Raw genomic sequence first — 72,089 nt, forward strand, 5'->3', positions numbered from 1 at the left:
GATAATATGTGTAATATTTGAATTTGTAGACTTCACTGCTGGAGGAAATTAGAAACCAGAAATCTTATCTGTCCACTTAATATTTTCCTGGGTTTCCGGGGAATATTAAACATAATAAAATGCATCTTTTTGAAATGTACTTAGGTAATTTATGTTTTAAGTTGTTAACAAGTTAAGACAATCTGATGACTTTTTCCAAATAGTATATAATGCACAAAAGGACATTTAAAATGAAAGAAAAAGAAACAGAAAGAAGGAAGGGTGAAGAAAAAACCTTCTACTGGAGTAAACCTAAGGGTTACGATTGGGAGACATACTTTTGGTTGTATTTCCGCACTAAATTGACCTATCAGTCTCAAATATTTTGTAATAAACCAAAGGTATCTTGAGAGACGAAAGTAAAGCTTGAAAAAGTATGGAGGAAATAAAATATATTTTAAAAACTATAAATAACATTTTAAAAGCTATAAATGACAAATGGCAGTTAAGTGTCAAACGTGGCTATCTTTTTGATTAATTTGAACTTAGGAACTTATTTATCAAAGCTAAATGTATAAATTATTCCTTCTTTCATAATTGCTGTAGCCACAAATTATAGACAATGCCAATGACAGAGATATTCAAGTTAGTGATGGTATTTGAACTAAGTTATCCAAATAGGGTGAAGGTATCAGAAGACGTGATTTATTTGCTACCAAACTTGTTCTTCAAGCACCTTTATCCTGGATGAAAGAGAAAGAAAACAAAACCAAACAAAAACAAACACAGTGCATAAAATAGCAATAATAATAATTCTTTAAAAAGAAAGAAGACATTCAAATCCACTGAAAACAAAGAATAAGAAGTATCTATGAGATAGAAACCAGAGGCAACTATTCCTATATCAGAGCTCTTTGGCATAGCTGTAGGAAACACAATGACCACCAATAGTGGTCATTATATTCTCTGCCAATCTGAAATAAAACACCCTAACTGGAGGTCCACCACTGGAGGCTTACCCCCATTCACCAGTGGTGTGGCATGGCTGAAATGAATACTGCACTAACCAACATTGATAAGCCAGATTGATTTATCCATGGAAATTTCTTTCTGAAATGATGCTTCTCTGTTCATTTGGCACCTCTATTTCTGTGTTTGTTAGCAGACTACAAATACAAGGTGTACTTTTACCAGCACTGTGTGAAATTTTCCGTTGTTCTTTACCTACACAGTTTGTTGAGTCTTTATTTTTAGACTTATTTCAAGGGATGCACACATGTATACGGCATTGCATTTTTAATTTGCATTTTGCTGATGACAAATGACCTTGAACTTTTCTTATATGTTTACTGATCATTTGGGTACCATCTACCGTGTTTGTATGTTCATGATGCTTGTCTTTTTTTTTTTTTTGGTATTGGGTTTTTAGTCATATAGACCTATAGAGTTCTTCTTTTCTTTTTTTTAAAAAAAGTATATTCTGGATGTTAGCACATTAGTCTTTATGTATGAAAAGTGTTTTCCCTACACGTTGGCTTGCCTTTTCACTCTCATATAGGTTCTTAGGATGAACAGAATTTTAATTTTAATTTCCACCAGTATATCAATATTTATTTTGATTAATCCTGCTTGTGTCATGCTTAAAGTATATTTCCTTATCCCAAGGCCATGAGGATATTCTCCTTCCTATATTATGTCTAGGAGCTTTATTGTTTTACCTGTCACATTTAGATGTACAATGAAGCTGGCATTGATTTTTGTTTATAGTTGAATGTTGAACTTTTTTTTGAAATTGATATTCAATAAAAAGGACTTTTATGGTCTTTTTAGTCTGTAACTTTAGACTACTTGTGTCTGTGTTAATACCATGATATTTTATTTATTATAGCTCTTTAATAAGTTAATATCTGGTAGATATTTTCCACCTAACTTGTTTGCTTTCAGAGTGTCTTGACTCTTGGCTTTTCATATTTCCATACAGAGGTTAGGAGCTGCTTGTTAATTATCATAAAAATATTTCTCTGGGGCTTCAGTTGTGAGTGTTTGTTTGTTTGTTTTTTTGCGGTACGCGGGCCTCCCACTGTTGTGGCTCCTCCCGTTGCGGACCACAGGCTCCGGACGCGCAGGCTCAGCAGCCATGGCTCACGGGCCCAGCCGCTCCGCGGCATGTGGGATCTTCCTGGACCGGGGCACGAACCCGTGTCCCCTGCATCGGCAGGCGGACTCTCAACCACTGCGCCACCAGGGAAGCCCTGTGAGTGTTTTTTTAACCTTTGGACTAATTTGGGGAAAAATTCTATTTTCAGGATAGTAAATCTTATAATCCATAAACATGATGTGTCTCTATTCATTTAGGATTTTTCAATTTCTCACTGCAGTGTTTTGTAGTCTTTGGTGTGTAAGTCCTGAACTTTTTTCACTTGATTTATAGCTAGATATTTGATATATTGATGTATTATTAAATTGTACCTTTGAAATTTTTATGTTCCTAATGATTGATTCTAATAAATACAAAAATTTATTTTTGTAAATTGAAGTTATATCAAGAACACTCCTGAACCCTCTTATAAATAATAATTAATCCTTATTTGGAAGGTATATTACAATATTTCACTGTGATTGTGTTTTGTCTAGCTCTTTTATTCAGTCTCTATTTCTTTATACTTTCTGAGGCTGAGTTATTAACAGCATAAGAAGTTAGGATTTTCATAATACACTGGTGAATTAAAACTCTCACCCACCACTATAAAATATCTCTCTGTATTCTGTGTTTTCTTTGAAGTCTGTTTAATGAAATAGTAATATAGCTACTGCATCTTTATTTTGGTTAGTTTTTGTCAGTTGTTTTTTTCTCATCCTTTTACACTTTACATTTCTCTGCTTTATACTTAAGGTGTATCTCTTCAAAGCAGCATATATTTGGTTTTTTTAAAAATTCCAATCTAGCATTCTTAATTGCAATATTTAATTTGTTCTCATTTATTTACATTTAATATAATTATTGATATATTTGGATTTAAATTTACCATGTTACTATTTTTTTCTATTTGTATTGCCTTTTTTATATTTTCTTTTTTTCTTTTCAGCTTTTTGTTTAAACTATGTATTTTTAACAATTTTGTTTTCCCCTTCCATTACCATAGTTATTACATATTTCTTTACCATGTTAATAGTGAGTAGACTACTTGAATCATATTTCATATCCAGTAGCACCTATGCTACTATAGTATAGTGAGGCTTTGATCTCAGTATGGGGAGGAGTGTCTCTTACTTGCTACTCTATAGTGGCTGCTCCTTATATCTGCTCTGTCTTTTTAAAAATTCTCTTTACTTCTTCTTAGCCAACTTCTCATTTCCCCAATCCCCATTGCCATTAATTATTACTTATATTTAATGTTCTCTATTCAAATTATTATGTAGTTTCTTTGTCTCAGAACTGATTTATAACTGACTTTCTGTGATCTTTCTTTAAAATATTTTTAAAAACAAGAGTTTTGGTTTTTAGAGCAGTTTTAGGTTCACAGCAAAATTGAGCAGTAAGTACAGAGCTTTCCCATGCACTGCCCCCTCTCACACATGCATAGCCTTCCACATTAATCTCCCACACTAGTACATTTGTTACAGTGGATGAACTGACATTGACACACTGTTATCACCTGAAGTCAACAGTTTACATCTGGGTTCACTCTTGATGTTGTACATTCTGTGGGTTTTGACAAACACGTGAGGACGTGTATCTAACTCTGTAGAGTCACACAGGATAGTTTAACTGTCCTAAAAATTTCCTGTGCTCTGCCTATTTATCCTTACCTTCCCCCAAATCCCTGGTAACCACTGATCTCTTTACTGTCTCCATAGTTTTGCCTTTTCCAGAATGTCATATAGTTGGAATCATACTGTATGTAGCCTTCTCAGATTGGCTTCTTCCACTTGGCCATATAAATTTAAGATTCCTCCACATCTTTTTGTAGTTTGATAGCTCATTTCTTTTTAGTACTAAATACAATTCCATGTCTGGATTTACCATAGTTTATTTATTCTTACCTACTCTCCTATAAACATCTGTATATAGGTTTTTGTGTGAACATAAGTTTTCAGTTCCTTTGGGTAAATACCAAGGAGATGATTGCTGAATAGTAGGTAAGAGAAAGTTTAGTTTTGTAAGATAATGGCAAACTGTGTCTTCCAAAGTGGGAATACCACTTTTCATTCCCACCAAAAGTTACTGATGGTTTCTCTTGCTCCACATCCTCGCTAACATTTGGTGTCATCAATGTTTTGGATTTTATTTAGCCTTTGTAATAGGTGTGTAGTAGTATCTCATTGTTGTATTTTGCAAATCCTTTATGACATATGATGTGAATATCTTTCCGTATGCTTATTTGTCATCTGTATTTGGTGAGTTGTCTGTTGAGAACTTTTGCTCATTTTTTAATTGGGTTGTTCTTTTTTCTTTTTTTTTTTTTTTGTGGTACGCGGGCCTCTCACTGTTGTGGCCTCTCCCGTTGCGGACCACAGGCTCTGGACGCGCAGGCTCAGCGGCAATGGCTCACGGGCCCAGCCGCTCCGCAGCACGTGGGATCTTCCCAGACCGGGGCACGAACCCATGTCCCCTGCATCGGCAGGCGGACCCTCAACCACTGCGCCACCAGGGAAGCCCTCCTTTTTTTATTGTTGAATTTTGTGAGTTATTTGCATGGTTTGGGTAACAATCTTTTATCAGACATGTCTTTTGCAAACATTTCCTCTCAGTCAGTGCCTTTTCTTCTCATTCTTTTGATAGTGCCTTACAGAGCAGAAATTCTAAATTTTAATGAAGTCCAACTTAATTATTTCTTTCATGGATTATGCCTTTGGGGTTCTATCTGAAAGTCATAGCCAATCTTAATATCATCTAGTTTTTCCCTGTGTTATCTTTTAAGCTTTAATATTTTTGCATTTTATGTTTAATTCTGTGATCCATTTTGATCTACTTTTTGTGAAAGGAATATTTGAGATCATTTTTCATCTCTCTGAAGAATATTTATTAGTTTTTATATTACATTTGATTTGCTACTGTTGGTTTGTCTCAGTTTTTGTTTGCCCAAATATGTTTGTATCTCAATTTTATCCTTGATGGATCTATTTCCTGAGGATAGCTTTCTATATACAGTTATTTAACGTTAAGACTTTGAGAATATTGCTCCTCTTTAACTTCTGGTTTCCCTTATTTCTGTTTAGTAGTTAGCGGCCAGTCTGATGCTTTACTGAAGGAAATGTGGGGTTTCTTTTCAACTTCAATTTTTTTTAAACTTTTTTTTTCTTTGTCTTTGATTTTCAACTGTTCTACTATGACACAATTAGATTGACTTTTTAAATGATTCTGGCTTGAGATGTACAGAACTATCAACTTTTCCTTAGCTTTGGAAAATTCTCAGTTATTATTGCTTCACGTATTTTGTATCTCCTGTTTTCTCTCTCCCCTGCTTTTGGTCCTTCAATTAAAATAAGCATTAGAACATGTTACTGTATTCTTTACTCTCAAGTTTTTAAAAAAAATTTCCATTATTTTTATCTCTTCAACTTTCAATCTGGGTATTTTCTTCTGATTCAACTTTCAGGTTAATAATTTTGTCTTCATCTCTGTTTAATCTGCTGTTAAATCTACCCATGAATGTTTACTTTTTTCCATTTTTTTTCAGTCCTAGAATTTCCATTTGATATCTGTAATTTTCAATTTTCTGCCAATATAATTTTTTATCTTTTGGAGCATGTTGAATATAATTAGTAAAGTTTATGTCCAGTATTGTAATTTTCTGTGTCATTTGTTTGTTTATTTCTATTGGCTTTTTTTCTGCTATCTAGTGATCCTATTATTATCATAACTTTTCAAGTGTCTAGTTATTTTTAATTGAGTTATGGAAAGTTTATATCAAAAATTGTCAAGATAATTTGAGAGTTAAGATACTGTTTTCTGCTCCTAGGGAGGGTTTATTTTTCCTCTAATCTGAGGCTAAAGAGCTGGTAATTTCAGATGTTCTTAATTCAGTTTCTGGGATTGAGACATCTAGAAGCTAGGATTCACTTTATTTCTAGCTCACCCTTACCCCTTACTACTCGATATATGCCTTCAGAGTGCAAACTGAGAGATTGGTTTATCAAGCATCTCCTCCATTACTGTCCTACATTCCATTTCTGTCCCTACAGCTCCTTAAAGGTATGACAAATGCTACTTAGTATTTGAGCAAAGCCAGGCTTGAAGTTCAAACAGGAAGAGACCCCAAAATGTCAAATTTCTCTCTCTAGGATTTCTTTTTTTTATGGATCTTAGTCACATAATATTTTACTGCCTTGTAGCCTTTTCCATGACTTCAGGCAGATGATTTCTATACTATTTATGTCTTTTCTAAATGTTCTCAGAGGTTTTCTGAATTACCTAGTCCATCATTATTGCATAATGGACCTATTTTTCTTCCTAAGAATAAACAAACAAACAAAAACTCTAGAAGTAAAAAGAAAAATAAACAAAATAAGATTGACCTTGGATTTCTCTTTTACAACATTAAAATCCAGCAGATAAGCAAGCAACATCTCCACAGAATTAAATACAAGATTAAATAAATGTAAATAAGCTTATGACAATTTTAAAAGAAAAAAGCTTTAGAAAACATTAAAAGACAGTTATTTTTTTTAAATTTATTTATTTTATTGAAGTATAGTTGATTTGCAATGTTATGTTAATTTCTCGTGTACACCCAAGTGATTGTTATATATATATATATATATATATATATATATATACATATATACATTTTTTTTCATATTCTTTCCCATTATGGTTTATCACAGCATATTGAATATAGTTCCCTATGCTATACAATGGGAACTTGTTGTTTACCCATTCTATATATAATAGTTTGCATCTTTTGGCACTTAAATTTATATTGTCTTAATTTTAGCAAATCACTATCATCTAATATAATTAATCGTGTTTTTAAAATATAATCTTTTGTATAGTTTTATTTGAATGTCAATCATCTAATAAAAAAATCCCATTCTTAAAATTTTATTTTTATTCAAAGACTCTTTCTTTTCTAAAACACCATATTCCATAGTGATTATACATAACTATCAGAGTAGAATCAATATTTCAATGTCAAATGCACTGGCTCTGAGATCAAGTACAACTTACTGATTTAAATCTAAATGTGGAAAATTTTTCCACTATTAGTTATTTATAAAATTGGCCAAGATCTTAATGAGACAGGATTTTATCATTATGCCTCACTAAAATTTTACACTCAATATTTAACTTGAGTAAGTGGAAATAAACAAGGTTTTCATATTATTTTAGGTGACTAAAAAGCTTGACAGACATATGTTAGATTTATAGAAAAACGAATGGTATTAAAAATGCATATGGGTATCAAATATTGAATATTTAGTTCTGCCTTATTTGTACATGTTGATGTTAACTTGTGATGTGATTTACAGCATATTGTATACCCAACAAAAATAATTTTAAAATTTTCATTTACAATATGCTTTCAAACCAGAAGAAAAAGTTTTACTGATTCTATGATTTATCTGTAAAGAATAATACAAGATGCTATTGAGAACTGTAAAAGAAAACTTTAATACATTTGTTCTTGTGAAAAGTGAAATTGTAAAGACATGATTTTTTATAAGTATTTTATAAGTTTAATGCACTTTGAATCAATATGCTCTGGATCCATACAGAGCATACATTTCTCACTCCACCTATACACTTGCCTAGCTAATGGGTGTTTGAAAGTTAGTATGTGCAATGTTGTAGCTTCCTTTTACCTAGCCTCACAAAACCTTAACCTTCTCAATTTATTATATTAATATCTATCCAACTAGCCACACCAACTCCCAAAGCACAGTCTGTATCTGTTTTGTGTTCCTCACTGTGCCTTCTAAGGAATCACCAAGTTTTATTGTATCTGATTCTAAGTTATTCTCCAACGCATCCCTTTCTTTCTGTCTGCACTGCCAATACGCCATCATTTTTCCTGGATTACTACTACAGCATTTTGATGATCTCTTTGCCTCTTGTCTTATTTTTCTCTAATTTCTTTTCTTTAATGCCGGCCTTAATGACCTCTCTAGAAAAAGAAGATGATTGTGTCATTCTCCTAGTTCATAAAACTTAATTGTTTTCTTTGAGTGTTAAAATAAAACCCAAAGTTCTTAACATGTTTTGTAAGTCTAGGAGTATCTGACCCTTGTTTACATCTCTAGTATAATCACTTAGATTCTTCTCTATATAGTCTAGTTTTAACTCTACAGGGTTTTTCTGTTTCTTGGAGGACTAACGCTTTTTCCTGCACCCTAGGCTTTGCAATAGTTTCAGTACTTTATTGAGATGTAATTCACATATCATACAATTCACCCATTTAAATTGTACAATTCAATGGCTTTTAGTGTATTCACCGAATTGTGCAATCATCAACATAATCAATTTAAGAACATTTTCATCACTCTTAAAAGAAACCCCATAGCCATTAGCAGCCATTCCCTACCTCAGTCTGGTCCTCTCCTCTCCACCCTACCCTCCTGCAACCCTAGGCAACCACTAATCTACTTTCTGTCAACTTAGATTTGCCTCCTGTGGCCATGTCATAATGGGATCTTACACTTATGATTTGTGTCTGTGTTCTTTTACCTAACATAAGAGTTTCAATACTCATCTGTGTTGTAGCATGAATAAGTACTTCATTTCTTTTTGTTGCCAAATAATAATCCATTGTATGGATATTACAGCACTTTTATTTATCTGTTTATCAGTTGATGGACTTCTGGATTGTTTCTACTTTTTCACTGTTACAAGTAGTGCTCCTATGAACATCTGTGCATATGTTTTTGTGTGGACATATATTTTCAGTTCTCTTGAATGTATAATTTTCAGTGGAACTACTGAGTCATATGGTAACTATTTCACCTTTTAAAAAACTGCCAGGCGCTTTTCCAAAGCCGCTGCACCATTTTACATTTCCACCAGTAGTGTAGAAGTGTTCCAGTTTCTCCATATCCTTGTCAGTACTGATTATTTTTTATCTTTGCAATAGTTTCTTTTTATGTTTTCCTGGAACACATCTCCTTTTATGCTAGCCTCCTTCTCTCTTTTCCAGAGGGCAGCGATTCATCCTTTAATTCTTAGTTTAATGTTACTTCCTCAGGAATTTGTCCCTGACACCCTCAAACATTAGGTGTCTTTATATTGCTGATTGGCATGGCACCGTATATTTATCAAAACTTATTATAATTAATAGTCTGATCATCTGTCATGCCAGTCACACTCTAGCCTCTTTGAAGCACTATGACTTGTTTTGCCATTAATCCGAGCATCTTGAACAATACCTAATACCTAATAGAAGCCCCAAATATTTGTTAAATGATTGACGATATGAAAATCTGACTCTAAAATCTACTTTTCAAAAAAACGTTTTTTAACCAAACTTTTAAGCTTTAGTTTATTAAAGAGGATCACAATTCCTTCCCCCAGTTACTAACACCCAGATTATTTTAAATTCCCTAAAGGGAGGTCCAAAATATCATGCTGTAGAATTTCTTATGCATTAGCTTCTACAGTATTTTTCTGCAAAGGAGCCAGGATAACCCCAACATTCCTCTCTTCACTCTCGGAGCTATACAAAGTATGCTTTTTGATATATTCTTGGACAAGATCTGGTACCAAGTAGCGAATGCTCTGGTCCCTACTGAGGGCTCACCGTATCTTCGTGCTTGAAATGTCATTGGTGATTCATTCCTTCACCAGGTGAATGTTGTTCTGGTGTTTCCACAGCACATTGGCTTCATAGATGAAACCATTGAATCCATTTACAATCTGTCCCTAAGTCCCTTTCCAGCCACATTGTCTTCAAAGCTCCCCTCACAAATTCACATCTCCATCTCCTGCTTCATGTGCCATTATCATCCAAAGTACTAGCTAGCCATTTTCAGAAGAGGAGAAGCATTTTCATACATCTAGACTTTGGCTGTCTTTTCCTTACATGTCTGAAATGCCCCTTTCCATCTCTCTTATATTCTGCTCATTATACAAGGTGTGTCTCAATGCCACCTTGCTTTTGAAACAGACTTGAAAGGAAATTTCTTATACCTCTAGTATTCAAGCAGTGTTGCTGTTGACGGTGTACTGTAATATCCAGAGGCTGTTCAAGATAGATTTTAAAATATCACTTTGTACAAGCATATTATAGAGGATTTTCACGTTACTGTGTCAAGGATTAGTTGTGATTACCATAATAAAGAGAGATTCCAAGGGCAGATACTGTGAACCTAGAATAAGGAAGGCAGGAGACTTAACGATGATCTGCATCCGCCCAATAATAACTTGCACCTTTATTTTTTGTTGTTGTCACAAAGCCTTATATCCATGATGATTATCTAAAAACTGAAGGTAGTAGCCTGTCTTCATCAGTTTTCCTTGACTCTCCTCTGTTATGCATCCTATTATCCTCTTGGTAGTTTTCATTTATAATGGTTTTCCACTTTTACCTTGGTTTGGAATATTGAAACTTTTATGGTAGAAATAGAATATAATTGTTCTCAATGCACATAGTAAACAGTAAGAATAGAGAATGATACAAAATAGTCCATAGATGAAAGAAGACAGAAACAAAACGAAGACTGCCACCTCAAATCCCGAGGGCAGATATGGTCCTACCTTTGTAATATATGCTACCCAATACCTTGAGCATGTTTCGTGAATTTTGTTGTGACAATTACCTCCTAAGTGCACAGGGCCTACGTTTTATGTATTCTTTGTTTAGTTATTCTTATCATATTTTATGGCTAAACTCACTTCCTCTTATATTAAAAATAAATCTTCTTCAAGTGAAAGAGTATTAAATCTTTATTTTTCAGCAGTTTGTACCTATTAGCATATTTGAAATGAAAGAAAACAGTGAGTTCCTTCCTTAGCTTATGTAAAAGGTAATTAGATTATTTGCTAAGAAATTACTTTTCAGAATTAACTCTCTTCATGGTTATTATTTTTCTCTTCGGCAGGACTTAAGTGATTTAATGCACTTCCCGATACCTTTGGCAACCATATAAAAATTCCATGGTGGGATGAGTCAATGTTTGCACAAGTAGAACTTTGGAAACTACAGAGACAGAATAGATGAATTACTGAAAATTGAAATTCTAGGAAAAATCTTCCTCTTAACTTATCTTTCTTATTCATATAAGAAAGTGCTACAATTTTCTGCTGCAGTGCAACAGGAAGTAGATTTCCATTAGCTTTCTAAACTGCAAGTGTGTTGCCCTGTGTATGCGGACAGTGACAGAACGGTATCGGTGTGTTTGTAGTGAAGCTGAATCAGGGCAGCCACTGTGTGCTGCACCATCTTGCTCTTCCCCTGCTGCCAAAGTGTGAATATAAGTATAAAATTTATTCTTATAAAAATAAAATTCTTATAAAATTTATTCTTATAAAAATCTCAAACTTATGTACACTGTGTGTGTGTGTGTGTGTGTGTGTGTGTGTGTGGTTGTTAAAATAAATTGCCACTGTGTCTTTCACACGGAGCCTTTTTGACCCGGCCATCTTTTGTCCTTTTTGTCTCCCAGACATATAAGTCCCTTGAAGAGGTGCCAGTGTCATAAGCACTGGCACCTCTTTGTTTGACTCTGACTCTTAATCCCGTTTCAACCACTGTCCCCTTAAAGTAGTTAAAACAGGAGTGGATGGGCTTCCCTGGAGGCGCAGTGGTTGAGAGTCCACCTGCCGATGCAGGGGACACGGGTTCGTGCCCCGGTCCGGGAAGATCCCACATGCCGCGGAGCGGCTGGGCGCGTGAGCCATGGCCGCTGAGCCTGCGCGTCCGGAATGGGAGGGGCCGCAGCGGTGAGAGGCCCGCATACCGCAAAAAAACAAACAAACAAACAAAACAGGAGTGGATGTTTAAAATAATTTTTAGTGTAAAATTGACTTGAAAAAGTCAATTTCTGCTTTTCAGCTCAGACATTCATTGAAACTTTTTTCAGTTTCTACTGTGTATAAGACCCTATGTTGGATACAAAGGTAAATAAACCATAGTTAGAATCTTCAATGAGACTCTTACGAAGGGAGGATAACAGAATGTAATATAACTAATCATAAATTTGTACAGAGGATAATTGCATCAGAATGTGATCTATGTGTTTTTAGAATTTAGAGCATTTCCAACATTCAAGATTTGAAATGTGAGAAGTGGGGAGATCTCTGTATTTACCTTGACAAATGTCTAATATTTCTACAAAAGAAAAGAGATTGGGAGGCTCGAAGAGGACTGCACAATTTTCAGTTCAGAGTCAGGGAGTATTTAGCAAAGAGTAGTGTTGAGATATGGCTGGAAAAGAATTCTACCAGTACACAGAAAGACAAAAATCAAGAGGTGTTGAGTACGCCAGACAAAAAAATTTTCTTGGCAATAAAATAAAAGAGCCTCCCTGTTCTAAGTAAGTACTAGGAACCTTGAGCATAGTGGATTTTAAGCAAATATTGTATTAATTGGATAAATGTCTTATTTAGTTTCCCAAGCAATTAAATCAATTAAGAATATTCCTCGGGCTTCCCTGGTGGCACAGTGGTTGAGAGTCTGCCTGCCGATGCAGGGGACACGGGTTCGTGCCCCGGTCCGGGAAGATCCCACATGCCGCCGAGCGGCTAGGCCCGTGAGCCATGGCCGCTGAGCCTGCATGTCCGGAGCCTGTGCTCCGCAATGGGAGGGACCACAACAGTGAGAGCCCCGCGTACAGCAAAAAAAAAAAAAAAAGAATATTCCTCAAAAACTAAAAAATAGAACTATCATATGACCCAGCGACTCCACTCCTGGGTGTATATTAGAAGAAAACAAAAACAGTAATACAAAAAGATACATGTACCCCAATGTTCATAACAGCATTATTTACAATTGCCAAGGTATGGAAGCAATCTAAGTGTCCCATCAACAGATGAATGGATAAAGAAGATGTGGTATGTGTGTGTGTATACACAGACACACACAGACACATACACACAATGGAATATTAGCCATAAAAAAGAATAAAATTTTGCCATTTGCAACAACATGGTTGGAATGGGATGGTTTTATGCTTAGTGAAATAAGTCAGACAGAGAAAGACAAATACTCTATGTTATCACCTATATGTGCAATCTAAAAAAATGACACCAAGAATGTATCTAACAAAACAGAAACAGACTCACAAATACAGAGAACAAACTAGTGGTTATCTGTAGGGGGAGGGATGGGAGGAGGAGAAATATAGGGGTAAGGAATTAAGAGGTACAACTACTAGGTATAAAATAAATAAGATACAAGGACATATTGTATAGCACAGGGAGTATAGCCAATATTTTATAATAACTTTAAATGGAGTATAATGTATAAAAATACTAAATCACTATGTTGTATATCTGAAACTAATGTAGTATTGTAAATCAACTATGCTTGAATTTTTAAAATCTAAAAAATAAATGAAGTAGGAATAACTATTTTCATTTTACAAATGAGATTTATTTGTAAATAAATAAATAAATTTATTTGTAAATAAATTAAAAAACGCACAGCAACGAAGACCCAACGCAGCCAAAAATAAATTAAAAAAAACTTGATACTTCAGTAAATAATATTTTTTAAATTTCTAAATAAATATATTCTATGTATTCATTCATGCAATTGATATTCACTTAGTGTGAGTCAGGCAGTATGACAGGCTTTTCATGTATATTATATCATTTAAATGTCATTCACTTTAAAATTATAAAATTGAAATTGTAGTATCCCCACACTACCTGTGGCCAGGGAACACAGCTGATGTGATTAGTCCTTGGGGAGGGTGTCCTTCCAGAAAGGAGGTGGTATTTCATTGGGAGGGAGCCCTTTGCACTCTTCCCTTCATCCTCTTCTTTCGGTTGGGCAAGTAGACATCAGGCCTATGGTGGCGGCAGTACGTTGCAACCATGGGGACAAAGGCATACGAGAAGAAAATCAAGCAAAAAGATAAAAGGAGCCTAGCCTACAGATGTCCTGTTCAGCCTCCAGACCAGCCCTCGCCTGCTTATTAAGACAGAAAAAGGAAGTTGACTTAGCCACTGCTGATTTTTGACAAATAAGATTACACAGAGAGAAGGTGAAAGGCTAGGACAAAACATAGGGGTGAGCAACTCCCAACACTAGTTATGTTTTTCCATTTTGCCAAACTGTGTTCATATCCTTCAGGAACTCAAATTTCATGGAAAGAGAGGCAAGTAAACAGCTAGAGTGATGGTGGCTAGGATATTACTACTAGAATTACTATAAGCAGAGTTTCATAAACACTCTTTTCCGACATATGATTCTTCTTTACAGGCTCCTGGATTTTGCAGAACTAACCTTAGAAGAATTCCTTTACTCTTCCACCATCTCTTAACCCCTTACTTATCCTCCTAGAATGTGTGTCTCATACTGGATGAGACCAAATTTTGGTCACAGGGTAAAGAAAGAAAATGTTCAAAAAGGTCAGAAAAAACATAGGCCTTTACATGAAAGATATTTGCTTACTAAGTTCATGTTTGTTTGTTTTTTATATTTGTTTTCAGAGATCATAGAATTATTTTAAAAGTTAATAATTTTAGTGTACATTAAGTAGTTCAGAAGTTCAGATAGTATCATGAAGCTGCTTATAAAACAGTTTTTGCTATGTGTTAATCTCCAAATGACAGTTACAGTAGATGTTTCTAGAAATGTCCACTGCTTTCTGGTTTAGGTTCATTCCATAGCACCAACAGTAGCTTCTAATTGACATTTTACTTTTCTGCTTCAAGCTAAAGATGGGTGTGTATATGTGTGATATGAAAAGCAAGTGTTTTCCCAGTATTATTTTTCAAATCAAATCAGAGTTGGGTTCCACCCTGAAAAGGTGTGTGTCTATTCTTTATTTGTGGTGGTTTTGTTCTGTCTCTAATTGCAACCTGGCCTAAAGGTTTTGCATCCTGGAGTCATTAAGCATGGCAGCAGGCAATTGGCAATTGGAATTTCAATATATCAGTTGTCTTGTCTGGAGGCTTACAGGAATTGTTGGTAAAAAAATAGTAAAGTGATTAGGTTAGACAGCACTTTACACTGACATCTGTCTTGGGAATTCTAAATGTAAATATTAAAATGAGGGTCACATATAAGATTGTATTTTAATTTACTATACTACTTGAAATTATGAAACCATAATCAACTGTGAGTCTGATGCCTGTTGAAATTATGGTTTAAAAGATGCTTATAAAAATGCCCTTTAATATTCATTTCTAGCACTAATCATTGCCTAACAGATTTTAAAACATGGCGGAAGAAAAAAAAAAACATGGCGGAAGATACTTGATCTGATGAAGTAACTAAAAATTAAGTCTGTTCTTAAATAAATAGGACACTATGGCAATATATTTGGATAAGGGTGATTCTATAGATAAGATCATTAAACTGTCTTTTATTAATAGTAAACTTCTTTAGCATTTGCAAAGTATGCTTCCTTCAAGAGGCTTAAAATGCTTTTTAAAAATCTTTGTAGTGTTTCACAGTAACTCCGTGAAAAATGAAACAGATCTCCTCTCTAAAAATGTCATTGCAAAAAAGCATTTTCTCTTTGGGAATAAATGACCTAACATTGAATAAATAGCCCCCAAAAATCTATTGCTTCCTTTGTCTGCAGCAAAGTGTACAGTCAGATCAATGTCCCATTGAACTTTGCACTGGTGTGAAATCATCTGATGTATTTGGTCAATTTGGGGCATAACATTTTAAAAATAAGTAGTCGATCATGTCTAATTTATCAGTTTATGTATCCCCAACACTTCTTATATGTTCATGATATATAATAGTTGTTCAATAAATATTTAATAGCTGGATTAGTATCAGCTGATGACTATAAATATCATGAAAGGTGTGCACATAAAGGGTTTAGAGGTTTAAAGACATTTATTCGTGTTTTCATTGTTGTGTAACAAACTACCACAAACTTATCAGTGGGTCTGGATTCTGGGTAGGGTTCACCTGAGTTCTCTGCTGAGGGTCTCATGGCTGAAATCAAGGTATTGGCCTGGTTGTGTAATACGGGAGTGACTATTCCATCATAGTTTGCTACATAACATAACCCAACCAAGGGAGTGAGTACCCATCATATGCACAGGTTACACCCACATTCAAGGGTTCATGGTTTTATAAGACGTGTACACCAGGGGCAAGAGTCTTGGGGGCCATCTTAGAATTCTGACTTCCTCAATAAATAAGGACACACACATACACACACCACACACACGGAGGAAAAATCAAGGAAAACCGTCATTTAAATATTACGCTTTCTTCACTGTTATCTGCTTTTAGGAATGGGAGTAAGGAAAGAGGATGGACGGTTCTTTTCTACCCATAGTTCAGCTATTTGGAAATCGGCCTGTTTCATGGATCAAGATCTAACATGTATTGAGTGCTTTTTGTTTGTTTGTTTGTTTTGTTTTGTTTTGCGGTACGCGGGCCTCTCAACTGCTGCGGCCTCTCCCGTTGTGGAGCACAGGCTCTGGACGCGCAGGCTCAGCGGCTATGGCTCACGGGCCCAGCCGCTCCGCGGCATGTGCGATCTTCCCGGACCAGGACACGAACCCGTGTCCCCTGCATCGGCAGGCGGACTCTCAACCACTGCGCCACCAGGGAAGCCCTACTTAGTGCTTATTGGGTATCAAACATTTGTCTAAATTCTTTTGATTCATTAGCTCATTTAGTCCTCCAGAAACTGTAAGGGAGGGACATTATTATCGCCTCCTATATAGTTGGAAAACAGTCACGAAGCGGTTGTCAGAGTCAAAACACCGGTAAGTGGCAAGGATAGAATACTATGCTTAACACATATTATACCCTCAATAAATGTAGTTAGTGGGACTTCCCCGGCGTCCAGTGGTTAGAACTTCGTGCTTGCACTGTAGGGGGCCCTGGTTGGGGAACTAAGATCCCCACAAGCCGCATAGCACAGCCAAAAAAAAATGTAGTTAGTAATTTGATTATTATTTAGGATTATTAGAGAAGAAAATAGTATAGAAAAACCAAAAGGACATGAATACATATATTTACTTAACTAGCATTGTTACCGTTTTCTGTTAGAACCTCTTTGGAAGAGTACCCATCCTAGAGAAGTATAAAATCAAATTAGGAAAGAACTTCTAATTCACAGTAACTTCTGTTTAGCAGTGCTTGCAGTAGTGCTGTCCGACTTCTCAGTATATTGACTAAGAAAACCCAGGAAAGAAAAAAAGACAAAATCTTAAAATGACCATACAAACTAAAACAGAAGCAAACTACCACTGGGTAAAATCTCCACAACAAACTACCAAGAATCTGGACTCCATGTTGGGATTGCTCCCTCAGGTCAGGGTGGCTGTGAAAGAGAGGAAGCTTCAGGAGACATAGAGGGATTGTAAGAGGTTTCACACCCAAATGCTCCAGGAAGAAATCTGGGAGCAGGATATGCCATGCAATGTGCTTTTTTTTAGGCATTATAGCAACTCAGCTCAGCAGAGAAACAAGATCATGTCTCTGAATTAATATTTTGCAGGATCCATCATAAAATTTCAAAAAACTCTCTTACATGCTCAATAGGGTTCAGGAAAAACAGACTTCCTTATCAAGAAATGTAGAGAGTTATTAGTTATTTTGATTTAAAGGGAACAGGGTAGGGATCAGTTGATTGACCCTGAGAGAGATCATAATTCTATGACACTTTTATTAAAAAAAATTGATTTTTAGATAAACAACAAATCAACAGATGTCTGCCACACTATTGTGAATAAGAGTACAATTTGAATAAGAATCCTGTTCAAATTGATAAACATGGAGCATAGCCAATGAATAAACATGTGTTGGTTGCCATGGTTAAAAAAATGCTAGTGTAAGTTTGGTGAGATGCAAAGAGGTAATCAGCGTAAAGATAAAACTGGCTTAGAATTACTTGACTAGTAGAACTGCACAGAGAATTGTATTAAGAGTTGACAAACTTAGCACTGATAAGCATATTCTAAAGCCAATGAACATATGAAGGAGGCAATACAAAGTATTGCTAATTCTAAGAATTTGTTACTCTACAGGATTGTCTCTTTCTGTCTCTCAGGATGAGAGTGTGTTAGTTGACATCATCAAAAAAAGGTGTGTTGTAATTGTTGAGCTATTTTCTCTGATAATTACTCTTTTAGCCCTGAGGTTGGTTTTAAAAGCTTGATTTAGGAATATTTCATGTTGTATTATTTTCATATTGCTTATGCATACCTCATGCAAATTAACTTTCTTATAGCCTCATACTGACCTTTACCTCACTGAAGGAAATTAAATTGTAAAATGAATCTGCTTAGGAAAATTATTTTCAGAAAGTATTTCTTCCTCTATGTTGTTGAAGTTTGAGACGCTTTTAGCATGCCAAGTCATCGATCTTATTATATAATGAAATAAAAATCTAGACAATTGGCAAAAAATTAAAATATTTTGTCTCAGGATGAAAATGAAATAACTCTTAAAATATGGGAATATAGTAGAAAAGAAAAAAGTGCTGGCAACAATTAGCTCTGAATATTCTCAGAATTTGAGGGTGCTTTTCATACCATATATTGGCATATTTGACATTTTTCTTAGACTGCTTGAAATCAGTGAAACACATATAAAGACAAAGACATTTTGATTCTGTAAATATCTGAAAATCCTCAATTTGTACTTCCAAAATATATTCACATATTAAGAAACAAAAATACCTTAAATACCTAGAAATGAAAGATGTGCTTTTGCATGTAGTAGTTACAAATAATAAACTATTTTCAGTTTTATCTAAGAGTGCTTTTGGATTAGTTTTTTAATCTCTGATGATTTCTGAGAAAAATAAAACTGCAAGTTGTGTATTTTCTGTTCACAAAGTCTCAGCTGCCTCCTAAAATTCACAAATATAACCTTATGATGCCTAGTGGCACTAATGTCTCGTATACTAAAGAAGAAGGAGAAAAACTTTGGGTTTCCCATGACCATTTATTTTAAATTCACATTGCATCTTATTTTCAAACTCTGAAATCATATTACATGGACTTTACTTCCTTTATCTAAACATCCTGATTCAATTTTCAATTTAAAGTGCTTTTGAATGTAATGTCATGCATGGAATCAAAAATAGAAGTATTGGTGTTTTATTTTCATACCCAGGAATAGTTTTGTTTTTAAGCCAGGTTTAAAGGAAACAGACCTATAAAGAGAGCTTATAGATTTCAGAATAATCTCAATAACCAATTACTTAGTTGAAGAAGATGAAGTCTAGGAGATAAAGTAGCCAATCTATAAAACCCCGTGAGTCCCAATTTTTTTTTTTTAGAAATTTTAATTTTAAAAAAGTAGAAGAAAGAATCATAACATATAAAGTAGTAAGATTGTCAAGCTGTTGACCTCAGTGTTTGTAAAACAAAAACTGTAAGTAGATTCGATGGTTGTTTAATAAAGTCTATGATTCAGTTACATATAACACGTTAATACATGCACAAAAGTCTTTCCTATTTGAGAATATTTTCATGGAGATTAATTATCTGGTTCTCCCAGAACCTCCTTCTTTCCCATTTCTGTCTAAGCCTACTTTTCCTTCAGTGTGATTCATTGTTTTTCTATGATGTTAAACGTTCCTTTACTTTATGTAACATGATTAGAAGTTTTAAAAGGATATATTCATCAAAAACTTACAAATGTATGATTGTGATTTTACATTTGGTATCTTGAGACTTTTATTTTTTTTTCTTGTTAATGTGAAGTCTGGTCTGAAGCATCCTTTGAAGAGAGTTGAACAAACAACTCATTTTATATCTTTGCTAAAGACTCAGTCTTATGACATGGAAGAGAAAAATTAATCTCTGTAATCAAAGTTTATAATTTAAATTTTTACTTTGTATACTATTAATTTTAACCAGTAGTAGTCATTCCAGCATTTATTCTATAGATGTATTGGAATCTTGGAAGCAAACCTGCATGGCATATATAAAGTAGTAAAAAGAAACAATGGACATTTAAAAATAAAACACAAGAATAAACCAGTAGCTCTCATTAGGTTTTATAAAAATTACTCAACCAAATATCTAAAAATTAAGTTAGTTCTATTTAAAAGTGAATTTAAGAGATCAACTCATTTACTATATGACACATATCCTAAGTATTAAAGCCAAAGACAGAAGTACGTAAACTTAGTATTTTACAATTGAGTAGTTATTAGATTAAATATGCAATTTTAATATGAAAATTATTAAGTATCTCAATACTTCCAAAATTCAGGAAGTCAAGAAATGACTAGAATTTAAATACTGATAAGAATTATCACTAACAAATTCAGATACTATGCCAATAAACATAATTAATTTACTTCATTTCTTCCATAAAATAAAATTCTTTGAATTTTTATTGCTTTGAAAATTACCATTCAATTAAATTGTAATATCTTTAGCATTTTACAAGTAAAATTAAATAAAAAATAATTGAATTTAATATAATTTGCATTTCTTTGAACAATTATGGCTGTGTATATGTATATTCACTAACACATATTTATAATATCAGCAAAAATAAATTTGAAGGAAAGAATCTAGGTTCATGTTGAGTTCTGATTAAGGTTTAATTTCCAGTAAAACAAACAAGATGACTTTTTGACAGTTTGTGTTTTATCAGAAGAGAATCCTGATACCTAGGAGGCATTAAGGAATTATTATTGATGAGATGAATAAATAAACAATAATGGTTGATATCTGAGTCATTTTTCACTCAAATTCTTTATTATTGCTCTAAATTATTCTAGAGATGACTTCATTATTCTGACTTTTAAAATGTGAAAGGTTGATGGAACATGATCTCTAAATCTCCTTGCAGCACTAGTGTTCAGTGATGAACTAAAATTTAAGAAATCTGCTGTCTAAAGCAGGTTCCCAGTAATGAACTGGATTCCCCTTTTCAGAACAATGTCATGCTTTGAATAGAAAATTTCAAATCTTGCTAATTTTTTCTTATTCAAGAGAATCCCACAGTGTTTTACTTGTAATAAAATACTGTCTTTTAAGAGCCATTATTACATTCATCGTGTCTTTGTCTTAATGCAGGTTAAATGATATCTTTTCTTTTTTTAGGCAGATACTCACAGTTGCTGGAATAAACAATCAGTATTTGCAATATTCAGGGATTAAAAATTCTTCTTTTCACACACTTTTTTAAGCCCTCAAATTACTATTTTATTGATTTTTCTCTAATACTTTTTATTTGATGTTTATAACCTTAATTTTTTAATCAAAATCCTTTGCAAAGTGTAAATATTGTCATACTATATTACCCCAAACATTTGCCTAAGGACTTTCTTCAGTGAGGGAAAAATAGAGAAATTGAGTGACAGAGAAAATACACTTAACCCAGTAGACTGAAGAATAATTATAATTTATCTTTTAAAATATCTTTAAAAATTTATCTTTTAAAAATCAAACTATGTGTGTATATATCTATATATCTATACACATATCTATCTATATATTTATCTATCTATATCACCCTGAAATCTTATTTTACAAATTCTTGGCAAAATAGCCACCTAGAGGAAAAAAACAAAGAAAAAACAGAAGAAAATATACCTGAAATTGGCTAGCAAAAATAAATTAATGGATCAAGTTGCAAAGTTACTGTTTCCTTCATGATCCTATGATTTTTTAGAGAATGTGTATATTACATTTCATAATAGATATGCTTATGAATAATATAGATAAATAAAATTTTATGGATTGAACCATGATTTTTCAATGAATTTACTTCATAGTTTGAGGTATCATATATCTGGTTTGGGGGTGATATTCATTTATCTGTGTCTTTTAACACTCTGCTTTTCAGTTTTCTACCAAAAATTTACTTCCAAAGACTCTGTGTGAAATAATTTTCTGTGAATAATGCCTAAATACATTTCTGGGAGCTCCTACTTAAAGGGAGCCTGTAATGAATCACATTATGATGTGAATAATGCCCATTTATCTATTCTATGAGATCAGTTCAGGTTTCCAGAGATTGGCATTTTAAAGTACAGTAAAGCATTTTAAAGTATTTCATTGGAAAGAGCAATTCAGTACATAACCTTATACCATAAAATATACTCAGACATATTGTGAAGACACAAAGGTATAACTCTGGTATTTTACTACATCATTGTGAAACTGTCTTGCCATTTTTTAGAGATAGGTGAAGCAAGATATATGTGAATGTTTTGCATGTTATATTGAAATGACTGATTTATGTGTTTGCCTACACGGGAACACCATGGGGTGTAATATCCTCAGTGATAAACTTTATACTGTGTTATTCATCTTTGCCTTCCTACCATACAGTACAGTTACTTGAACTGAGGTGAAGCTGTAGCAAATGTTTATTGAACTGCAGCGGCTCTGTATGATTAAATAAGGATAAATTAGGCATGAGGTATTCCAAACTATGGGTTATTAAATACATGTATCACTGGTATCATTAATACAGATATCCCTCATTCGAGTTCATGTTTAAATATTCCATTTTCTCTGCGGGTCACAATAGTTTAATGTTCAGAAAATAATTTGGAGATTTCACATACTGATGGCAATCTTTTCAAATGTTTTTACTCAGTTCTTTGCTCTAGTAAATAGGGTCTATTACGCACAATTTTGATATTTTTAGTAGCTCCAGATTTAACAGTTTTAATCATCATCTTCCCCACAATTATTACTTATTTCCTCCCAGTAGGTAAAGATATCAGAGATGAGACTGTAAACAGACTATCTAAAGATAATGCTGTTGTTTTTATGAAATCTATGATAAAGAATTTCCCTTGGTTATTAATTCTAAAAGTTGCATTTCTACTATAGAAAACTTAATTAGAAGGCTAAGTTCCACATGTGATTTTCTGTAGAATGATTATATTCTTTAAAATCACAGTTAATACTGTCTTTTAATTTTTTTGTTTGTTTTGTTTTTTTGTTTGTTTTTGTGGTACGCGGGCCTCTCACTGTTGTGGCCTCTCCCGTTGCGGAGCACAGGCTCCGGACGCGCAGGCTCAGCAGCCATGGCTCACGGGCCCAGCCGCTCCACGGCATGTGGGATCTTCCCGGACCGGGGCACGAACTCGTGTCCCCTGCATTGGCAGGCGGACTCTCAACCACTGCGCTACCAGGGAAGCCCTGTCTTTTAGTTTTATTAAATGCAATATTTTACCACTTATGCTGTTAATTTCTCTCTACTGTTTCTCAAGTGATACTACTTTTTTAAATGTAGCTTACAGTTATGTGGGTGTTTTTTTTTCTTTAACCGTTTGAAGGACCTTTTTTTACTCTTTGGAGGCTCTTTCTACAATTTGTTGACTTATAAGGCAAAAACAATGAAATGAAGTTAACAACAAAAAAACCTTAAATATAATGTGTTTATATATGTGTGTATGCTTTTGGTTAGTTTTGCATTCGTTTTATAAGATAAGCAAAGTTTGTGCAAGTTAGTGGGTCTACTGTTTTTCTCTTAAATGAAATTAGCTACTCAACTCCTAGCTTCAAAAGATAAATGATACCTGCATCATCAGTCACAGATGGATTTGCGATTTGGGATAAATTTGAAGGATTGTCTTGTTTAAGTGTGGCTTTCAGCTGCATATTGTAGCATGCAAAATTTATCAGAGAACATCCAGGAAGAAAGTTTCTTTCTTTCTCCCTGCCTTTCACTCCTGTTTGATTCATATCTGCATGTCCAACAGCTAACAGTACCAATCAAATACACAGTGTTCAATAAATATTTGTTCATTCAACCAACATGTTACAGAAAATGGATTTGGATGTGTTATCTTACCTTTTATTTTCATTGTTGAAAATACTTTAGGTGATGTAGATGAACAAATTTGTCAAATTATCAAGGGTTTTCAGTTTTGTTTTCATTTTAAGACAGATGATAATTAAAGAGCGAGACAATCAAATATAAGGCCAGTTAATATGACACAGTGAAAGTAAATTTAATGTGTTTAAATTTAGTTAATGCTGTATAGTTAAGTCTGTGAGCATTTCAGCGTTTGTGTATCTTCAATATTCTTTGTCCCCTTTTTTTCTCTTAAAGAAGGGCTACACTGCACATAACCAAAAAGTTAAGCTTTTTCAGCTTTGTCTTTAAAAACAATTTAAGCTTTTAATGTTCCAGTATTTTTCATTTAGCTAAAAGTCATTATTTACTCTTGTTTGCAGTGCAAAATTATAAAAGATTTCATGAGAGTAATAGCTGCCTGCATATGTTATTCTGGAAATCTCATTTTTCTCAAAGGGTATTTGTTTGATTTGTAACCTAGACATTATTAGAAATTTTATATTATAATTAAAATATGGTACTTAAGGGACTTCCCTGGTGGTGCAGTGGTTAAGAATCTGCCTGCCAATGCAGGGGACACGAGTTCAAGCCCTGGTCCAGGAAGATCCCACATGCCGTGGAGCAACTAAGCCCGTTTGCCACAACTACTGAGCCTGCGCGCCACAATTACTGAGCCCATGTGCCACAACTACTGAAGCCCACGCGCCTAGAGCCCGTGCTCCGCAGTAAGAGAAGCCACCTCAGTGAGAAGCCCGCGCACCGCAATGAAGAGTAGCCCCCGCTTGCCGTAATTAGAGAAAGCCCACGTGCAGCAACAAAGACCCAACGCAGCCAAAAATAAATAACTTTATAACAACACCAAAAAAAAATCAGAAAAGTATTTTAAAAATAAATAAATAAAATGTGGTACTTAAATACAGGGAATACTTTTCATAATCCTGTCCATGCACTAAAGTAAATTAATCTATACTTGGCACTTCACAAATATTTTAAAATTTAATCGTCTTAAGAACACTGTAAATGTTTTATTCCAATATTACAAATGAAAAAGTGAAGTTCAGAATATTTAAGTAGCTTTCCCAACATATTGCTTTTGATAAGTGGCAGAGCCAGGATTTAAATAAAAATATGCCACATTGGAAAGCCTTTACCTTTTGCTGAAATATGTACTACTTTCCTCATAGGGCCTCCTATTGCTTCCATTTAATTCCAAGGTCATTTATTGAGCTTCTGTTATGTACAAAATATGACAGTCTGGGTATTGACTTTTGTCTGTGGGCTTTATGACACCTCAGATGATTTAATTCAACCCAAGTCTCTCTTTAAAGACATTCTGTATTTATACACGTGACTGGTCAAAAAAATGTAAGCTATATTTCCTGTGATTTTTTTTTTCCTTTCATGTACTTCTAATTTTTTTTATAGAATTGCTCCCTATTCTTAGACCAATATCCCATATTAACGTTTAGTCTGAAAATTTCCTTCATTAACCATAATTATTTGCCTCTTTTTCTTGTTTGGGCATCAACCAAGAGGTGCTTTGGAGAATATCAGGTCAATAAATCAATAGAATCCATAAATGTGAGGGCCATAAAGAAAATTAGAAATTAGAAATCATGAGTCCTCATCTTGAAAAGAATGTGTGGAGGAAGGATGCTTAGAAATTAAATGGATTTCTGAGAATCGGGCATCTGATAAGGAGCCCAGACGTTAAGACTCTCAGGCTTTCATTGTATATTTCTACAATTCCTTCAGCCAGCGTTCAGTACTGTCTGCACATTTTTACTTGACTTCTTTCACTTCTACAATTGTTTATTTTGTTTTCTGTATTTGACTACTTATCCCCCCTACAGACACAAACTCCTTGAAGTCAAGGTTTAACTTCATCAAGAAGTCCTGTTATGTTTTTGAAGGGTCTCATGGAATATTTCATAATTTAAACAAGATATTGGGTGCTTCTAAAGAGTATTAACAAGCGAAAAAGCTATATACTAGCTTTCTGCGGTCCTAGAAAAATGCTGTTAAAATCAGTCCATGATTTTTTTCTGATGAGATCAGACAGCTTGTATAAAGTCTTAACTCTGTGTATAAAGCTATCAAACTCTTTGAAAAGAGACTACCACAAAAAAAGAAAATACAAATCAGCCAAAGAAAAAAGAAAAATAATTTTCTTAGTTGATCTTTGAAATGCATAATGCCTTGTTTTCATATTCACAACAGTATTGGGAGTTGATTTAGCATTAAGATCAGTGACAAAATAACTCGATTAATACTTTCTACTCCAATATCATTCTAAAATAAGAAAATATGTCTGTCTCATTTGATGACAGGAAGGATAATCAATAATCGGTGAGAGCATTTAGTGGTCAGATAAACATTAACTGTATGAATGAAGAAATTAAAAATATTTATTACTATAGGTGATCTACAGTTTTATACTTTACAGTTCAACTAAAATAACATTTGCCAAAGCCAAACGTATGACATTTTAAATACAGACGTTTACATATAATGCAACACACATCTAAAAGTAAATATTTCCCGATAGTTAGAGACATACATACTTATTAGCATCGTCATATTTGAATAATATAGTATTAAATGATTCAGTGAGATTTGGAATAAGAACATGATCCATGGAGGAACACTATCTGAATATGAGCCAGTGTGGCATGTGCCTGAGTTTCCAGGGCCTTGGACTCCTTGCCTCTTTATTTCCTCTCATTCCAAAAATAAAGGTTCATGACTCTGGGGATAAACCTCCTCTGGTCATCATTCAGATGACTGACTGCCCACTCTTTTAGCAGAAAGTTTTTCTCACAGATGAGAAGATGCTCCACTCAGTCCCAACCTGGAGCTATTGCAGCATCTGGTCATGTTTCTTTGACCAGCAGAAGTGGTTCTGTATAACTGAGTAAGTCCATGCTCACTTAGGAATGAGCACAAATGTAGATCCCATTCTTGGTTATCAACCTAGGTTCTGTATGACCTGGAAGTTCTGTAGAGATGAATGTGTCCTCCCAAAAGTTCCTGTTGCTGGCTTATAACTAGAAGTGATATATTGCTATTCTTGAGCCAGGGTTCTATACTCTCTATAACTGAACCAGAGAAAAGCTTCATCATTATAGAAAATGTTGTCCAAATACATGGCTATCTGAGCATCATATAGTTTACATCTAGAAAAAAAAGTCCAAACTAGATATTTGGCCAAACTGTTGAAATTTTGCAAAAGTTTAACCTTTACAATCTTATACAACATAATTATTACTTCTTTTCTGCCTTTTAGTTAAGCAATAAGTTTTTCTGACTGAATGAAATGAAGTCAGATGGAAGCTTTTACAGAATATCTTGGCAGATAGAGTATATATTGTCAATAAAAATTTTGATTTGCATTTTTTAAATCATTTCGAATGATGCACTTTATTTTAAAAGACTTACCAATTTGTTAACATAAACACGCTATATCTTAGAAGCAGATATACAAACTTGCCAGCAAAATTAATTTTCTTTATAACCAAATGGCAACATCTGACTTTACATCCTGGAATTCATTGTAGGTAAATGAACGTGATCGTCTTCTAAGATTTGTTGGTCTCTGAGGTCTTCCTTCTATCAAGTCTAAATAGATGTCAGATTTCAGAAAACGTGTGTAACTGTCTTGCTCCATGAGCTGATACACTCTGCTTTGTGCAGCATCAAAACTGTGGAGGGTGGGTTGGGTGATGCTCCTGGTGATGATTTCTTTGGTGTGAAAATCAAGGTTAACCTGGATAATAAAAACAATAATAAAAGTGTAATTATCGTCAATCTACTTAAGTAAACACCTTTGAGAAACAGAAGTAAAGGACTGACTCCACGTTGGAGGGGGCATACGGCACTTTCCTGTTGTGGGTCCAGGGATCCAGTGATTCACTCTGGGCTGGCATGTTACCTGGCTCTTCTCTCCCTTTGCACCCGGTCCTTATCAGTCTCTGCCAGTGTAGGATCATGGAACAATGTAATGTTAGGTGTCCTAGAGATCATTAGATTCAGCTCATTTTCAAAGTGAAAACTAAACTTTGTAGAAATTCAATTATTTTGAGTGAGGGCAAGCAGTGTGTTTGGGGCATATTTGGGATTTCAATGTGAGGCTTTTGCTATGTCCCAGTGCTCTTTTCATTATATTATGATGTTTTCCTACAAGCAAACGTGTGCTGAAAATGCCTATATGCATATATACATGTGTGTGTGTATATATATATATATAAAGATATAAAATCCTTTAATGCTTTTTATCAAAACATTGATGATATATTCGGCTTTGATGGTGCTCAGTTTTCAGTTTTCACATAGGTTTCTTTTCCTTCGTGGGTAACACCACATAACCAGCTGCCTTTGTTTACTTGTGTGTAAGGGGAAGACAGGATAATACGTTGAAACACAAAACAGATTGAGACATACTGAAACAAGGAAAATAACTGTCATTTCATGTGCGACAGTATCTACATAAGCAGTGCTACCTCGTGGACAGCAACAATTTATAGTCAAACAGAACTCTTAACAGTGACAGATGATCAGTTCTACACTTCAGTGAAAAGACACTATTTATTGAGCACGTACTAAAAATACAGAAACTGTAATTCATATTCAAGGATAGTGAAGTAATATTTGCTGGTTTAATAGCCATTTTAGCATTTGTTTCATACAGTTACCTCATACTGAGCTTGCAGTAAAAAAAAAAAATCAATTGTTTTTTCACTTGAACCATTGCCAAATTAGGTTTTCCTCATCTTTCTATTATGAAATTTTCTTTTAGTCCATTTTAATGTGTAGGGGTAATAATTACAGGGCAAATGAAACTTTGTACAGATAGATGAGCTAACATTAAAATAGTACATAATACAAACCTCTTGATTTCTCTTACCTTCATCACATACAAAAATCTTTAGTTTCTACAAGCAGTTACTTGTGCTAAGGTGTTAACATGATAAATGAATGAATCTAAATGTTGCAATTAATTGTGTTCACTCTTAGTCTAGAATAAAATACCCTGAGGAGTAACTTCAGTTATACCTTTCCTTCCATAGCAATATCTTATAATGCATTCTGTTTGTAAATAGAAATCTATATACAGGCAGACCTTGGAGATATTGCGGGTTCCCTTCCAGACCACCTCAGTAAAGGGGATATCGCAATAAAGTGAGTCACACAAATTTTTTGGTTTCCCAGTGCATAAAAATGTTATGTTTACATGATAATCCATTAAGTGTGTGATAGCATTATGACTAAAAAAACAACATACATCCCTTAATTAAAAAATACTTCATTGCGAAAAAAGGCTAACCATCATCTGAGCCTTCAATGAGTCACAGTAGAAACATCAAAGATCACTGATCACAGATCACCATAGCAAGTATAATAATAATGGAAAAAGTAAGAATTATTGTGAGAACTACCTAAATGTTACATAGAGATATGAAGTGAACCAATGCTGTTGGAAAAATGGCACCGATAGACTTGTTCAAGGCAGGGCTGTCACAAACCTTCAATTTGTAAAAAACAAAATATATGTGAAGTTCAATAAAGTGAAGGGAATAACATGAGGCATGCTTGTAAATAACCACCATTTTTGTTTCAACAAAATTCTGACCTTTCTATTAGAATGTATGGCAGTACCGATTTGATGAAGACATATTCTCTCAAAAAATTTTCAAACAGATGTAAATTTTTACAATCATGTTTACCTCTTGTGGAGCATCATTCTGTATAAATTTCTCATATATTGCTTTTGCTTTATGAATTATTTGTTGAGGGTCTCTGCTTTTCTTGAAATCTTCACAGGCTATCCAAAATTCAATGTTTTCCTCACTGAATTCAGTTTTAAGAAATCTGGTAAAAGTCTCCAGTCCATCTACCAAGGAAAGAAGTGATATATTTTAACTAAAAAATATTGATACTGAGAATATATGCTACTTGATATTGAAGTACAACTGTGAGTGTTAGCAGAAGAAGCATCTTCCCTCTAATTCAGGGCAGTAGCACCCATCTTGCTCATGAGGAACCATGTTAACAATTAGCTGAAATCTTCACAACTATGAAAGGTAAGTACCATTTCTGTTGAAATGAGGCTGGTATCATACTTAGACCTGAGTAACAGGGACCTTAAATCTGGACCTCACTTTGGGTCTCTCTCAGCTGTGCCTTTCCTTGGGGTGAGTGTCGTAGGGTTATTCTACAGAGCCAAAGAGCCATTCCAGCTGGAGATCATCTCTCAACTTCTAGACCACGCTTCTTGGACTCAGGACCCTGAAATTCCCTTTAAAAGGCTTTGTGGGGCTTCCCTGGTGGCACAGTGGTTGAGAATCTGCCTGCTAATGCAGGGGACACGGGTTCGAGCCCTGGTCTGGGAGGATCCCACATGCCATGGAGCAACTAGGCCTGTGAACCACAACTACTGAGCCTGCGCGTCTGGAGCCTGTGCTCCGCAACAAGAGAGGCCGCGATAGTGAGAGACCCGTGCACCGCGATGAAGAGTGGCCCCCGCTTGCCACAACTAGAGAAAGCCCTCGCACAGAAACAAAGACCCAACACAGCAAAAATAAATTAATTAATTAATAAACTCTTACCCCCAACATCTTCAAAGAAAAAAAAAAAAGGCTTTGTGTTTCCAGGATTGGCACAGTCCTCTTCCCCAGATACATCCACCAAAGGCACCTGTCTCAGTGGAATGCACACCCCAAGGCTTGAGTGTGGACAGGACTTGAATTTGCATGCTGGAGTGTCCACCCAAATGTGCAAAGAGGCCTCTCACAGTGTGGAACCAAACCATGGGTGGAAAGTGAAGTAGGGAGGTGGGCTATGCTTATAGGGTAGAACTGGGAAGAGTCTGAGAATTTTATATTCAAACGTAATCTACCATGTGTCACAATAGAAGGATAAAATGTTTTGTTTGTTTGTTTGTTTTTTTGTTGTTTTTTTTTTTGCGGTATGCAGGCCTCTCACTGTTGTGGCCTCTCCCATTGCGGAGGACAGGCTCCGGACGCGCAGGCTCAGCGGCCATGGCTCACGGGCCCAGCCGCTCCGCGGCATGTGGGATCTTCCCGGACCAGGGCACGAACCCGTGTCCCCTGCATCGGCAGGCGGACTCTCAACCACTGCGCCACCAGGGAAGCCCAAAATGTCTATTTTTAACAGTTTATTAGCCTGATCTGTAACTCTTAAGCATTTAGAAATATAGTATGGGGCCTCCATTTTTACTTTTTTCCTGAGGCCCATGAATGTTAGGGGCAGGTATCAAGTCTTATGGAAGACTGCCAGGGTTCAAGTTCTTGTTCAGCTAGTTACTATGTGGTCCTGAGTGAATTACTTTTCCTTTCTGTGTCTCAGTTTCTCAATATTTAAAATTAAGATAATGATAAAACCGACCTGATAGAGCTCTTTAGAGAATTAAATGTGCCAAAATGTGCAGGACGCTTAAAACAGAAACTGGCGTATAGCAAGTACTCTATCTGGGTTTTGATGGGGGGTGTGATGGTTATGATGATGTTGATGATTTTGATGACTATCGTTTTTTTTAGGCTCAGTTAGGTAAAGTTTCATAGCTAAAACTGTGGCAGACTCAGGATTCAACACTAAGACAATCTGACTTTAATACTAGGGTTCTTTCAACTATTTATGATATTCTACTTTTTTGGGCTAATAGGTTTTTGGTTTTTTTTCATTTAGTTTTGGTCGTGTTGGGTCTTTGTTGACGCGCTTGGGTTTTCTCTAGTTGCGCGAGTGGGGTCTACTGTTTGTTGCGGTGCGCAGCTTCTCATTGTGGTGGCTTCTATTGTTGTGCAGCACCGGCTCTAGGCACGCGGGCGTCAGTAGTTGTGGCTCGAGGGCTCTAGAACGCAGGCTCAGTAGTTGTAGCACATGAGCTTAGTTGCTCCGCGGCATGCGGGATCTTCCCAGACCAGGGCTCGAACCCTTGTCCTCTGCATTGGCAGGCAGCTTCTTAACCACTGTGCCACCAGGGAAGCCCCGGTATTTTTTTAAAAAATTAAACTTCTTTGAGAAAATTATAGATTCACGTGTAGTTGTAGGAAATAACAGAGACAGAGCCCATGTACCCTTTATCCAGTTTCCACCAATATAACATCTTGTAAAACTGTAGTAAAAATATCACAAATAGGATAATGATATTGATATAGTTAAGATACAGAATATTTCCATGATTACAAGGTTATCTCATGTTGCCTTGTTACTGTTATACTCACATTTTTCCCACACCCAACCCCTCCTTAAATGTTAGGAACCAATAGTCTGTTCTCCATTGCTGTAATTTGGTCAACTCAAGAATATGGTATAAGTGGAATCATGTAGTATATATTGTTTGGGGTGGCTTTTTTCATCTACCATGATCCGCTGGAGATTCATCAGTATATCAGTAATTTGTGCCTTTTCATTGCCATGTTGTATTCCATGGTATGGATTTGTTTAACCATTCCTGTTGAAGGTTTTGGGGAGCAGTTATCAATAAGGATGCTATAAACATTTATGTATAGATTTTGTGTGTGTGTGTGTAGACGTTAAGTTTTCATTTCTGTGGGATAAGAGAAGTGAAGCTGTTCAGTTATATGGTATTTGAAATAGAGAAGAGAGCATTACAGAAGCATTGAGAAAAGGTAAAAATGTTCCTTCTAGATTTTTCAGATAAATTTTCTCAGGGACTTCCCTGGCAGTCCAGTGGTTAAGACTCTGTGCTCCTAACGTGGGGAGCACATGTTTGACCCCTGGTTGGGGAACTAAGATCTCACATGCTGCACAGCACAGCCAATAAATAAATAAATAAATAAATAAATAAATTTTCTCAGAGAAATTCACATTTGAGTTGGATACAAACGATTTTTAGCAATCTTTCTTTAGATTTGTTCTCTACTCATAGTTATGACCTATTTCTCTTTCTGCTATCACAGGTGAGTTGTTACACGAGGAAATTTCATAAGTCCTGTCTAGAGTTCTCACCTAGCAGCATTTGATTAATAATGATCCCCTCCTTTTTGAAATATTCTTCTTCCTGGGATTCTAGGACACCATGCCTCCTAATTTATACCATCCGATTACTTTAAGCCTGGCTGAATGTCTTCTGTTCCCTGGTTAAATGTGATGTTCGCTGGGATTCTGTTCTTTACATTCTTCTCCTTTTCTTGCCTCTTCTACCTCCCTTTTCTTTCTCTATCCTCCTGTATCCTCGTCTTCTAACATTTTTCCTGAAACTCCTTTCCCCCTTATTTCCCTCTGTACTTTATGCATACTGCTGGCACCTACAGGCAAAATAAGGCATTACAAACAATCTTGCAAAACAATAAAGTTTCTCTGAGTTAAATTTTGATCTAATTAAAAGATTTTAATCTCATTACAAGAAATCATTAGAAGAAAATTTTTCTCTTCACCTCAGATATTCCTCCAGCTACTGATCTATATCTTTCTCCTTACAAAGTCCTTTGAGTAAGCTTTCTGCAGTTGGTCTCTTAATCCCCTTCACTCATTTACCTCCCCATACACTAAAATGTGGTTTCTACTCAACGCTTGACTTAAATAATTTTTACCAAAATGACTTACTGTAATATTCCATGGAAAAATTTTTTTTCCAATCCATATATTACTTCATCTCTCTATGACAGCAGGCAAAGATGAAATATGTCTGTAATTCTTTTCTATGGCACATACACTCTTGAGTTTCTTCTTATATCTCTGACTACTGCTTTTCTAAATACTTCTCAGTTTATCCTTCTTCCTTCTTCCCTTTAATTCCAATTCCAGGGCAATCACTTCAACACTTTAACACAATGAATATGCTGATGATTTTCAGAAATGATCTCCGGCTCAGATCTCTTTCCTGAGCTCCAAGCTCATATCACCCAACATTTGGTAAACATCTCCACTGAATTTCCCACCAAAATAATCACATCACAGCTGAATTCAATATCTTCACCCAAAAGCTTCCCAGAATGTTCCCCACGCAATGACACCATCCACTCAACAACTTAACCCACAACCCTGGCATCCTTAGGGATCCCCAATTTTCTTCTCAACTCAGTTGATAATCAAATCTTCTCAACTTTATCTTCTTTATGTATCATGCATCTGTCTTTTTATTTTTATTCAATCTGGAATTACCCTTATTCAGACCAGGATCATATTTTACATAGATTATTATAAAAACCTTCTAAATGGTGACTCTGACTCCAGGCTTCACTTGCTTCCCTCCCCTGCTAACCCCCCCCCCAACACTTTCCAAGTTATTATTCACATTCTAGTCAGTAATATCTTTCTAGAGTACAAACTTAATTATGTTTGTTCACTGTTGAAAATTTTCCAACAATGCCCTTAATCTCTTTCCACTCTCTTTCTCACACTCTAAGCTCCAATCACAGTGAAATAACTTAGAGTTCCATTCATGTGCCATGTTCCCACATCTCTTTAGCTTCTATTGGAAAGATTTTCTCTTCCTACTCCAATTTTATCAATCTAATTTCATCAGGCTAATCTGTATCACCCATTGAAGTTTAAATTAGAGATCACTTTATCTGGAAAGATTTCACTGATCTCTCAAGAATAAGTTGGCTGTCCTTCATATATGACTTCCTACACTGGGTAACATTTAAACTATTGTGCTGCAGTTGCTTCCTTATTTTTGTTTCTCATGCTATATTGTGAGATTCATGAGATGAAGGCCTTTGTCTAATTTGCCACAAAAATCCCCAGCATGAAGAAATCACTCAATATTTACTTACTGAAAGAAATAAGTAATAATTGAACACATGAGAAAAAGTACAAATTTTCATTAAAAATACAAAAGTTCTAGCAAAAAAATCTTGTTGAGGAGGCAGAGATGAGTCTGGGGATCATGATATGTTTGGGATTTGTGGGTCAGGGTACAGAGGAAAAAAGAGAAGAAAGAAACATGCAGAGGGTGCGTGGAAGTCTACATGCAGGTTACCTGTAGATCCTTGGCTGAGGGTCAGGCTGTACACGGGCAGGGCAAACTCTGTGAAGCCCAGAAGAGTATAGCTACAGTGGTGCTGAGAGGTAAATGGAGATCAGGGAGTTTGCATGGGTCTGGGAGACTTTGGATTTCTGGCCCAACTACAGTGGAGATACCCAAGAAAGGCTATATTTTTGGTATAAATACTACAGGCAAGGTCTTTGTCCTCAAACTAAGATAAATTGGAAAGAGATTGGTTTTAAATATCAAACTGATCAGAAAGAATCAAGAGGATCCACCCGTGATTTAACTGACTGCCAGAAAAATAATCTAATGCTGTTTAAAGGAAGACAGCATAATCTAGACTCCTATATCTTCTTCCTTGCACACATACAATAAAAATTTATTAGGCATGCAAGAAATGTCTAATGTGACCCATTATCAATAACAAAAGTGGTCAATAGAAACAGATACCTGAAACACAAGATACTTGAAATGTTGGAAATAGCACAATGTTGAAGAATGAAAAGGTTAAAAAAGACATAAGGAGTGAATAGATGCAAAAACTCAGAAAAGAAATTGAAATTATAGAAAACAATCAAGTGGAACTTCTAGGACTAAAATGGAAAATACCTGAAGCAAAAAAAATTCATTGGATCATCATGACAGCAGATTAACAACTGCCTAAGAAAAGATGAGTAGACTAGAAGACGGGAAAATAGAAATTATTTAATTTAGGATAGTAGAGGACTTCCCTGGTGGCACAGTAGTTAAGAATCTGCCTGCCAGTGCAGGGGACATGGGTTTGAGCCCTGGTCTGGGAAGATCCCAAATGCCGCAGAGCAACTAAACCCATGTGCCACAACTACTAAACCTGAGCTCTAGAGCCCACAAGCCACAAATACTGAGCCCACCGTGTGCCACAACTACTGAAGCCCACGTGCCTAGAGCCTATGCTTGGCAACAGGAGAAGCCACCACAATGAGAAGCCCACATACTGCAACAAAGAGTAGCCCCCGCTCACCACAACTAGAGAAATCCCGCACACAGCAATGAAGACATAACACGGCCAAAAATTTTAAAAAATTAAAAAAAAAAGGATAGCACGAAACAAGGGGGAAAATTTCACAATTATACTTTCAGATTTTAATTCTGTTCACTCATACATTTATAGAACAAATAGACAGAATGTCAATCAGAATATGTAAAACTTGAACATTATCAACTAAATTGACCTAATTGACAATTATATGACATTCTACCAAATACATATTTTCAAGTGCACAAGCAAGATTATCTAAGATGGATCACATGCTAGGATATAAAATGAATATAAATAAATATCAAAAGATTGAAGTCTTACACAGTATGTCCTTTGCCCATAAGGGTTTTAATCAAAAATCAACTAGTCATTTTCACAGTGTTGGTTCTTCCAATCCAACAACATGGTATATCTCTCCATCTGTTTGTATGATCTTTAATTTCTTTCATCAGTATCTTACAGTTTTCTGCATACAGGTCTTTTGTCTCCTTAGGTAGGTTTATTCCTAGGTATTTTTTCTTTTTGTTGCAATGGTAAATGGGAGTGTTTCCTTAGTTTCTCTTTCAGATTTTTCGTCATTAGTGTATAGGAATGCAAGAGATTTCTGTGCATTGATTTTGTATCCTGCTACTTTACCAAATTCATTGATTAGCTCTACTAGTTTTCTGGTAGTGTCTTTAGGATTCTCTGTGTATAGTATCATGTCATCTGCAAACAGGGACAGCTTTAGTTCTTCTTTTACAATTTGGATTCCTTTTATTTCTTTTTCTTCTCTGATTGCTGTGGCTAAAACTTCCAAAACTATGTTGAATAATAGTGGTGAGATTGGACAACCTTGTCTTGTTCCTGATCTTAGAGGAAGTGGTTTCAGTTTTTCACCATTGAGAATGATGTTGGCTGTGGGTTTGTCATATATGGCCTTTATTATGTTGAGGTAAATTCCCTCTATGCCTATTTTCTGGAGGGTTTTTATCATAAATTAGTGTTGAATTTTGTCAAAAGCTTTCTCTGCATCTATTGAGATGATCATATGGTTTTTATCCTTCAATTTGTTAATATGGTGCATCACGCTGATTGATTTGCATATATTGAAGAATCCTTTGCATTCCTGGTATAAACCGCACTTGATCATGGTGTATGATCCTTTTAATGTGCTGTTGGATTCTGTTTGCTAGTATTTTGTTGAGGATTTTTACATCTGTGTCCATCGGTGATATTGGCCTGTAGTTTTCTTTCTTTGTGACATATATGTCTGGTTTTGGTATCAGGGTGATGGTGGCCTCATAGAATGATTTTGGGAGTGTTCCTCCCTCTGCTATATTTTGGAAGAGTTTGAGAAGGATAGGTGTTAGCTCTTCTCTAAGTGTTTGATACAATTTGCCTGTGAAGCCATCTGGTCCTGGGCTTTTGTTTGTTGGAAGATTTTTAATCACAGTCTCAGTTTCAGTGTTTGTATTGGCCAGTTTATATTTTCTATTTCTTCCTGGTTAGTCTTGGAAGGTTGTGCTTTTCTAAGAATTTGTCCATGTTTTCCAGGTTGTCCATTTTATTATCATATAGTTGCTTGTAGTAATCTCTCATGATCCTTTGTATTTCTGCAGTGTCAGTTGTTACTTCTCCTTTTTCATTTCCAATTCTATTGATTTGAGTCTTCTCCCTTTTTTTCTTGATGTGTCTGGCTAATGGTTTATCAATTTTGTTTATCTTCTCAAAGAACAAGCTTTTAGTTTTATTGATCTTTGCTATTGTTTCCTTTATTTCTTTTTCATGTATTTCTGGTCTGATTTTTATGATTTCTTTCCTTCTGCTAACATTGGGGTTTTTTGTTCTTCTTTCTCTAATTGCTTTAGGTGTAAGGTTAGATTGGTTATTTGAGATGTTTCTTGTTTCTTGAGGTAGGATTGTATTGCTATAAACTTCCCTCTTAGAACTGCTTTTGCTGCATCCCACAGGTTTTGGGTCATTGTGTTTTCATTGTCATTTGTTTCTAGGTATTTTTTGATTTCCTTTTTGATTTCTTCAGTGATCTCTTGGTTATTAAGTAGTGTATTGTTTAGCCTCCATGTATTTGTATTTTTTACAGATTTTTTCCTGTAATTTATATCTAGTCTCATAGCACTGTGGTCAGAAAAGATACTTGATATGATTTCATTTTTTAAAAATTTACCAAGGCTTGATTTGTGCCCCAAGATATGAACTATACTACCCAAAGCAATCTACAGATTCAATGCAATCCCTATCAAACTACCAATGGCATTTTTCACAGAACTAGAACAAAAAATTGCACAGTTTGTATGGAAACACAAAAGACCCTGAATAACCAAAGTAATCTTGAGAAAGAAAAATGGAGCTGGATAAATCAGGCTCCTGGACTTCAGACAATACTACAAAGCTACAGTCATCAAGACAGTATGGTACTGGCACAAAAACAGAAAGATAGATCAATGTAACAGGATAGAAAGCCCAGAGACAAATGCACGCACATATGGTCACCTTATCTTTCATAAAGGAGGCAAGAGTATACAATAGAGAAAAGACAGCCTCTTCAATAAGTGGTGCTGGGAAAACTGGACACCTACACGTAAAAGAATGAAATTAGAACACTTCCTAACACCATACACAAAAATAAACTCAAAATGGATTAAAGACCTAAATGTAAGGTCAGACACTATAAAATTCTTAGCGGAAAACATAGGCAGAACACTCTGTGACATAAATCACAGCAAGATCCTTTTTGCCCAATGGAAATAAAAACAAAAATAAACAAATGGGACCTAATGAAACTTAAAAGCTTTTCACAGCAAAGGAAGCCATAAACAAGATGAAAAGACAACACTCAGAATGGGAGAAAATATTCACAAACGAAGCAACTGACAAAGGATTAATCTCCAAAATATACAAGCAGCTAATGCAGCTGAATATCAAAAAAACAAACAACCCAATCCACTAATGGACAGAAGACCTAAATAGACATTTCTCCAAAGAAGATATACAGGTAGCTAACAAACAGATGGAAGAATGCTCAACATCACTAATCATTAGAGTAATGCAAATCAAAACTACAATGAGGTATCACCTCAAACCAGTCAGAATGGCCATCATCAAAAAATCTGGAAACAATAAATGCTGGAGAGGGTGTGGAGAAAAGGGAACCCTCTTGCATTGTTGGTGGGAATATAAATTGATACAGCCACTATGGAGAACAGTATGGAGGTTCCTTAAAAAACTAAAAATAGAGCTAACATATGACCCAGTAATCCTACTACTGGGGATATACCCTGAGAAAAACATAATTCAAAAACAGACATGTACCAGAATGTTCATTGTAGCTCTGTTTACAAGAGCCAGGATATGGAAGTAACCTGAGTCCCTTGACAGATGAATGGATAAAGGAGATGTGGCACATGTATACAATGGAATATTACTCAGCCATATAAGGAAACGAAATGGAGTTATTTGTAGTGAGGTGGATGGACATAGAGTCTGTCTTACAGAGTGAAGTAAGTCAGAAAAACAAATACCGTATGCTAACACATATATATGGAATCTAAAAAAAAAAAAGGTTCTGAAGGACCTAGGGGAAGGACATGAATAAAGATAGAGACGTAGAGAATGGACTTGAGGACACGGGGAGGGGGAAGGGTAAGCTGGGACAAAGTGAGAGAATGGCATGGACTTATATATACTACCAAATGTAAAATAGCTAGTCGGAAGCAGCCGCATAGCACAGGGAGATCAGTTCCGTGCTTTGTGACCATCTAGAGTGGTGGGATAGGGTGGGTGGGAGGGAGATGCAAGAGGGAGGAAATATGGGGATATATGTATATGCATAGCTGATTCACTTTGTTATAAAGCAGAAACTAACACACCATTGTAAAGCAATTATACTCCAATAAAGGTGTTAAAAAAAATCAACTAGTAACATAGCTTTAAAAGCCCCCAAATATTTGGAAATAAAACAACACATATAAATAATTTATTGATCAAAGAAGGAATCAAAAGAGAAATTAGAAAGTATTTACAATTGAATTATAATAAAAATACAGCGCATCAAATTTTGTAGGATGCAGTTTAAACCGCATTTAGAGGGAAATTTACCACATGAAATGCTATACTAGTAAAAAATAAAATCTGAGTTTCTACTTTAAGAAGCTTTAAAAACAAGAGAAAATTAAAGCCACAGTAAGTTGAAGGAAAAAAAATTATAAAAGAAGTCTATGTAAAAGAAAACAAACCATAGAGAAAATTTACAAAGCCAAAAGTTGGTTCTTCAAAAACATTAATAAAGTAGAACTCCTAGTGAGGCTGTTTCATAGTAGTAGGAAGCAAATCAGTGATATTTCCACAGATCTTAGGCATATTACAAAGATAGTAAATATTATGAATGATTTTATGCCAATAAATATAATTTAAATAAAATGGGAAAATTGTGTAAAGAAAGCCTACCCAAACTGACACTGAAGTGAAAAATCTGAAACTATTAAATTAATAGATTTTTATAATAAAAATACCACCCCCCCAAAATAAAATCTTGGGCCCAGATTTGGTGAATTTCATCAAACATTTAAGAAAAAAGTATTCTAATCTTATACAACTTACAGAAAACAGTGGAGGGATGAATAATTTCCTTCTCATTTTAAGAGGCTAGGATAACTCTAATACCAAAACCTGACAAATGTAACACCAACAGCACCCCCAGAAATAACGATTAAGAAAGGAAAAGAAAATTATAGACCAATGATCACAGATGTAAAGATTCTGAACAAAATATTAGAGACTTAAATTCAGGAATTTAAAGAGGGAGAAGCATACATTCTAGCATTAAGGCAAAAAAATTATGAAGTAAATGATAGCTTTCTTTGTCTACTCAACTTATTTTCACTTATATTCATTTCTTCTATTCACTGTTCTCTAGAACTATTCCTCATGGTCCATGATTATTTGTAATATAATAAGTTCCATATAGAATGAAGCAAGAAGAATGAATATGGTAGAACTATGGTGATAACTAAGAGGGTTTGCATTTTTAACATGTTTAAAGGTTTTGAGGGCTAAGTGCTGTTCATACACATTACTACATTTAATACTACAACATATGTCTGGAATATGTCCTATATTAATTTTTGTAGCTGAGAAAACTGAGATTCATATAAATTCAATTGTCCCAGATCTCAGTTTTCAAACAAACAAGTTGTAGAAGTATATCTTTCTCAAGAAGGCAGCACTTTCTGTCATAGGTAGAGTAACAGTCCTTCAAAGATGTCCATGCCCTAACCCTCAGAACCTGTGACTACATTACCTGACATGGAGCAAAAGCTTTGCTGATGTGATTAAGGTTAAGAACCTTGAGAGGGGCAAATTATCCTGGATTATCCAGGTGGACCCAATCTCATCACATGAATGCTTAAAAGTGAAGGAGGAAAGCAGAGAAGTGGGTCAGGGGAATGCGATGTGAGAAGCACTCTTGCTGCCCTTCAAGATGGCAGAAGATGGTCAAGAGCCAGAGTGTGGTGGCTTCCAGAGGGTGAGAGTGGCCTTAGTTTAGAGCCAGCAAGAGAATGGAGACCTTGGTCCAAAAGTGCAAAGAGCTGACTTCTGCCAAGAACCCAAATGGATAGGAAAGGGATTCTCCCCAAGACCTTCCACAGAGGACAAGAGCCTGCTGACACCTTGATTTTTTTTCCAGTGAGATCCGTGCTACACCTCTGACCTACAGAACTGTAAGATAATATATTTGTGTTGTAAGTCCCTAAAGTTATCATAGCTTGTTACACAGCCACAGGAAACTACTATAGTCCTCAAATCATGTGTTACATGTCACCATTTACTTCTCCTATATCTAGAACTTGTCCTGTTTGTCATGAAGCATTGTGTTTTCATTTTTGTTTTTAATGCTGAAAGCAACTGTTTGATTATATTAGAGATCCAGGAACTTAATGTAAGAGAACAACAGCCAGAAATGGCATAACCTACAGACATTCCCTAAGTGGTAGGTATGGGATCTCTCCAAACACTACCATGATAGAGGAGCCCTGTGGGCGTCTTCTACTCCACTGCTCCTTCCATTGGTGTTTTCATTGGGGTGAGGGGAGAGTCTGCCATTTCTTTTCCTTGGTAAATTGATCCTGAGCACCAGATGTTAGTGGTTAAACCTTAGTGAAGAAACTAGGAAGACAAGCAAAGGTCAGTCTCAACAAGAATTTGAGAAGGCATCATAGGACTGACATGCCACCCAGAAATTGTCCACAGTGATTAGATGCTGGTAAGATAATTCCTAGTCAAACACAGCTGTCTTAAGGAGGCCTTAAGGAGTTCTAAGCGCTTCCTGCTTAAGTCAACAAATTCTAGTCTCTGAGGAGAAGAATGATCAATGTGAGTGATATTGAACCACTCTTGTTCTTATTTCTCTAGCACAGTTAGTGTTTGATTTTCAAGATTTATTTCTCATGCTGTGTAGTGTGCTTTGCTCAGAATGTAGCAGAAAAATATAAATGGATAATGATTCCTTGAAGCTTTTTGATAGATAGAAGATTTTCCCCAAATACCTACAAATGTATATATTCTCAGAGTAAAGTTAATGATCTATCTCTGTTTTTATTATTTTTAAGCCAAAATAGCTATCAAAGTGAAAACCAGGGAGTCAGACAAGTGGGTTTTACCCTGACTTGTTAACCCACCAGCACTCTTAGGGATTACTGTTCCTCAGTGCAGTCTGTTTGACTTTCCTTTCCACAACTCTTTTACCCTCTGTAGCTCAGTACCTGAACTTGTAAAAAAGCAGTTTGAGTCATTACTGTTGTCGAAGGTTATATTCCTCTAATTTTGGAAAACTACATCGCAGCAGCAGCCTTTCAGACTTCAGGTAAAGCTGGAGCCCCAGGCTGATGACTTTAGAAAACAGGCTGAATAAGCATCATTTGGCTATTGATTGGCAACAGCTTGAAAACTTCTTCCTTTTCCATTTATGCGACTAGAAAGATCGTTTTGTTGCCTCATCTCTGCTTTTACTTTTTGTCTTTTTTTTTTTCTTCTTCTTCTTGTGTAATGATCCCAGAAGGAAACAAGGAGACTAAGGCAAAACATGCCTTTCAACCCCTCAATCAAAACTGAAGTAGAATTTGAAATGTGGGCAATGTTTAGGTGTGTGAAAGAAAAGCCACAACAAAAACAACCATCTGTAGACCAATTGGCTTAAACCAAACTTTCGGTAGTTACGTAGTCATGCCCCAGCCTCTGGCCAGAACTTTAAAAAAAATATATTGAGAATTCCCCCTTGATGAATTTTTAGTGTAATCAAAAACCGCTGCTTAGCACCCATACTTCCTTCCTCTTTAAAATTTCTAAAATGTTTGCCCTTTTTTCCTCCAATTAACATCCACTTTTTGCTGGATTGAATCCTAACTATATGTATATTCTCTTAATTTATCTCTCATAATTATCTTCACAACTGATAGATTCTTTGTATTTTTTAATAGAATTCTGAAATTTCTTATTTGCTTGGTAGCTGCTATAAAGTAGTCTGAGGAGGATTCCTTGACTAGATATTAGGAAACAATTGGAAGCAAGACAGCAAAATGATGGTGAGAACATCTTCAGGTAATCCTAATTAAAAAAAGCAAAAGTGGTCATATGGAAATGTGCACTTTGATATTGAAAAGCCTGTCATTGGGTGGTATTGCCCTGTGTGTTCATGATGTGGGTCCTGCCTCTTCCTCTCCCACAATGAGAGACATCTGTCTTGTTCTAACTTGCTCCTCTGTTACTATTTAAATGGAAATTAAAGCAAAGTTAGCAAATAAAATGCCTGCTATCTTACAACAGAACGGTCTGTTCCAGGTCAGACCTAGACGGGAAAGAGGAAATTAAGAATATGCTTTAGTGGGCTTATGAATAAAGTTACTTTGACCCCAGTGAAGGGAAATGCTTTTTGGATTTCATTTTATTCTATCTATATGTCATATATAAGCATGATTGATCAGTTTTTAAATACCAAATTGTTCCTAAAGCAAGTTGATAAATTGCTGTGACAATTTTAGGAGGATATGGTCATCACTTTTCCTATTAATCTCAATTATAAGAAACTTTTTGTATTGACACCTAGAAGGGATCATCCATATGCCAGACAACTGAAATTGTTACTTATTAAAAATAACTTCCTTTGTCTATCTTTTAATTATTTGTGAAACACTTAGTATGAACCTGAGGACTGTTTTATAAATTGAAAATGCAATGATATTAATGACAATAGTTGAAGTTTTGAGTCTTTGCTAAGGCCTTGGCACACTGCTATATGCCTTTTATTGGGGCAGTTCCATTTAATTTTCACACCAGCCCTAAGGAGTTAAGTCCTGTTCTACCCATTTATACAGATGAAGAAGCTGAGGTTCGGAGAGTTGAGTTGCCCTGAATCTTACCGCTGGGAAAAGACAGCACCGGGGTTTGAATCCAGGTTTATTTTGTTTATAATTATAGAACGTTTGTCTTTCAACTGCCATGAAACAACAAAGTCTTTACTGTTGAGGAATATGGAGATTAATAGGCAAGACAGGCATGTATAGACCAAGGACTAAGAAATGAGAATTGCAGGGGTGACTAATTCTGTTTGGAGCAGCAGAGAAAAATCAGCTTACTTAAGGTGACTATAGAAGCCTTCCAGAAAATAACATGAATGCTACTTAAATAGTCCTTCACTAATTCACAAAGCATGAGTGAGTGTCAGCTCTGTACCAGCCGTTGGGCTTTGGAGTACCACCGTGCTTAGTCTTGAGTTTGATACAGACATTCAAAATGAAGTCACAGCATTAACGTAAGGAAAAGCGCTGTGTGTTAAAAGTGCTCATGGTGAGTTAAAGTGAATGAAACTTGTTGCCATAATATGAATATAATAGGGGAGAATAAATACTGATTCAAGAAACTAATGATGAATGAGAAGGTAGTTCATCTATTTAAAAGTTTAAGTAAATGACTTTTAAAACAAATAATACGTAATATCGTGCAGGATTATCCCAGCACACTAGTTACTTCCTGTTTCTCTTACTTGGGGCAGCTGCATGAAGTCAGGTCACAATGGAACCGTTTCTCACACAGAGGCAGTAACTTACTAAACAGTCCTTTAGAAGAAAGCAGTGGTGAAGACATCTGCCAAAAGCGCTTGATAGAGCCCGGGATTAGAATTCACACTGGAAGAAGCTGGCTCAATGTGTCATACAAATATGAAATGCTTGTAATTGCATGTTTCTAAATTGAAACTCTGACATCTGTTGGAGTATTTTTCTGATGCCAAGAAACCAAATGAAACAAAAAGTCAAGGAACTCAGAAGTTGGAAACCCAAATACAGTGTGGTATCTTAAGTACTAGGTTGCCTTGCTTCTCCTTTGATATTTGACTTTGGACCTGCCACAGAATGTGGTGGTTACTTGTGCAGTAATGATTTGTTTGTGTGGCCCATTTATAATCTAGACTGGATTTTACTTACTTTTATTTTTTAGATAGATAAAGTAATTGCATGTTTGTTACGGGTCAGCTTGATTCAGAAAGTTAAATTTGCAGAACCCTGGAATCCCTTATCTTGCAGAAAACTGGTAACTGAAAATTGGAAAGGGCAACTTAAAAAGCCACAAGGTGAAAAGTGTAAGGAGAAGTGCTAATTTCCTTCCCCAAAAGAGAAGTATGCACTTCGTTGCAGCCTTTCCTCAAAGTCAGTAATATGTACTTCCCACAGTATCATCAGTTCATGTTTTTTAAATCAAGGGGGTGAAATGACTCACATATTCCTTTTATCCTACCTTATCATGAATTAATCTCAAAATTAAGCTTAGTATATATAATCACAATTTAAAGTGCAATAAGTCCAAGCAAATAGTTGTTAATAAAAAGACTAAAAATACTGGAATTATTTGCAGTGACTGGAAAAAAGGCTGTACAGGAAAATAAACAGGTAGTAGTTGGAAGTTTTTTTTTTAGTTGACAGACTCCCTTCATAGGAAATAACCTTCTCTTTCAAATCTTTACTTATCAAGTATGTGAGATGGTTAGAAAATGTTTCTATAATCAATCATGCTTCTATATTCTAGGTGTGTGCCTATAAAACCCTGCAAAACTGCTGATAAAGTTTACCAGCAACTAAAAAAGTTCAAAGTCTCACCTGTTATCTTCTCCAAATCTATTTTTTCCACCTCTATTTCTGATCTATAAAAGGCACTCTTACCTTCCTATTAATATGGAACAAAATCTAGAGATCTTTGGCTCCTTTTTCTTCATCTCCTATTTCTTCACCACCTCACTTTACAACATAAGTACACATTCATTCAGTCACCAAGTTCTTCCATTTTCTTTCCAAAATAGCCCTTACGTTGAGGTTAACTTTGATATTTGTAACAACCTTGTAGGCAGTCCTATTATATGCATCCATCAGAGTTAGCTTTCTAACAAACAAACTCTTCTTGAGTTTGTCCCCAACTTGATTTTCCAATGTGAGTTTTCACTACTCTTTACCTCAGTGAATGCGACCTGCTTGCTTTCCTAGGTTATAAGCCCAGTAAGCGCAAATTGCTTATTTCTCTAGCCCTTTTCCTGCCTTTTTCTCTACTCAGGAATAACCTTTTCCTCTGCCTGTTGAAATCTTGCACGCATCGACATAATTTCATGTAATGATTTTCTAAAGCCTACATGAAACATTGCAAGTTCTACAGGCATTTTTTAAACTATTTATCCAGTTGTTTTCAAAATTATGTATTATCAGCAGCATTGTTTTACTTTCCAAGCTGTCTTACACAGAACCATATAAATGTATGCATACAAACACTCACGAATATGTGAGTGTAATATACATATATATGTAATTTTATTGGAATTGATTTGCTAAGTTCATATTGGTAACATTTATTTTCATAAAGTCAATTGGTAAGAAGACTGATAACTAAATTTGAAATTGATGATTATGAATGACAGTCTGATACTGGTTTTTGGTTTATTCTTTTTGTTTTTCTTAAACAACATTTAGAAATTATTGTTATATATGGTTTTAAATCATAGATTTTTATGATTCATTTTGCAGTTTCCGGCAAATTTGTCAATAAACAGGGAAGGCAGGAAAAAAATTACCCTAATATCTGCAGAGAAACAAATGAGGAATGGAGGTTAAATTATTGATGGACTGCAGTGTATTAAATTTACTGTATAACATGTTTGAGTTCATTTTTTAAAATAACATTTACTTTTAGAATAGATTAGATTTACAGAAGAGTTATGAAGATAGGACAGAGCTTCCACACACCCCACACCTCCAGATCCCTGCTATTATTAACATCTTACATTGGTAAGGTACATATGTTATAATTTTTTTATATATATAAATTTATTTATTTATTTATTTTTGGCTGCATTGAGTCTTCGTTTCTTCACACGGGCTTTCTTGCAGCGAGCGGGGGCTACTCTTCGTTGTGGTGTGTGGGCTTCTCATTGCAGTGGCTTCTCTTGTTGCGGAGCACAGGCTCTAGGAGTGTGGGCTTCAGTAGTTGTGGCATGTGGGCTCAGTAGTTGTGGCTCACGGACTCTAGAGCGCAGGCTCAGTAGCTGTGGCGCACGGGCTTAGTTGCTCCGCGGCATGTGGGATCTTTCTGGGCCAGGGCTCAAACCCGTGTCCCCTGCATTGGTAGGCAGATTCGTAACCACTGCACCACCAGGGAAGCCTCTACGTATGTTATAATTAATAAACAAATACTGATACATTATTATTAACTAAAGTCCCTACTTTGGTTATATTTCCTTGGATTTTACCTTCTGTGCTTTTTTTAATTTTAAAAGAGTTAAGCTACATTTTAGGAACGAAATTTGAATACAATAGTGGAATTATCAAAACACTCCATGGATTCCTTGGTTTCTGTGGAACACAGCAAAAACACTGTTCTTTCTGCTTAAGTTTCATCTATTACCTGTTACCCTAAGCCACCCTTTTTCAAATTATGTTTCTCAATAAAGAATTACTTTCTCTCTAGTTCGCTAAATAAATTGCACTGTTTAATGCCCCATGCCTATGTTGGCTTTCTGCTTGGATGATCTATTTCTCTTTGTCCAGCTAGTGAATTTTTTATTAATCCCCTAAAATCTAGCATAAGAACCATCTACTCTGCTCCTTTCCTAAAGATGCTAATAATTATTCTGCAGTGGTTTTAGTATTAGGCATTTTTTTGTCAAATAAATACTCAAATTTTCTGATGTATTTTGTTTGACTTATCACTTCACTTCCCATTTGAATAAATTTAATACATTTTCCATTTCCTTTATATAGATATGGCATACAGAATTTGAGAAACTTACACATTTAACGAAACGGAAATTCTATAAAATCTGATAGAGCAAGGTCTTGAAGTGTGTGTGTGTTTGTGTGTGCATGAGTATAGGAACTTTCCTTTTTTTTTTCTTTTTGGCCTACAGTCAAGTCAATAGAAATGAGCTGAATTTGACCATTGCAACCATGAGACTTTCTTAGGTGATTATTTTAAGCTTTATAATTTAATAGTACAATAAGATTTGCAATTTAGAATAACTGAAGTTTTGGGATTGATTAAAAGAATACCATTAACATAATTTTTTGTGAATCCAGTATAATTTAATTAGCACTTTGATCATGAGCAATGATAATAATGTCTAAGTGGGTCAGTGCTGATTTTTGTTATTCATGCTACCCCCTCTAGGTTCCAACTGCTGCTGTTTTACAGAACTTTAATATTTCCACCAGTAGAGAACAGAGAGGAGCAGATTTTTTTCCATTTGGTTTTGACTACTTGTAAAGCAACATGATTAGAGAATGCCAGGGGAGGATTTTCTGTAGGACTAATTGCCTAGAGAGAACCTTTATTCTCTCTAATGGGTCGTGAGAGTATGATGAAATTATTATATACCAATGTATTAAGTTAAAGAAAAGTCCAGCTTATATATTTCTTTCCATTGAAATTTAACCCTGTAAGTGATGTTTATACAGCTGGGAGCAGGTTGCAAAACAGAAAAAGATTATTAAATTTATTGTTGATAATTATTTTTCATGATAGCAGAAGCCATTTACATTTGTGTAGTGTCAAACAGTTATTGGCTTGTTGCAACCTAAGTGTCCATCGACAGATGAATGGATAAAGAAGATGTGGCACATATATACAATGGACTATTACTCAGCCATAAAAGGAAACGAAATTGAGTTATTTGTAGTGAGGTGGATGGACCTAGAGACTGCCATACAGAGTGAAGTAAGTCAGGAAGAGAAAAATAAGTACCATATGCTAACACATATGTATGGAGTCTAAAAATAATAATAATGGTTCTAAAGAACCTAGGGGCAGGACAGGAATAAAGACTCAGATGTAGAGCATGAACTTGAGGACATGGGGAGGGGGAAGGGTAAGCTGAGATGAAATGAGAGAGTGGCATGGACATATATACACTACCAAACGTAAAATAGATAGCTAGTGGGAAGCAGCCACATAGCACAGGAGATCAGCTCAGTGCTTTGTGAACACCTAGAGGGGTGGGATAGGGACGGTGGGAGGGAGATGCAAGAGGAAGGGGATATGAGGATATATGTATATGTATAGCTGATTCACTTTGTTACAGAGCAGAAACTAACACACCATTGTAAAGCAATTACACTCCAGTAAAGATGTTAAAAAAAAAAAAAAGAAACAGAAAACAGTTATTGGCTTCTTATTCATCTCATTTAATCCTGACAGAAATTTATTTCTTTCGGAGCTAAAGACATTGTGATCTCCATTTACAGTTGAGGAAGCTGAATATGAAAGTGATTAGGAAAGTGATTGTGAGGCAGAAGAGAACCAGAGCTCAAATCTCGAAAGGGACCCAGGACTAAGTTTTTCCTAGCAACAAATTTGGTTATATTATTCGAACACTTAATATTTACCAGGTGATGTGCTGGGTTTGGAGATCCACAGATGAAAAGACATGTTTCCTTATAATAAACATTCAAACTGGAAAAAAAATGAATTCCACTTCTTTTTTTCCTTGCTCTGACTAGTGAAGAGGCTCAAGGGCTGAGTTGTGCCCAAATGGTGGAAATAATAGGAGATTAAAAGAAGAAATAAGTTTGGGGGGCATGAATTAGGGAGGAAAGTTTTACACAGGTTGTAATTAGATAAATACCTGAACCAAGACAGTGACAGAGGAGATAATGAGAATGGGAGATAGGTTTTACATATATTTGGCAAGAATTTTAACAAAAGTCAAGAAATGGGTGGATACTGGGAATGAAGAAAAGTTGAAGAAAGCTGTTCACATTATTTTTCTCCAAAATAGGGAGTTATAGAGCATTAAGGTGAAATGAGGATGGAGTAACACATTAAATTTTTTTCAGCATGAACTTCCTTTCTTACCACTAGCCTCCATTTTCACTGCATCCTTGCCTAAATTTAAGCCTTGATTTCTCTACCTATACTTTTCTTTCTCTGGGTCAATATTACAATTCAGAGGCAGAATCTGTTTTCATTGGAAGAGGGAAGATCTTCAGGGAGAGTCTGCAGAAATAGGATTCTCTGTCAGTAAATCCAGGGGAACATGAACTGGTCACCAAAACCTTATAGGTGGATGGACAATTAGGAGAAAATTACAGGACATGAAGACAGATTAGAAAAGTTGGTTTCATCAAAGAGTGAGGCTGAATTGCAAGTACTGCACTCCCAGCAACAGGAGCTCCTGCTTCCAGTAGACACCTTAGGATGAGAAAACCACTGGCAATGCTGTAAACAGTAGTTAGCCTCAGGCTAACCCAAAGAAATGCCATAAGGAATAGAAGAACTTGGAGATACAAATAAAAGCTGTGGGCTAGAGGAAGTGTGTGGCTATTTGGTAGTGATAAAGTGTTGCTTCTTAAGCAGACTCTGCCTGGTTTAACGTGGAAAGCAATGAACCCTGTGGTTGCTTAGCCTCATCGCCTACTCAGTTCAATCTGTCAGTTTTGCTCCCTGAAAGAAACTGTGGATTGAATAAAGGCCAGGAAAAAATGCTTACTCAGCTGTTTCCTTATGCAGTTGACTCTAAGGATTAGCAATCCAGGCAGCCTGTCCTCTGACCTCTGCTTGGACAAACTCAGTATTTGTCCTCACTTTCCATCTCATCTACAAAGCTCCACCTTAAATGCCCACCTGATTCTCAACTACTCTGCAAAATTCTGATGACTGATGCAAAGAGTGAAGCATTTATAAAATTAAAACAATATATATTTTCACGAAGGTTTCCTAAATATCCATGAACAGAGCTACTTTAGATTTTTGATCACTTAACAGTAAAAATAACACAGATAATCTGGGATTTAATAAAACCAAGGATCTCATTCACAAACTAAAAACACTGAAAATATGAAACTATTCATCCAGCACCAAGAAATATTTCATCCACCATAAGTAATTCTTAATAAAATAAGAGTATTTTTAAAATACTCTTATTAGTTGACTGTTCTATTATTTAGTTATTTCTGTGGATCAAAAACTCATATTGCTGTAAATTATCAATCAGACTAAATTTTTATGACAGCCTGCTTTGTATAGTTACATACATATTTTGTATACTTTTCCATTAAAGAATAAAGTATTTGGGAAAAGTAGCACTAACCTTTATGGGAAAGCAGTTTGTCAAATGATTCACCCCATATCACTGCTTCTTCAGGAGAGATTCTGTTCAAGAAACAATGTTTTATAATGGAGTGTGCAGAAACTCTACTTATGAATCTGCTCTAACATGTGCTATCATACTGCTCTTTTCAGTCATATTTCACAGGATTTCTCCTTTGATTATTATACAATGGAAATTGTATTTATATTGGAAAGTTCAAAAACATTGATCAACTTTCTTTTGGGTTTTGCCTATAAAACAATGTGTTAAAATAACATTATTTTCTCATGAATTATTTTATTTTCTAGGGAAAAATAATCATGTGTTAGGTTAAAAACAAAGAAATCAGGTCAATTATCTTTCTTAATTTGGCAAATAGGAGAACCTAATCTAACAGTGTCTTTCAGTCAAACTTTTTTAAAACTGCAATTTCCTTGAAACTCTTACCAAAATATGCAACAATTTTTTTTAACAGATACAGGAAGTTTGACTAATGAAGTTTTAAAAGGGTAAGAAATAGGAAACATTCTTAATACAACAAATATTTTAGAAATGTTGATAATTGAGAATTGAATATATTTGTCTTGGATCTTTTATTGGTCATATTTGGAAAAATTTATATTATCCTAGTGTATAAGGTTATTCCATTTTCTGTTTGAACTAAAGAAATGGCTAAAAGTTACAAAACATCCCTTTTTGTGCTTTACTTGATACTGTACCTAGGGCATTTTTTCCAAACTACTGAAGAAAGAGATGAATAGCACTTCTCAATGACATTGTGCAAACTCTTAAATTAATGAGTATTTCATCAGTTTAAAATACAAAGTGATGAAGGAGTAAAATATATCATTTAAAATTGGCAGGCATATAATTTTAAAAGAGCATCTTTAAACTTTTATGAGATTACTTAATTCAAGCTATTAAAATGGTTTAATTTTATGGAATATATCTAGTTTTTTTGAAATGAGATCGCTAACCCTTCCTTATATTACTGTGTAATATCCAATAAAATGGTAATCCCTAATTTCCTCTTTCTTAAATCTTTAATGATAGAATCAGCAAAATGTCCCCCCCAGATAATTACAAGTTATTCACCTTGTTTCTTTGGCCAATTGCCCAGATCTGCTGGAAAGAGTATCTTCGTGAAACTCAGGTTTCTGCACAAGAAGACTTAGCCTATTTCTTTTTTCCTTAGCTCTGTAATGAAAAGGCATTAGCTTCAGGACAACTTGGATGACAATTGAAATCTCTCCTTCTGACTGACAAACAGATTTGGGATTGGTAATCACCTGGACACCCCTTCTCACCCACCTCCCTCACTCTGGACACGCTCAGTGGTTTTCTTAAGAATTTCATTTAAATACTGTTTATGGAGGAATTAGGATAGCATATGTGAAATATACTTGTTTTTTTTCCCCTCAGTGACTTTAAAGTATTTGAGATTATATTTCAATAAATATTATTACAAGTTCTCCTGTGTGGTTAAAATTGTTGCACTTTAAAAAATAAAATAAAAATACTTTTAGATTTAATAGTTATTTACTCCTAATAAATAGATTTTTTTCAGTTGTAATATTACAATCAATATATTTTCAACCAGATATTTTAAAAACAAGTGCTAACAAATATTCAATGTCAATCATGTTTTTAAAAGTATAAGGCTAACTTAAAAAATTATGATTTTTACCTGATTTTGGCTTCTTTGCTTGTTTCTTCTTTTCCTGAACCATATATTAACTTGAAAAAAGTTTTTTCTTTTGGTTCACACATATTTAATTGAGAAAAGAAAAACAATGATGTTTCCATCTTCTCTCTCTAAAATGTAGAGATGTCTAATTTATTACATCTTTCACTTGTTAATGCTATTCCATGGTTATACATAATGGAGTAAAAAGTTATCTCAACCCGTCAGCAACACTTTAAAAAAAAAATCAAGAGCTTGGGTTTCTGCCTCTGCAAAAATATAGAACTGAGGAACTAAAGTACAATTCAGTCTGGAGTTGTTTAGGGAAATGAGACTACAGTTTTGCAAAATGACTCTTGGTCTCTGAGATAAAGACTAGTATTACCACAGCACAACTTCTCTTTCTAGTTTGTGCAACCAGAATGATGCTAGACCCAAATGACACTGTCATTTCCCACAGGAACTTTTTAAAAAGGTCTTTAACGTGTGTAGTACGCGTTAAAATGTGTGTGGCAAAGTGCTACACCAATCATATTTTCCCTTGTTCTTAAAATTAAGTATTTTTACTTATTTAAATACATTGAATTAGGTAAATTACATTTAACTGACATAATGCTATGTAATGTTAATCACATTTGCTTAACATATTGTATCAAAATAAGAAGATAGATCATAGAGTTTCACAGTTGAAGGGGATAGTAAGAAGCATTTAATTCAATGATTTTTAAGCACAGGTCCGTGGAATGACTTCAGACATTTGTAAAATTTTTACCAGTCCATGATGAAAATGGGAATAAAAGATCATATGTAATTTTTTCCTTAAACTATTTTTAATAGTATCTATTTTTAATATGAAGCACTTATTCTGAATTTGTCCTTTTGCCTTTTTTAATGTTAAAATGTTTTTAATGAAATATTGTAACTAGAGCTGGCAGTTTGTAGGATTGTTTATTTTATGTTTTTATTAAAAAAGAAACGGCAACTCAAAGTTGGTTCAGCTTCCACCTTCTTTTTTTTCATGAAACGCAAATATCTAAGAAATGCTGATCTAGACCATAACTCACATTAAAAAAAAAAAAAGGCAGGGATGATAGATATTAAGTGATTTATTCTTACAAATTCCCAGAGGTCAGTAGAAAAGAAGATCCGGAATTATCAGAGCCTTTGATCACCAGTAGCATGTGCTTTAGTCTTTCCAAGTCTTTGATCTCCAGTAGTTAATGCTTTAATTCCTCTAAAATTGTATATATATATATAAAAAAAAAGTTAACAAATCTAAAAGAAAATTTATTTTCAATCTTTTTGAATTATTGATTTTAAGAAAATAGTTATTCTTAAAGATTCACAGGGATCCCTTTTAGGGATACCAGCTAGGAGCTCAAAACATTTGCAGCAATGAAATTAAAGAATATTTAGTATATATTTATATATATGCCCCTGATTCTATAAGTTTTACTTTGAACATATTTTTAAGTTCACCTTGGCTGAAAATTGACTGTTAAAAATATTGTACAGGAGGGCATTTTATGGCAAGTCTAGCTGGAAACAGATGTTGATAATGCAGATTACACTTCCACCACAAACTCCTTTAGTCTCTAGTATTTATTAGCACTGTCTCTCTCTCTCTCTCTCTCTCTCTCTCTCTCTCTCTCTCTCTATATATATATATATATATATATATATGAGGTTTAGTTTTGTAAAGGTGAATGAGGGCAAGGGCAGATGAGCAAGGACATATTCTAGTCCCTAAGACTATATTTGAATTACTATATTCAGAGGAGTATGAGACAGGAATTTACTATTTTTCATAAGATTTGCTGAAATTGCGTGTAAGATGTGCTCTTCACAGGCTGATAGAACTGTGGAGAGAGAGACTGTGAAAACATGGACACAGGTAAATTACATTAAAGACCTGTCCAGAGGTCTGAAAGAGAATTGGAAGATGTGTGGGCTTACTCTGTGTGTGTGTGTGTGCAGACAGGTGGAAGTAGGAGAAGAAAAACAGGGTGGATGCTACATGATGACTTGAGCTGATAATCATTCTTTGGGGCACAATTATCCTTTAGCTTGAAGAATATTCTCATAGGATAGAATTCTAGGTTTACAGTCACGTTTTTTTGTTCTTTTTTTCCAATGCTTTTAAGATGTTGCATTTTTGTCTTCTGGCCTCCATTATTCCTGATGAGAACGTCAGTGATAATTTGTATCATAGTTCTTATGCTCTAATGTGTCTTTTTTTCTGTCGCTACTTTTCAGATTTTTTTTTGTCTCTGATTTTTTAAAATTTGATTATGATATGAAAGATATTCATTCTACTTGGGATTTGTTTAGTTTCTTGGATGTGTGGTTTTATAGTTTTCATCAAATTGGAAACTTTTAGGCGTTGATTCTCCTATTTGTTTTTCTCTTTCTTCCATTTTCAGAAACTCCAATTGCAGGTATGTTTGACCCCTTGACATTGTCCCCCTGGTCACTTAGGAACTATCCCGTTTTTTCAGCTTCTTTTCTCTCTGTTCCTCAGATATTTTTCATTGCTATGTCTTGATAGAAATTTTCACTGATCTTTTCTTCCTCAGTGCCTAATCTGTTTTAGGTTTATTCTGTAATTTTTTAAATTTCAGTTCCAGAAATTCCATTTTTTTATAGTTTGCATTTTTCTTTATTATGTTCTTTTTCTTTGAAGTACTTGAACATATTTAAAATACCTGTATTGAAGTCCTTTTTTGAAAATTCCTCACTGTGGTTCTGGGTCTGCTTTTATACCAATTTTTCTCCGGCTAATAGCACGTTTTCCTACTCTTTCAGATGTCTAATAATTATTTATTGATGCTAAACATTTTGAATTTTGTGATGTTAAATATCAGGACTTTATTAGTCTTCATTTAATGACGATAGAGTTGGTCTTGGTCAGGCAGTTATCTGAGTATCAGGTTTGTCCATAAAGACTTTTATTTGAACTTTGTTATGGTGAGCCTAGAATAGCCTTAATTACTAAGATAGAAAGATTCTTAAATTTCTAATGAATTCTCAGAGTGTTTATTAAAGCTTTGCTATTCTGGATGTTAAGTACTTGAATGTCCCTTAGCCCTGTGTAAGCTCTGAAGGTTAACGTATATCTCACAGTAGGTATCCTCTGTCAATGCTCGTGGAGTTTTATCCTGCATGAGAGCTGCTTGGTGTTCAGCCAGACTCAAAGGTACCCTCGTACAAACTTCTTGAGCTCTTTCTAGTACTTTGTCTTGCAAATTTCAGCCCTCTTGCTCTCCCTGAATGCAGATCACTATTTCCTCATCTTAAAATAGTACTTTTTGCTCTATTTAAGGAGTACCCCTGTAAACTTCTCAGTCTCTAAATGAGCCTTACATTTCTTCCCTGCACTGAAGTCTTCAAAGAAGGCAGTTGAAGTAGTATGGCTCACTTCATCTGTCTCTCTTCTGTTAAGTATCGCATGTCTATGTTGCCTATTTTCAGTGTCTGAAAACAGTTGTGTTATATATTTGTTATATGTGTTATATCGGTTAAACCATCATGGTCATGGCCGTCTTTTACCACACACACACACACAGACACACACACAGACACACACACACACACACACACACACACACACACACACACACACACACACACACACACACACACACACACCCTGTTACCTTAATGAATTCCATTACTGCTATTATTGCTCATGGAATTACTCATAGCTTTTCAATTAGTTTTCTTAAGTTTCTCAAGAAACAGATACTTTATAAATATTATTAGTTTCAACAACCCATTTCCAACCATTACACTCTCATTTATATTCTAACCTAATAATGTTTTATAACTTCAGTACAGAAAGTTGATAGTTGGAATCGTTGTTGTCTTTGCCTTGGCATTAGGAGAAATTAAGACCTACTAAAATGAGGCTCAGTTTCATACTTACCTTTTGTGAATGTGTGCATTTATATGATTATGTTCCTTGTTCTCTTCTTTTCTTACGATAACTTTGCATGGAATTTGAATTTGATACATTTCTGTTGTTTATTTTCACATGAAATTAGTTTTCTTATACTTTTAGAATGAGCCAGGATTCAAGAAAACTTTCCTAGCTTTAATTTCAATAATTACATTGGTGGTAGTATTAGTATTCTGAGAATAATTTTCAAAATGAATAATTAGTGGATATTCTTATTTATCATCTCCTGTGTCCTTGAGAAGCAGAATTTTTAGGGTGGAATAAGGGACATATAGATGCAATAAGGAAGCGTTTAATTTAAATCTCCTTAGTCTTGAAGTTTGACTGTATCAGGATAAATTTGGAAAGTTGTTACTGGGTTGGTTATTGTTTCCAGTCTTTTATGTTGGATGGAGCTAGGCTGTATATTTTTCCTACTTATAAATATTCCCTTCCTCTTTTCACTATTAAAACCTAGATACAATGACTAATGCTTTCGTGATGAGACTCATATTGTGGCCTTGAAGTGTCACTTCTCACTAAAAGCGACCTAGGTTTAGTGGAGACATTGCTGAGGTCTGAGACAGGAAATGCACGAGCTGAGCCTGGCAAATCTTGCTATATCGGTTAGAAGGGAAGCTATCAAAGACTAATGGAGTCAATTCAAATTATTCAAGGGCCAACTTACTAGTCTTCCACTAACCACAAAGGGACGATCAGACTTTCAGTACTTTTAATAACGAGAGTGGATTGAATACATCAAACTTATTTTCATCTGTGGGTGCATAGCAATATTTAAAAAGAATTGCCTACCTGCAGAGGATTATAGAAATTAACACATTAAAATGAAAACTGGTTAATAAAGGGAACAATTAAGCAGTTATCCTATATTTCTTATTAACTCCACCATGGGAAACCAAAGAGTGACTGAGAGAAAGTATTGCTTTAATAAGATATATTCTGACAAACAAATAAAAGTGAAATAATATTAAAATCTCAGCTTTTTAAGCCAACAACAAATGATTAGATACAGGTGTTAAACTTCAACGGTGGCTAAGATCACAAAAAGAGACAAGCAGACATTATGTGCTTCCTATAGCCATACCACATTCTACTTACAGTTTTCCAAAGAGATCAAATCTGATATCCAGTCTCTGGACCCAACTGCCGATCTGCAGAAATGACAGAGGACAGAGGAACACGTTTAACTGCACCATGAAGGTGCAAGCAGTGAGATCCCGGCTGTGGGGGGAACTACAGCCCAGTTCTGCAGCTGCTAAATTGTAGGGGAACAAAGGAGATTGAAGTAAGGGGGGATAGAACTGTCTCTTTCATTCAGCTGTGCATTGAATGAAAAATATAACTCTATAATGCCAAATAAGTCTTTTCAAATAAAGGGCTAATTGCCTAATTAGTTCTACCTGAAAGTCTGAGCGTTTGATGTTATCTAAGAAATACCCATGTTCTATGACCAATCAAGTAGTCAAAATCAGTACTATTTTACCAGCCATTTGGAGAGTAAACTGTATAACCAGCATGAGGTAAGGGAACTCTTAAAGAACTTACATTCCAGAAAACTCATCAAGTCTCCCTTTCCATAATTCTTCCCAATCTGCTTTCAATCAGAGCAATTTGGTTATTTTTCTTTTTTTTTTTCATCTTTATTGGCGTATAATTGCTTTACAATGGTGTGTTAGTTTCTAATTTGGTTATTTTTCAACACAGCAACACAGTGTGAATACTGGCTCACACTAGTTCTTCCAAAATCTTCTGATTATGTTAATTTGAAAATCAAAATATTACTACTGCTACTTGTAACAGTAAAACAAAATTAAATGGAAAACAGATTCATTGACTACCTCTAATGCAAAAGGGGGAAAAGATACTAACATTCCTAAAAAATATTACATTTGGTTTATTGAGGAAGCTGACAGGCAGAGAAGCAAAAGCACACAAAATCTTCCACACTTGCCTTATTCCGCGTAAAAGCATGCCTGCCATGGGCATAGCTGCACTGGACATTTCACAGAAGGGTGCCAAGAGTAAAGCTTCCCCTCAGTCACTCAAAATACAAGGAAAGGAGGACAGATAGCATCTGTGTATCAACGGGAGAGTCTTAGTTAAGGAAATGCCAGAGTTTACTACTTTTCCACTGATCTAACTCACAACTCCTATACTAAATTATTCCTAAGCTACAGAAGAAGAAGAGAAAACGACCCCCAGGGCCACTCAGAATTGTCTCTGCTTATTCCCTAGTGCCATACAAAATAAAAGGCTTCACTCAGCTTCATGATATGGCCCCTGTCCACCTTTTCAGCCTCTTTTCTCACCCCATCCCTTCTGTCTAGTTCACCCTTTGGAGTTATCTTCCCTTCTCATTGTCTTTGAGGTATTTGACAGTTCTATAAATTGTTGAACACTGATAGTAATGCCCATGCTTCTGGTTCACATAAACACAGATTAGCCCAGTGGAGATGCATTTGATTACTGCCCTATGGATATTGATGAATTTTGTATCTATTTGTAAAGTCATTTTAGCATTCCTGATGACCAATATGTGTGTGCGCCTTGAATTCTTCTGTGAACCACCTATAACATCTAATTCCTTCATTAACTAGTGAGTTAAATAAAATCTTAGATACATATTTATTTTACATTTGTATGAGTCATGATTTTACCTGTTAAAAAAATATGTTTTGGTAAAATAATCATCCCCTTCTTTCTGGATGGCTCCATCCTCTTGTCCATCTGAAAACAGTGATTAACCTTTAAATATTAAGCTTAAGCGTTGCATTCTCTCTCCTTCAAAAACACTTATAACTTAACTAGGCAAAACTACACCCCATCCACTGGACTTCACTCTATCTAATATGTAATTTCATAATAAGAATTGCAAGCTTCTGTTGCTCATTTTGTCACCTTTTTTTTTCTACTTGATTCTAGCCTTTGATTGTAGGAAAAGTTTCTTATTCATTTTTGTAAATGGAGTACACAGCATTCTGCCAGCAACACATGAAGATTTTATTATATATTATAATAAAGGGTGAAAACTACACAAAACAAATGTATACTGTAAAGAATTATTAAAATGCTAACACCCTTGGAACTACTACTCAGGTCAAAAAATAGTACTTTGCCTGTCACCTAGAAGCCCCATCCATGTGTCCCACCACAATTACAAATTCTCTGTCTCCCCATGAGTAACTGTTATCCTGGAGTTCATAATGATCACTTCATTTTTAGTTTTATAACCCAGATATGCATGCTTTTATATTTATCCGTTCCCTTTTTAAACTTAATATGACTTTTAAGTCTCTTTTAATAAGTCCCTAATCAGTCCTCTTCTTTCCTTACAATTAGTCTACTGAAAAACTGGGCTGTAGTTTTTCTCATCATCTGGACCTTGCTGACTGCACATTCATGGTGAAGTCCAACAGGTTCCTGTGCTTCTGAATGATACTTGCAGGTAATATTATAACAAGTATGATGAATACTTCAGGAATTAAAGGCATGACTCTCTATGGTCAAACCTACATACATTGTAATTGTATGATAAATTACCTCCTGCCATAACCAAGGACTTGCCAAAATGAGAATTTAGAGCTTTATATGCTGACCAAAACTATTTTTATATCCCTCTCATATTGCAATATATTTAAATTTTTATGTCATTGTCAAATATAAAGCTTCATTCAAATATCCAAAGGGATTAAAAAACTTGCCTTTATAAATTCATAGACTCAAAGCTGTGGATGAATTTCAACCCATAGTTGAGAGAATCAAGAATGAGAAAAATCACATGACTTGTTCACTGTCAGCATATTACTGGCAGAGCTGAAACTGGAATCTGGTTTTTATAATTCCCAGGCCTTCCTCAAGCTCATCTGTGAGTGGCTAAAAGCTTTGAGCTGGGAAAATGCTCTGCTTATGTTCTATGTATAGCATCCCTCTCTTTAGTTATGACTTGACTCCTACAAGGTTCCTTTTCCTCTCCCACAGAGGCTTTAATCTGCAAATGGATAAAAGCTCCCATTAGCCTACCTCTCTTCCAGGCTTTAGTCCCAGGACAATTCACCCACTTTCTCTAGTATTATGCAGTTCAATGGTGTCCTTCCCCACCTGCAGTCCTGTAAAGGCCTCTTTTCTAATGCCTAATTGCTATTTTTGCTAGGACTCAAATAATATATTGTTAAGTTTTTAAATTTGATCAGAAATTTATTTTTAATAAGTTTTAATTTTGGAAGGTTTATAGATTTATAGAAATGTTACAAAGATAATACAGGAGTTGTCACATACTCTTTCCCTAGCTGTTGCCATTGCTAACATCTTACATAATCCTGGTGCATTTGTCAAAACTAAGAAATCAGCATTAGTCCATTACTATGAACTAAACTAGACTTTATTTGGATTTCTATTCTTTCTACTAATGCCATTTTTCTGTCCCAGGACCCAGTCGTGAATTCTATATGGCATTTCCTAATCGTATCTCATTTGTTGCCTCTGTCCATGACAGTGTCTTGGTCTTTCCCTGTTTTTCATGACCTTGGCAGTTTTGAGGAGAACTGATCAGGTATTTTGTAAAATATCTCTCAGTTTGGGTTTGTCTGATGTTTTTATCATGACTTGACTGAGGTTATGGATTTGGGAGAAGGTACCAAAGAAATGAATCACATCACATCAGTGGGAACGCACTATCAACATGACTTACCATTGGTGGTGCTGACCTGATCTCCTGGCTAAGGTAGAGTTTGCCAGCTTTCTCCACTGAAAAGTTCTTTTTCTAACCTTTTCATGTGCTATTCTTGGGAAGCAACTCACTAAGTTCAGCCCACAATTAAGGAGGAGGAGGAAGTATCTATATAAATTATTTTTAATTCTTTTGTAAGGAAGATTTATCTCTTTCCTTCTATTTATCCAGTAATTTATCAGTATGGACTTGGGTATATTTATATTTTGAGTTACAATCTAGTACCATAGTATTTATTTTGCTGTTCAGTTTTTCCTTCTTTTGTCATTCAAATTAGTTCCTCACTGCAGGCTTTTTAAGAGATAAAATTCACTTAATTTCTCAAATATCACTATGAGAAGCAAAAAAATTGTTAGGTATCAACAAAAAGAAATTTTTGAATTACTGTGATGGATTTTGTCCCCCGCCAAAAAAATTTTTTAAAAACTTTGGAAAATATCATACAATTTTCACTGTAGTTTGAAAGTAGATAGAATATCATAAGTCCCCATACCTTTAACACTCATTTTTAAAATTAACACTGTTTTGCCACACTTTCTTTATCCTTTTTGTCCTTATTTTTGAAATTTGATTAAACATTTTAAATCAAATCCCAGACATTAATATTTCCCTTTTAAATATTTCAGCATGTCTTTATAAAGAATAGTTTCTAGATAACCACAATGCCATTATCATACCTAAAAAATACCTTGATATCTTTACTAAACCCAGTCCATATTCAAATTTCTTTTGTTGCTCAAAAATGTCTTTGTATAGTTTGTTCTAATCAGCATCCAAAAATATGTCCACACGTTGCAATTGTTAGTTATGCCTCTTAAACCGCTTATAGTATAAAACAATATTATGTTCTGACGCCCCCCAATTTTTCATGTTATTTACTAGTTGAAATAAATGGGTCAAATATGGATTTGTGTCTACTGGCTGTATCCTAAGATAGTTCAGTGGGTTCAGGTGGTAACAAAATGACTCCTGCATTGTGTCATTGTGCTTTTTCCTCAGTGATGAGCTTGGGATACATTGATACCATGTAAATATTCAGTTCTTTATCCATTATTCACCAAATGTCTGTAGTATATATTCATTATCATTGCCCAAACCTGTCATTTAAGCAGCAGTACAAAATGATGTTTTCTAATTCTATAATTCCTTCCACTTAATTTCCATGGAATTTTTCTGTAAAGAATAACATTTCCTTATTGATTAGGACTTTTTGGTTATTCCAAAATACAAGTCATTTGAAATCACCTGACCAATATTTAATTTTTCCTCTATTATTACTCTAAGTTGTTTTATAGTAATGAGTTGTTCCCCTAGCACCTATGATATTTTGTGTATACTTATTTGTTCTCTCTTTTTTTTGTTGTGTTGTTTGTTTGCTTTTTTGGCGGTACGCGGGCCTCTCACTGTTGTGGCCTCTCCCGTTGCGGAGCACAGGCTCCGGACGCGCAGGCTCAGCGGCCATGGCTCATGGCCCAGCAGCTCCACGGCATGTGGGATCTTCCCGGACCGGGGCACGAACCTGTGTCCCCTGCATCGGCAGGCGGACTCTCAACCACTGCGCCACCAGGGAAGCCCCAAAGACACCTTTATATCTCTCCTCAGTTAGGAAATTCCAAGGGTTTGGGGAGCTGTGAGTCTGGAACCCTGGACAAAGACCCACTAATATATGAGAAATGGTCATTGGGATAACCAAATATATATTTCTTATAAATCACTATACTGCACATGGCTTTGCTGAATTTAATGGTAAACACTGTGTTGAAAGTGTCCCTCTCTTAAGGCTATACTATTTTGTATTCTCACCAAGAATGAAGGTGAGTGCCTGTTACCTCACAACCTTACCAACAAGTTGCATTTTCAAGCTTTTGGATTTTTACTGAGAGATAAATATAAAGTGGTCATTCATTATTTTTAAAAATATTTTGTTTTGTTTTCGTGTGTGTAGCTTAATTTTTTAATTAACTCTTTATTTTGAAATAATTATAGACACACAGAAAAGTTGCAACATAAATATATACCCTTCACCTTGCTATACCTAAGGTTAGTATCATACGTAACACATAACGATGGTAAAATTACCAATACAAGGAAATTAACATTGGTATAGTATTATATTTTAAACAACTTCACTGAGGTATCTTTTTTTTTTTTTTTTTGCGGTACGTGGGCCTCTCACTGTTGTGGCCTCTCCCGCTGCGGAGCACAGGCTCCGGACGCGCAGGCTCAGCGGCCGTGGCTCACGGGCCTAGCCGCTCCGCGGCATGTGGGATCTTCCTGGACCGGGGCACGAACCCGTGTCCCCTGCATCAGCAGGCGGACTCTCAACCACTGCGCCACCAGGGAAGCCCCTCTCTCAGGTTTTAATGAAATTTACTCATGGTTCCTATTAACATTGGCATAGTTTCATTTTTAATATTTAAATCTTTGGGGCATTTGGAATTTATCATCTTGTAAGTAGCAAGGTGAGAATGTACATTTATCTTTTTTTGTAATGGTTATACATCTGTCCCAACATAACTGCTTTAAAAATGCCATCTTTTCCCCACTGATTTGAGATGCTAATCTTCTAGTATATTAAATTTCTCTAAGATTTAAGTCTATTTCTAAACTTTGGATTTTGTCCTAGTTGGCCTATCGAAAAGTGCAGCAATCATATTTTTTTAAACTGTGCATTTTATTATATTTTTACAGTATGTTAAATATTTTATAGACTTAGTCTTCTTCCCTTTTATACATGGTTTTCTTGGTTCCTCTTGTTTATTCTTTTTTTCTATGTTATTGTTTAAATTAAATTGTCTGGTACTGTGTTGGGGGGCATGGGGCATTGTATATTTAGGGGATTTTATTAATATTGTGTCTCATTTTTAAATTAAAAGTTAAAGTCTCTATATATATTTAAGTTTTGCCCTAGATGTGTTTTACATATTTTTGTCACTTTATGTTACATTTTCAAAGGGTGGAAATAAGGATCTAGGATATTTTTCTTGCAGATCATCCCTAAATAGGAATGTTAGAAATTGTATCACAGTGGTAATTCGTGTATTCAATATTATACATCAAAAATGAATTGTGGCTTCTAGTTTCAGACCAAACATGTAAAGAGCTTGGAAGTCAGAACTCCCATATTTACGATAAGAAAAAACTGGACAATGATATCTTGGATGCATCAGAGAATAAGGTTACAGGGTAAACCAGCAACCCAACACCTAGAGAGATAAGTGCACCCAGAGAGATACAGCAATAGAAGCTGTTGGAACCATAAACTGGTAGTAACACTTAAGTGGTAATTTTGGTGAATTCTGGGAGATTGAGTGGAGACTAGTGTGAGGGTGAAAAACTGCTGGGAACCACAACCTTAGAGAGAACCCACATTTTTATGGGCTTTCCTTCCAGGAACCCCATCACGTGTCTATGGTGAAAGTCCAAGAAAGATACCCTCTTGGCTCTGGGAGGGGGAAGGGAAGAGTAACCATTTAGAAGCATGTTCAGAGCCTTCTCCATATCAGAGGTCTACTTTCCAGTAGAAAGGACTTCGCCCAATTCTTAAACTTTATCCAGATGAAGGAAGAGAACTCACTTCAGCCTTCCTGTCTTACTTAAGGGGTGGAAAAACAGGCATCTAGAATCAGGGCTTCAAATAAATCGATTTGGGAATGTTGCAGCCAGAGAAAGACATAGGAGGCTGAAGGTAAAAAGGCTGGATTAACACTTGTGAAGGTCATACCTCCGAGACACAGACACATCAAATGATTGAGATTTAATCAGAAGATCATAGAATGTTCTTCTTTCCCCCCACCTTACCACCACATCGACAGAGCTCAGGTATAATAAAAGTGGATTATAGCTGAAAGAACTAAAATACAGACTCTATGAGCAAGAATACTTAGTGAAGCCCAAAGCCAAGTGATGACATCAAAACAAGGACACTGGAAAAATTTCAATTAGAATATCCCATTGTCCCCTTGTGTGAGAAGTTGCATGTGCCTTTCTCCTCTACAGAATAAAAGCTCTTGGTGGGTAGAGACCACACTGTATCATCTTGGCATGGTCTGCTTTGGTAATGAACAGGTTGTCAGCAAGGTTTTTCAAGTGAAGACATGGGTAAACAAGCATGTTTTCATATTATGAGAATTTATAAGGGAATGACAAGAAATCCAGAGGCTTAAAATCTTTATTTTAATATATTTATTATTTCATTGAAAATACCCACTTACAAAAGTTGATATTTCTCCCACTTCACATTGTTTCCATTTACTAAACATGAGTGGCTAAATCGGGGAGGCCAGTAATGATTAAATATATATTATAGTTGTAGGCACCTCTGTTGGAAATTTCCACATAATTTTGTTTTTAATTTCATGAACATTTCACCCAGAGTCCTGGAGTGTTTTAGTGTTTTTATAATGAAATTCCCTCTCAACTCCACATGCTCCATATTCACTCACACCACTCTTTTTTTTAAGTGTCTTATTTTTATTTTACTGAATTCGGAATGTGGCATTTACCTAAGAAATGACACAAGTGGTGCAGCCACCCAAGGACCAAGATGATAGTAAGCTGCGTTGCAAACCCCAATATAAATTCCCACTAAATGAAAAAGCTGGATTCCAATTCTTCATTAAAAGGTTATGGTGGATATTTTCAGTAACCTTCAGATATAGATACCCAACCCCATGGCTAGCAGATGAGAGAGAAGAGACGGAAGAAAAACTTTAGAAACTCTGCAGAGAAGATGCCCCCTTTCTCCCTAACACTCGTGTTCCTCAAGCTGAGCGCGATCGTGCGCTGCGGGGGTTTGAAGAGGAACTGGGGGTGGGGGTGAGGAGTGATGTTTTCTGGCCGACTTGACCAGTCCCATAACCAGTCTGAGTGTTTCTTAAAGAGGCTTTCTCCGTCTTTCTTTGTCTCCATGTAATCTTCCTCCGACTGAGAGCTGTTTTTCTCATCAATATTAGTGTGTCTGCTTTGGAAGCTCCATCGGTATCTTGCGAGGTCTGTGAGCAAGGTGGGCGGTCACAGAGAAGTCTTGGGGCTATTCCGTCCAGACTCATGCTGCACACCCAGCAGTATTTCTTCCACGTCGCCATTATAAACAGAAACAGAGTCTGAACAACGCTGGCGTTCCCATTATTGCCAAAGTGTAATTCCACCCAAGAGCCATGCAACCACTCCTCCTGCAGTGCAGGTGGCTTACTCTGACACGGCACCTGGGCGAGGGTGCTGCGGGAGGCGAGACGGCGTCGGGGTCGACGTGGGGTCAACGTTGGCGGCGGCGGCGGCTGGGTTGACGTGGGGTCAGCAGGCGCTCTGAGGCGGGAGTGCGAGCGGCGGTGGCTTCAGCGGCGGGCCAAGGAGCTGGAGGCCAGGCTCACCACACACACCGTTCTCTTTTGAAAGGTAATGGCAGCCACCATTTAGGTAATGTGTTTACATTTCTTTTGTGGTCTTGACTGACCAAGCTGACGTTTAGCAGTGATTACCTCTGACCCGCTTTTACTTCTGCGATGAGGATCTCTTCATTGCTCGCAACTGTGTAAAAGAAATGACCTCTGAGAAACAGTCTCTGTGAAAACCTTCTTTGGTCATAGTTGTCCTCTGCTCTTTGAATCTAGCAGCATTCATACCCATATTCCCTGAGCATCGGTCAGAAAAGGTGGTTGGTTTGGTTTATTTTGTTAAATACTGGAACACAGATGCTAAAATGAGGTATGTCTAGGATCTAGTGTTGATGGAAAAATTGGGAAGGAAACTAATAATAAACAAAATACCTCTGTATCTAGGGGGCGACAGAGAAAGTGAGAGAGACTGTCTTCAGAAATCCAACTTAAGATACTGCTTATTGGATTCCTAATGAAGGAATTAAATTCTAGGTGACCAGGTTTTAACCTTAGGATAGAACTAAAACTAGAAATAACACGTATAATACATAAATTATGTATCTTGTATTTTCAGTCACTTTTTCATAACGTGTTTAAATATGGTTCACGTGAAGTTCATAAACATGATTTAAATACCAGCATTTGACATTTTTCCTCCAGCTTTGTCCAAGTCCAAGAAACTGAGAGAAATAGTATTTCAAGTGACGTTAGTGTTCAGCTCACTGGAAAGTTAGGTTTTTGAACAAGGATGGTTCATCAGGCTTTTTCATTGACCGGATAAAATATTCTTTCAGGCCTTCTAAAGCCTTCGCTCTTTTTCTTTGCCCATCTCGCAAACTCGGGCTGTTAAGCACCTCGGTTGCCTTGACACTGAGAATGAGGTGCTCTTGACGGCAGACACAGGGAGGAAGTGCCATGGTTTTGAGCACAAGAGCTATATTCCTGTTTTATTATCAGTCTCTTTTAAGTTTGATTGTAGAAGTCCATCCTCTAGGGTCCAACCTACTGGGACTGTACTGTCAGACTTGGGCTTCTGGCAAAATGGGTATCAGACCTGAGACTAAAGTTTCCCTGTCACCTTGAGAGGCTCTCTTTCAGAGTGACCAGCTGACCTCCCTCTGAGCTGGCTCTTTATTTCACAACAGGGGTTTCTTTTGTGTTTTTGTCCTCCTTGATTAATCCATTAAGAGAGACAAATTCAAATGTGGATGAAATGACTAGCCCTTGAGTGTGTGTATTCTTTTTTCTAACCTTGAGTGTGTGGATTTTTTAAAAAATTATTTTTAAAACTTTTATTGTAGTATAGTAGATGTACAATGTTGTGTTACTTTCTGGTGTACAGCAAAGTGAATCAGTTATACATATACATATATCCACTCTTTTTTTATATTCTTTTCCCATATAGGCCATTACAGAGTATTGAATAGAGTTCCCTGTGCTATACAACAGGTTCTTATAAGTTAACTATTTTATATATAGTAGTGTGTACATGTCAATCCCAATCTCCCAAGTTATCCCTCCTCACCTTATCCCCCGGTAACCATAAGTTTGTTTTCTGTATCTGTGACTGGGTTTTTTTAATAGCAAAATTATATTTGCTTAGAGCTTCTACTGCCTTTCCCAGAATAAATTCTTCATTTCCTTTCTAACGTTACACCATCCCCCAGGGATTTCTTCTCCCACAGAGCCCCAAAATCTCCTATGGGTTACTCACACTTGCTCATGAGTCATATGGTCTCATTAGTTGCTCTGCCCACCTCTGCAGAATCAGCGCTGCGATGAGCAAGTCAGAGACCAGGTGGTCCTGAAATGGCCTGGACTGAACCCTCTTGGCCCAGTGCTTTACTCACCACCATCGGTCTGATGCACCTGTCCAGATTTCTGCCTCATTCCTACTGGTGCAAATGTTCTCTCCTGAGGAAAAGCAGGAATCTCTTCCCATTATATCATGTTTAGCTCCACAGCAAAAGTCCTTTTACTTCAGCAGTTATGTTGGGAAAGGGCTAACCTAATTCATCATTACTTCACTTGAATTCTTTCGGTGTTCATGAAAATATACATAGTCATCAAGTGCATACACCTTAGCAAACTGTTTCCTATTGCTGCTGTACCAAATTACCACAGACTTAGTGGCTTAAATCAACACAAATTTATTCTCTTACAGTTCTGGAGGTCAGAAGTCCAGGATGTGTCTCACTGGTTAAAATTAGTGTCAACAGCTTCCCTTCTGGAAGCTCTAGGGATAAATACATTTTCTTGCTTTTTTCAGCTTCTAGAAGCTGCTCATGGTCCCCCTACAAAGCCTGCAATGTCTGGTTGAGTATTTCTCCCATGGTATCACTTTAACACTGACTTTTCTGCCTCCCTCTTTCATGTTTAAGGACCCTTGTGATTACATTGGTCCCACCTGAATAATCCATATTACTCTCCCTATTTTGAGGTCAGTTGCCTAGTAATTTTAATTCCTTCTGTTATCTTAATTCCTCTTTGCTATGTGACATAGTATACCCAAAAGTTCTGGAGAACAGGGCCTGGATCTTTGAAAGGCCATTCTTCTGCCTACCACATATACATTCATAATAACTAAAGTCCAGAAAACAGGATGAGGGGAAAATTAAATCACCCTGATAGTTGAGAGTTTGGTTTAATGACAATACGTAATTTTGAAGGTAAATGTGATTTGAGTTCACATATATTTATTGTTCAAATAGTTTTCCTCTAGATCTCTCTGATGCCTAAATTTTAGAGTTCAGATCTTTAATAAAAATGTAAATGTGGAAAGAAGCAGATTTTTTGGCCTCTACAATCCATTCATGTCCTTTACCTCCTCACTTCTGGTAAAAAAAAAAAAAAAAAAGTGGTTCTTTCAATATAATGACATATTATTTTCTAAGTCACAGTTAAAATGAATGGTAAATACTCTGAAATTGAAAATATAAATAATTTTCCCTTTAGTAGCAAGCCTTCCAAACAGTGTTTTCCAAGTATTTTGAACACAAAGATTTTTTTATTATATCAATATAATCTGACACAAGCTAGTTGTGTTAACTTTCAGCATCTATGGATTGAGAAATATAACAAAAACTACTGTGACTCTACTAATGTTTAAAATAAGTATGCACATTATTCTTTATGACACACAGATATGTTTCTGACAATGGCACATATAAGTGTATGATATTCTACATATTTATTTTATATATATGGCTTTGTACACATAGATAATCAGTTCACAGGCCCCTTGTAGTAACTCTGCACTTCAGAAATCTATGTTAAACCCAGATTGCAAACTATTTCCTAAAAGTCAAAAAACGTCTCAAATCTATCTTCTTAATCTCCATCAAGAACACAATTTTTTTTTTCAAATATTTCAGAGCACTGCAAAATGCAGTTACCTCACTTTTGAACAAACAACTTAAAAAAAGAACCTAGAGCCTACAAGGAAACGTGTTGAAAATTCTGAAACAGAAATGTGCAAATAAATAGATTTTTTATCCCTGTCTCTAGTAGTTGTCTAGTATAAAACATGTAATTTAAAGTCACTTAATTTACAGAATTGATATGCTCATTAAATACTACTTGATAATTTAACCCACAGTCTCTCAGAACAGATTCTAAGAACTCTTGAGCCAAATGCATATTCAAATTTTACTTCTGATTTAAGACTTTAAGAAATAGGATGCCTGTATATGATAAACCCAGTTTCATACAAGTGAAGAATATTTTGTAGGCATTTATAGTAATATTAAGCTCTCTACCTAAAACCTGAAGTACATTGTTTCATTGAGTAGTTGTCTGTGCTGGAGAGATCACTGTGTTTTATGGAAACATAATTGGAAAATAACTTTTAGAAAAATAAAAAGAAAACATTTGATGAGATACATAAATACTATTTACTAGAATATTTATTAGAAAAAAAAAAGAAGTTTAAAATTTTAAACAATCATTACATTTAAAAAAATTCCCTGTTTGCTTATTGAGAATTATTAGAATAATGTGGAGAATAAATCATGTACCTAAAATAATGGCTTAAATGAGATTGTGGAAAATTTAGGTTAGTAAAATGAAAAGGGCAGTGTTAAATTATATGGTTTGGCTAACAAAATAAATCTCTTCATCTTGTCCCATTCATTTTATTAGATAATGTTTTTAGAAGTTTTATCTCTCGGTTAAGCTTTGGCCAAGGACTCCTAAATTTTTAAATAGTTCCCCAAGTTTACTTAGATGATGTATTTAAAGTTGTTTTTAATGGAATATATATTGGATGTTTACTGCAGTCTTTTCTGTTCAGTTGACTGGGGTATGAATTTACTCTAAAATAATTCTTGATCTGGATTTAAGATTATCAGGAGCCTATCAATGCAGAAATGACATTAAGAATTTATAATTCCATGCTAGTTAAAATTTCCTCAAATCTGATGGAGAAGAGGGATTATATAAGAGCAAATTACTGGCATATTTCCATTGCTAAAGGCTAAGGACACAGAACTTTTACAGATTCAAAAGGTTATAAATTTTAGTTTATGTGCCCGTTATAGCCACTGTTGACAGGAAACAGGATGAACACAGTGTGAAATGTGACTTGCAGAGTCACTTGAGGCTGGTTCTCTGAAATTTACCAAGTCTACTGCCATTAACAGCCTGTGTAAGTAGGACCCTAGACAGTGTATTTTGGTTTTATTTACATAGCTAAAGAATGTATTAAGAATTAATCATTTATCATTCACTTTTTATAAATAATCTTTGACTCTTTTCTCAAAAGAATATTAATTTCTAAAAACTGGTACTACCTAGGCTGAGCATATTATTTTCCATGGGGTGTTAAATAAATTTTTAAAGTAAATTTCTGGTACATAAGGAAATCTACATTGGTAAGTTAGAAATCATATGA

General features: G+C 35.4%; 1 protein-coding gene and 1 pseudogene across 1 annotated transcript; both read right to left on the reverse strand.

The window, feature by feature from the left end:
- Positions 1-27,266: 27,266 nt before the first annotated feature.
- RGS18 (regulator of G protein signaling 18) lies at positions 27,267-53,305 on the reverse strand. The gene is made up of 5 exons (XM_060142031.1): positions 53,140-53,305; positions 52,548-52,649; positions 51,453-51,514; positions 29,570-29,736; positions 27,267-27,612 (listed from the first exon to the last, which is right to left on the reverse strand). The coding sequence occupies exons 1-5, from the start codon at positions 53,256-53,258 to the stop codon at positions 27,355-27,357; spliced, it is 708 nt and encodes a 235-aa protein (XP_059998014.1). The 5' UTR covers positions 53,259-53,305; the 3' UTR covers positions 27,267-27,354.
- A 13,166-nt stretch (positions 53,306-66,471) lies between these two features.
- LOC132506879 (BCL2/adenovirus E1B 19 kDa protein-interacting protein 3-like) lies at positions 66,472-68,115 on the reverse strand (annotated as a pseudogene).
- Between the last annotated feature and the right edge of the window lie 3,974 nt (positions 68,116-72,089).

Source organism: Lagenorhynchus albirostris, chromosome 2 (assembly GCF_949774975.1).
Source record: "Lagenorhynchus albirostris chromosome 2, mLagAlb1.1, whole genome shotgun sequence".
Taxonomy (NCBI): domain Eukaryota; kingdom Metazoa; phylum Chordata; class Mammalia; order Artiodactyla; family Delphinidae; genus Lagenorhynchus; species Lagenorhynchus albirostris.

What these genes read in the sequence shown, in the direction of transcription:
- RGS18 (XM_060142031.1), bottom strand. Translation starts at nt 53,258, where the DNA reads ATGGAAACATCATTGTTTTTCTTTTCTCAATTAAATATGTGTGAACCA. An exon ending in AGCAAAGAAGCCAAAATCAG is followed by an intron (nt 52,650 to 53,139) that starts GTAAAAATCATA and finishes TTTTCATTACAG; the next exon opens with AGCTAAGGAAAAAAGAAATA. An exon ending in CAATTGGCCAAAGAAACAAG is followed by an intron (nt 51,515 to 52,547) that starts GTGAATAACTTG and finishes TTTCTTGAACAG; the next exon opens with AATCTCTCCTGAAGAAGCAG.